The 66598-nt window shown below is 48.1% G+C and overlaps 4 protein-coding genes across 4 annotated transcripts; all 4 read left to right on the top strand.

The window, feature by feature from the left end:
• Nucleotides 1-337: 337 nt before the first annotated feature.
• On the top strand, nucleotides 338-1570 carry LOC120401433 (olfactory receptor 52R1-like). Its single transcript, XM_039531463.1, has 3 exons — nucleotides 338-1006; nucleotides 1079-1267; nucleotides 1541-1570. Exons 1-3 carry the CDS (start codon nucleotides 338-340, stop codon nucleotides 1568-1570), a joined length of 888 nt encoding a protein of 295 aa, XP_039387397.1.
• A 10800-nt stretch (nucleotides 1571-12370) lies between these two features.
• Nucleotides 12371-13318, top strand: LOC120397848 (olfactory receptor 52B2-like). The gene has a single exon (XM_039524413.1). The coding sequence runs from the start codon at nucleotides 12371-12373 to the stop codon at nucleotides 13316-13318; it is 948 nt and encodes a 315-aa protein (XP_039380347.1).
• Nucleotides 13319-25217: 11899 nt separating this feature from the next.
• Nucleotides 25218-26165, top strand: LOC120404302 (olfactory receptor 52R1-like). Its single transcript, XM_039536571.1, has one exon. The coding sequence runs from the start codon at nucleotides 25218-25220 to the stop codon at nucleotides 26163-26165; it is 948 nt and encodes a 315-aa protein (XP_039392505.1).
• An 18023-nt stretch (nucleotides 26166-44188) lies between these two features.
• On the top strand, nucleotides 44189-45136 carry LOC120395260 (olfactory receptor 52R1-like). Its single transcript, XM_039519470.1, has one exon. It carries the CDS (start codon nucleotides 44189-44191, stop codon nucleotides 45134-45136), a length of 948 nt encoding a protein of 315 aa, XP_039375404.1.
• Nucleotides 45137-66598: the final 21462 nt, after the last annotated feature.

The following is a 66598-nucleotide window of genomic DNA, read 5'->3' as shown; positions in this document are numbered from 1 at the left end:
CCTAAGGTTTCCTGCACCACGATATGTAGGAGTTATTGACAAAGAGAGCACCATAAAATATGGAATTGGCATTGGAGGGTCAGTTGTTCATAATTCATTTATCTGAATAATAAAAATGTCATTTTTCAGTGTGTGAAGAGTGACCAATCTGCTTCATCCATGAGAACAGCCACCAGTAGTGCATGTAGTGTCTCATATTAACATTTTCCCTCCATCCAGTTATTTGTCCTGCGACCGTCACCCTAGATCCTGGGCACATACAGGAAGTCAGGGGAACGTACAGTTCATGCAGAAAACATCGTTCTGCCTCAGCGTTGGAAACATTCTCTCCTACACCATGTCAGATTCCAACTCAACCGACTTCACCAACCCCACCACCTTCATCCTGCTGGGCATTCCTAGCCTGGAGACAGCCCATGTCTGGATGTCCATCCCCTTCTGTACAATGTACACCATAGCCATCTTTGGGAACTTCACCATCCTGTTCATTATAAAGACGGAGCCGAGCCTCCATGGCCCCATGTATTATTTCCTCTGCATGCTGGCCATCACCGACCTGGTCCTGTCTACATCCATCGTGCCCAAAATGCTGAGCATCTTCTGGTTCTATTCCAGGGAGATCAATTTCAGTGCCTGCCTCACCCAGATGTACTTCATTCTCAGCTTCTTTTTTACACAGTCTGGGATCCTCGTGGCCATGGCTTTTGATCGCTATGTGGCCATCTGCGATCCCCTGAGACATTCCACCACCCTGACAAACCCCATGGTGGCCAAAATTGGCCTGGCCGTGGTGCTGCGCGGCATCATGCTCATACTGCCCCATCTCTTCCTGGCGAGGAGGTGGCCATATTGCAGAACCAACATCATTCCAAACACATACTGTGAGCACATAGCTGTGGTGAAGCTGGCCTGCGCCGACATCAGCCTCAGTAGTTACTACAGCCTCTCTGTGGCATTCCTCGTGATCGGTCAGGATGTGTTTTTTATCGCCTTGTCCTATACCCAGATCCTCAGGGCCGTCTTTAGACTCCCAACAAAGGACGCCCGGCTCAAGGCTTTTGGGACCTGCAGCTCCCACCTCTGTGTCATCTTAGCCTTTTACATCCCACATCTCTTTGCCGCCCTCACACAACGATTTGGGCACAATGTGCCCCTGCATTTGCGCGTTCTCATGGCAAACATGTACCTCCTGGTGCCCCCCATGCTAAACCCCATCATCTATGGGGTGAGGATCCAACAGATCCGGGATAGGCTGCTCCAGCTCTTTGCTCATAAAGGGACCTAAAGTTTTCTCCTGGTTCTCCAGCTCTCAGATTGAGCTCTATGGAGAGCTGGCTGGTGACATGGTGCTGGGTCGTCTTCCCTGAATCACTGACTGGCTGATAAAAGAGCCATTAAATCCTTTCCTGACCTTAGTGTGATGTGTCAGTGGGACAAACTGGGGAATCTGCCTATGTACGACTCATAGGGTTGCCACCTTTCTAATTGCTGATAACTGGGATCCTCAGGCCCCACCCCAGTGCTCTGCCTCTTCCCCCAGGTTCTGCCCCTGCTCTGCCTTTTCCCCTAAAGGCTCCGCCCCTCACTCGCTCCTCTCCTTCCCACCCCCTGTCACTCTCTGGATCATCCCTGACACTCTGCACTCCAAAGCACCTCCTATTTACCATGGTGATGCAATTATGGTATGTTTTGTACAAAGTATGCCCTGTGAGGTATCATTCTAAAAGTCTTGATCTGTTAAACATTGATATCCCCTTGGGTTGTATGCGCTCTCATTGTATGTGAAGCTATGAAATCTTGCTATGTGTGAGTTACTAAAGTGTGATGTGAGGCTGGAAACACCCAAAACCAGCCTTTCAGGTATGACAAAGGAGTAGCCAGACAGTGTTAATTGCTGTTGTCAACACTCATCCAGGGAAGAATCCACTAGCACAGGAAGTCGGTATAAGAAAGCCTTCTCAGAGGGAGTACGGAGACAATGGAGAATGTTTGGCCAATGAGGACACACACACCCACGTCACATACACAGACTTTCCAGCAATCTGGAAGAAACTATAAAAGATGGGTAGTGACATCATCATTTGCCTTCACTCCCCCACAACTCAGCACCTGCAAGAAGCTCAGGAAGACCAAGGACTTTGAATGGGGGAGAGGAACCCAAGCTGCAAAGGTGATGCAGCCTGCGCCTCAAGAATCTGTAAGCCTTGTATCATCAGTCAGGGTGAGCTATTGCTGATTCAAATCCTATCTAGTGTGTACAACTCATAGACTGCAAATTTGTTTGATTTCCTTGGTAACCTGCTTTGATCAGTTTGTTATCTCTTATAATCACTTAACATCTGTCCATCTGTAGTTAATAAACCTGTTTTATGTTTTATCTTAACCAGCGCATTTTTGAGTCAATTGTTTGGGAATCTTAGCTCTGTTAACAAAGGCTGGTGAATATCTTCCCTCCATCGAGTGGGGAGCAAACTATTTAAAGCGTTTACGCTGTACAGATCACTGTGCAGTACAAAATGGTCTAATTCTGGATTTTTGATCCAGCAGGGCTGCAAAGCTGGGGAGCTGGGAAATTGGCTGATGCATCCATTGTTGGTTCATGAGTGGTTTAGGTAAAGCACTCAGGTAACTTAGTTGGGTGTGTGGTGCCACGTGCTGTCGTGTTGGGTGATAACAGGGCCCAGAGGGGCTGGCTGTGTGTCACCAGCAGAGCAGGGGGAGAGGCCAACCCAGCTGAATGGTTTGGGGGCACAGTGGTTCCATCAGCTTCCAGGCTTCACCCTGGGAGTACATCCCATCACAGTCTCCACCTCTCTCCCAGCCGCTCGTGCTGGGCTCCCTCTGCTCCGGGGCTGGGACAGGAGCTGCTGCAGTCTGACAAGCAGCCTGCCTGTGGGTAAGAGGTGGCATCGGTTAATGATCCAATGCTTCCCTCCACCCTGAAGTAACCAGACATCACTATACATAGAGATATGAAGAGAATGTTTAAGTCAGTTTCATGGTAGAGATGGTGAGCTTTAAAGTTGCAAAGAGTTCTTTCAGAATTAATCCTTCGGTTGCAGGCCAGTGTCCAATATCAGGGTGATCCAGAATGGAACTGGAGACCTCAGTCTTGTGAATTGAGCTTCCCCTGATGAAGCTTAAGCACATTTGAGATGACAGGATCAGGACCCAAGAATTCTTTTATAGACCACTGGCAGGCTATTATAATGATGAATAGTTGCTTTGAAGTAGAATTACCTATTTCCTACATATACACAGGTAACTCTTCCATTCATCAGCATCAGGTAATTATCACTTAAGCGATTCATAGGTAGTTTACTACAAATTTCAAAGAGAAGTAGAGATAATGACGTTTTTACATCCAAGTTTAATTTAAATGTTAATATTTTCTTTTGATCTTTGAATCAACAGATATACCAACAGACAGGAACCATCTGTTTACATGGTTAACATCTAACCCAATATAAGTAAACACATACAATTGGCATTACCTCTAATTCTCTAACAATACAGGTTTGTATTTCAAAGCTCTAGTCCATTTACCATGGCTAGGTTGCTATGTATAGGGAATGGCCCTAATTACCATTGATATACTTCCCTAATATGTCTTCAAAGGTTCGTTTTGGGTGAATTAGCCTGCTAGTTGCATAACCCTTTCTGAGCCTGTGTCACAGCTATTAACTCACGTTTGATTGTATGAACCATCTGTATCCTTATGTCTTTGGGTGCTACTGTACTCTTCGCTCCAGCTTCTTGTGCTCAGAGGCAGGAGGATAGGGCAGAGGCATGTATGTATAAATAGCCCTTACAAGATCTAACCCATATAAAAGAAAGGAGTAACTGCATTGTAGCTAAAACCAGTGTTCTCCAGCTTCTCTGCTGAGGGGTAGGCTTGGAAGGAATGGAAGCTACCCAGAAGAGGGAACTGAGGGAGGAGTGGTTGATCCAGCAATGTATGTGAAGCTGAGGTCTGACAAACATAAAGTGCAGGTGACACTTGCTGAACAATGAAAGTGAGAGGGACATTTTCAGGGTGTCACATATTGCGTGTGTGTTGAGCAGTGGCGAAAACACTATTTTATTTTCCTTTGCTCTGTACCTCGGCTTGGTTTTATCCTGTGGTACAGACCAGAATGTAGTCTTTTTCAGGACATGGATGAATGTCTTACATGAAAACACAAAATTAGATCTTAGAGAGCTGTAGTTGATAGATATATTGCTGTGACATGCTGTACCCCAAAGCAACACTCTTGCACCCCCATATTCACCACTGTTATATAGTTGCCACAAATCTTGTAGAAACTGTCATGTGAGGTGTCACTGAAAAGCTATGGTTTGCTGAACTTGATTATCCTACTTGTATGCATGTCTCATTTTTGTATCTGACGTTATGAATATTGACTATGGACGTGTATTTCAATTGTGTTTGCTCCTGTGGTAACTCCCAGAAGGTAATTTACATCCAGTCTAGCCAGCACTTTGTGAATGGAGTATTCATGTTGATGGCCCATCAATGAGCACAGTGGGCCATGGAAGAAACTTATCCCCACCTCATGGACTTTCCTGAAGATGTTCTAGCCAGGATATGGGTAACGGCCCCTGCTGTGACTCACTGAAGCATGCAAAGTCTTTTGACCAGCTCATGTGACACTGGGCTTCATCTTGTGCCTGTGGTTTTCCACTAATTGTGCTGGGGGCTTTGCTTGGGACAATGAAGTTCCCTCCACATGGCAGAAGCTATAAAAGGGGGAAGTGACATCATCACTTGGCCTCACTTCCCCTACAACTCAAAACCTCAAATCACGGATAGAGGGAAAAGATTTTGACTGGGGAGCTGGTCCCAGGCTGGAAAGGAGAAATCATGGGTAATCTACTTTGATCTGTACATTTATTAGTTATAATCACTTAAAATCTATCTTTCTGTAGTTAATAAATCTGATTTATGTTTTTCACCTAATACAGTGAGTTGTTTGAAATGCAAAAGGGAAATCTGCTCAGGAACAGGGGCTGGTGCATTGTCCTCTCCACATCGAGGGAGGGGCAGACTGGGTCATAAACTTACTCTGGTCAGGATTCTGACCAGGGCAGGACGGTACAGCTCTGGGGTCCTAGGTTGGGGAGGGAACTGGCTGGAGCCTCTCTATTGTTGGTTCATGAGTGGCTGGTGAAAGCATTCATGTAACTCAGCCGGGTGTGTCCCTGCCTGTGATTGTTTGTGTGAGTGCAGGACCTGGAGGGGTCTTCAGCTTGTCACAGCCTCACAGTGTGAGAGGGAGCCAAGGTTGGTTTGCCAGAGGGCTCAGTAGTACCTCCGTTCCAGGTAGCATCCTAAGCAAGTCTGTCACATCCGCCTAACGAACAAGCCCTGCTACACCATGAATCCATTTCCTTCTTGTCATGCCCTCAGTTATGAAAGGAGAGACTGTGGTTACAGCAGGGAAATCAGGACTCCTGGGTTCTGTCTGTCATTCTCTGTGTGACCTTCACCAAGTCATATCTTCTTTCGCCTCATTTTACCTATCAGTATAATGGGTATATGTTCATAGTCACTTTTGTTTGCTAGATGTTTTGAAAATCCTTCAATGAAAGTTGCTACACAGCATGATGATAGTTACTGATGAGAATTACTAATCTCCCCGTGGGCCTGCAGAAAGTGTTCGTGTCTCCCCTCAATCACCTTTCTCCAGATATCTCTGTCTACTATCTACCCATTAATACTGCGCATTTACAGGGTATCAGACCCTATGGAGAGCTGGGAATTATCCCTAATTTTCTTACTAAGCAACTACTTTTAAAAAATACACAAATACACAGAGCAGCCAATTCCTCTCTGACTCAGTGGAGAGCCCAAGGGTTCTCATCTCCCTTTGGGAAGGATCCTTAATTACTGTTTATTCCTAAAGCTGTATAAAAAGCAGAGAAGCGCAAACATTGAACGAGAGATATTGGCTAGAGTGTCTCTGGTCTCCAGCCTGTTTCCATTCAGTTGCAGGATCTCCCCTAGAGGCAGAGCAAACCCCCCTGGGATTGCTCACAGCTGTATTATAAACTGTGCATCCCTCTGTGTCAGCTCTTGACGTGGGCAGCTGCTGCAGATGCCGGAGGGAGAGAGGGGTGAGAAACGGCTGCCTGTGGGGGACTTCCAGGTAAGACACGTCTGTCTCAGAATTCACAGGTACCCAGCTCTTGCTGAGGAGCTCACCTGCTCGACAAACCCAGTGCAACATGGGCATGATGGGATGGAGAATAGGTCTGTGGTCCTTTCTGCTCTGCAGAGCCATTAAACGTGCCAGGGCCCTTGCCACAGGGGATGTGTTTGCTCCAATATCACTGGCCAAAATGTCCCTCTTTGCTCCCCTTGGAGGAAGAACTGAGTAAGCTGTGTGTGAGTTAATGCACAGGGACTCTCACCTCCTTCTATTTCATTTCAGGACACTGGCTGTTAATGGGGTGGGGGGGCTCTCACCTGACTTTCTGATAGAAAGCATGGAGGTGCTAGGGTTCCTCACTGGAATAATTATATGAATTTTTCAACATGGGCAAGACGTCTTTTCTCCTGGCTTTCTCCAAGAAATTGCGTGAACTAGGGGCAAGTGATAGCTCGGTGGTTTGAGCATTGGCCTGCTAAGCCTAGAGTTGGGAGTTCAATCTTTGATGGGGCCACTTAGAGATCTCAGGCAAAAATCAATATTTGGTCCTGCTAATGAAGGCAAGGGGGCTGGACTCAATGACCTTTCAGGGTCCCTTCCAGTTTAAGGAGATAGGTATATCTCCAATTATTATTTATTTGTTATGCCTGAAACTTTCAAAAAAACAATTCAGCCAGAAGCAGACACCCAGTGTGGGAAATTTCAGTCCAAACAGTTAAAATTTGGCAAACTTATAAGCAACTGAAAATTAGGTCTTCTAAGTGAAGGTGTCAGACAACCTTAACTAGCCACCAGCACCATCTACAATGGCCAATCCATTTGTGAATCCCATTCAGCTATGATCTTTGCCCCAATAAAGTCTGTGGCAAGGAGTTCCACAGGCCAAATATGGATAATGTAAAAATTTTCTTTTCTCAGTGTTATATGTTCAGACTTTCAATGTAATTGAATGTTCCCTTGTTCGTGTGTTATGAGACAGAGTAAATATAAATGCCTGACCTACTTTCTTTATCAATAGATTCATAGGGTTTAAGATCAGAAGGGATAATTAGATCATCCTGTCTGACCTCCTGTATAACACAAGCCATTAAATTTAACCCAGTTACCCCTGTATTGAGCTCCACAACTTGTGTTTGAATAAGACCTGGTCTACACTAGGATTTTACATTGTAGAATCATAGAGCCACAGGGTGAGAAGGGACCTGCAAGGGTCAGCTAGTCTAACCCCTGCCAAGATGCAGGGTTTGTTGTGTCTAAACCATCCAGGACAGATGGCTCCAGCCACCTTTAGAAAACCTCTGGTGAAGGAGCTTCCACAACCTGCCTAGGCAACTGTTCCATTGTCCTCCTCTTCTTACAGTTAGAGAGTTTTTCCTGAGATTTAATCTAAATCTGCTCTGCCGTAGTGTGACTTTTTGAGTATAATATAATACCTCATTGAAAGGTGACACAGGGCCAGAAAAAGTTAATTGACTCGCAGATTGACCAGACCCATGGTCAAACTTTAAAGACTTGTTAGGAAGTAATGTAAATGAATAGAGTTTTGAAATGCAAGTCTGCATTGTTAGAGATAGAAGGGTAGATGTTTGCTCAGGTGTTGTGATGTAAGAAAATAAGTCTTGTCTATTACTATGGCTTTGATTCACAGATAAAAAAGGAGTATTAATATTTAGGGAGATGCTTGAGTGAAATAGTCTTATTGTCTATATGTCTCTTTGAAGGTTGTGGTAACCTGCATCTGAACTATTTAATGGATAAATGACCTTGTGCTAATTGCCAGGATGTTTGGGAGAAGGAAAGTCAAGCCTATTGTTTTCTCTGGCCAAAAGGCTTCTGGAAATGTGTAAAAACCCTGGGACAAGATCCTTCTTCATCTCAGATCTGCTTACGGTTTCAAGAAGGGGAAATCCTCAGCCATAAGAACTGAGATCCCCAATCACTGACTGAAGTCACCCTGAATATGAACACTGGACTATAACCTGTGGACTATGTCTAAAAGGACTTTTGGAAATTACAAGCTCATCGCTGCTATGTATCTGAACCTCCAGAATTGAATTCAAGTCTGTCTGTATATTGATCTTTTAACTAACATTCTACCTCTTTTCTTTTTTAATACATTTTTAGTTTAGTTAAGAAGAATTGACTATAAGCGTGTATTTTGGGTAAGATCTAAGTTATAACTGGACCTGAGTGAGTGGCTGATCCTTTGGGATTGGAAGAACCTTTTGTTTTATATGATGAAATCAGATTTTCAGAATTTATCATCATATGTTTGACGTGTGTGTCTGGATGGAGGCCTGAGGCTGGGCACTTTTAAGGGAACTTCATTGTTTGGACTTCTGAGTAACCAGTGAGGTTGTTTTGGGCTGCCTTGGTAAATCTCAATATTGGAATATCCACCAGCATTTGGGGTTTGGCTGCCCTGTTTTGTTTGCAGTTCACCCAAATTGAGTGATCTCAACTGGCTTCCATGGGCAGCATTGGTACAGGTAGTTTGAACCCATTGCCTTTTGTCCTGCCCTCTGTCTCAAGAGAGACCAAATTTTCTCCATCTTTTTTATGGCAGCCTTTCAAATACTTGAAGTCCTCTATCATGTCCCTCCTTAATCGCCTCTTTTCCAACCTAAACATACCCAGTTCCTTCAGCCTTTGCTCATGTGGTTTGCATTCCATCCCTTGGATCATCTTGTTTGCTCACCTCTGGATCCTTTCCAGTTTCTCTACATCCTTTCCAGACAGCGGTGACCAATACTGCACACAGCACTCCAACTGAGACCTAACCAGTGCTGAGTAGAGCCGTACTATCACCTACCATGACTTGTGCACTATGCCTCTGTTAATGCAACCCAAACCTGCATTTCCTTTTTTTTGCAACAGCAAAATAATCCACACCCCTGAGAGTTGTCGCTATATCTACCTAACCCCGGTGTAAACTGCATGAGGTCGATGGAACAATTCTTCCATCAACCTCACTATCACCTCTCAGGGAGGTGAATTACCTACTCTGAGAGGAGAACCTCAACTGTCGCTGTAAGTACTGTCTCACTCCAGCCATATGAGAGCTGCACTGTCAGTGGAGAAGCGCATGGCAATCACACTGTGGAAGCTGGTGACTCCAGGCTGCTACTGGTCGGTTGCAAATCAGTTTGAAGCTGGGAAGTCGACTGTTGGGGCTGCATTAACCCAAGTATGCAGGGCCATTAATCACATCCTTCTGTGCAAGACCATAACTTTTGGCAACGTGCATGACATTGTGGATGGCTTTGCAGAAATGGATTTCCCCAACTGTGGAGGGGGGATAGATAGCACGCATATTCCAATTTTGTCATCGGATGCCTTTTGATGGAATATATCTATCGGAAGGGGTACTTCTCCACACTGCTGCGGGCACTCGAGGATCACTATGGGCGTTTCATTGACATCAGTGCAGGGTGGCCCAGAAAAGTGCATGACGCATGAATCTTTAGTAACACCAGCCTTTACATAAAGCTGAAAGTGGGGACTTTCTTTCCAGACCAGAAGATCCCCACAGGGGATCTTGAAATGCCGATAGTGATCCTGGAAGACCTGGCATACCCCTCAATGCCAGGGCTCATGAAGCTGTAGAAGTGCAACCTGGATAGCGGTAAGGAGCATTTCAACAATAGGCTGAGTAGGAGCAGGAGGACCATGGAATGTGCATTTGGCAGATTAAAAGCGCGTTGGCGATGCCTTTTTGATCGGTTAGATCTCAATGAAGAAAATATTCCCATGGTTGTAGCCATGTGTTGCACCTTGTATAATATTTGTGAAGGTGTCAGGGTTCCTTCCCCACTCTGAACTCTGGGGTACAGATGTGGGCACCCACATGAAAGGCCCCCTAAGTTTATTTTTACCAGCTTAGGTTAAAACTTTCCCAAGGCACAAATTCTACCTTGCACAATATGCTGCCACCAACAAGTGATTTAAACAAACATTCAGGGAGGGCCACTTGGAGCCCTACCTTCCCCAAATATCCCCTCAAGCCCCTACACCCCCTTTCCTGGGGAGGCTTGAGAATAATATCCTCACCAATCACTACAGGTGAACACAGACCCAAACCTTTTGATCTTAAGAACAATGAAAAATCAATTAGGTTCTTAAAAGAAGAATTTTAATTAAAGAAAAGGTAAAAGAATCACCTCTGTAAAATCAGGATGGTAAGTACTTTACAGAATAACAAGAGACTCAAGAACACAGAGGATTTCCCCTCTAGGCAAAACCTTAAAGTTACAAAACAGGGATACCTCCCTCTTAGCACAGGGGAAAATTCACAAGCTAAACCATAAGGTAATCTAACACATTTCTTTTCTGCTATTACTTACTATTTCTGCAAGACTAGATGCTTTTTTCCCCCTGCCCTGTTTCCTGGCTGGCTCCGACAGCCGCAGACCAAAAACCTTCCCCCACAGATTTGAAAGTATCTTGTCCCCTTATTTGGTCCTTTTGGTCAAGTGCCCCTAGGTTATCAAAGCTTCTTAACCCTTTACAGGTAAAAGAGGAATTAACCCTTTACAGAGTAAAGAGGGATTTTAGGTTACCCTTAGCTGTATGTTTATGACAGAAGCTATGGCGAAAAGTTTGCTCAGGGGTGCCCTGCTCAGAGACAACATGTGGCTGCTGATTTTGAGCACCCAGATACCAAGGCTATTAGAGGGCACAATGGGGGGCAATTCAAATCAGGGAGGCTTTGTGGCAACACTGAAAATGAGAACGAGTAATGTTTATTGCTATGCATGGGATTATAATGCATAATGAAGTCCAGTTTTGGCACGGTAGGAAGCAGTTGTGATTGTTCAGGCAGAGGGTTCAATGTAAGGAAATGATGAAATGGCTTGCTGTTTGCTGATGCCACCTGCTATCATAACTTCAACAGAAACAAATAACGAGTGCTTATTATTCAAATAAATTTCCTTTTATTTCCCAAAACCCCAAAACACCATGCACACACACACAGCTGAGCATAAGTCCAGCTTTCATTTGAAAAGGTGTCTGTGGAGGTGGAGTGAACAGTAAAGTGAGAAGTCCCAGAAATCGGAAAGGAATGTGCGGGTGGAGTTTGGAGAGGACATGGGAAAGTGTTCTGAATGTGCTGAAGGGGAGGGCGGGCACCCATCTGCTCAGTCTGGAGCATCAGGAGGGACTGCAGTATGTTGTTCTGCTACTGCAAAACTTTTATCAGCATCTCCATTGCATCTCTACTGTATGCCTCATTTTCTTTTCTTTCCTGCTTGTCACTTTCCCTCCACTGCCTTCATTCTGCCTTGTCTGCATCAGAGTATTGCAGCACCTCCCAGAACATATCTTCCTGGCTCCGTTTTGAGCGCTTTCATAATCGGCGGACACACTCGGCTGGAGCGGAGGGGGTGCCTCCTTTCAAGGAAATATCTGGTGAAGCACAAGTAATAATAAACAGAAGCATTATTGTTAAGTACATGGACAGCATTGAAACACTACATTAAAATACACTGCTGGTATAACACACCAGTCACTTTCCTGCTGACCCTTGACAAGCACACATACCAGTGAACACTACAAGCATGGTGAGTGTTCCCGGGGGTGTGGGATGTTGTACGTGGGAGAAAAGCAATCGGCCAATTACAGTGATAAAATCAAGTATGGTGTCTACACTGGCACTTTGGTGACAAAATTTTTGCCTAAAAACCTTCCAACACTCATCAAGGTAGCTTTATTACGTCACTGAAACTGAGCAGTTATGTATTCAAAAGTGGTTTGTATTCTTTACACCTCCACTATTTCTTCACCAAATGCTGCCTTTTGGTGAAAAAACTTGGCAGTGTAGACAAGGCCCAGAAAACAATAAGGGATGACCAGTATACACTCGTGTTTCCTGCTGGTGCCTCCTAAGGTTTCCTGCACCACGATATGTAGGAGTTATTGACAAAGAGAGCACCATAAAATATGGAATTGGCATTGGAGGTTCAGTTGTTCATAATTTATTTATCTGAATAATAAAAATGTCATTTTTCAGTGTGTGAAGAGTGACCAATCTGCTTCATCCATGAGAACAGCCTCCAGTAGTGCATGTAGTGTCTCATATTAACATTTTCCCTCCATCCAGGTATTTGTCCTGCGACCGTCACCCTAGATCCTGGGCACATACAGGAAGTCAGGGGAACGTACAGTTCATGCAGGAAACATCGTTCTGCCTCAGCGTTGGAAACATTCTCTCCTACACCATGTCAGATTCCAACTCAACCGACTTCACCAACCCCACCACCTTCATCCTGCTGGGCATTCCTGGCCTGGAGACAGCCCATGTCTGGATGTCCATCCCCTTCTGTACAATGTACACCGTAGCCATCTTTGGGAACTTCACCATCCTGTTCATTATAAAGACAGAGCCGAGCCTCCATGGCCCCATGTATTATTTCCTCTGCATGCTGGCCATCACCGACCTGGTCCTGTCTACATCCATGGTGCCCAAAATGCTGAGCATCTTCTGGTTCTATTCCAGGGAGATCAATTTCAGTGCCTGCCTCACCCAGATGTACTTCATTCTCAGCTTCTTTTTGATACAGTCTGGGATCCTCGTGGCCATGGCTTTTGATCGCTATGTGGCCATCTGCGATCCCCTGAGACATTCCACCACCCTGACAAACACTGTGGTTGCCAAAATTTCCCTGGCCGTGGTGCTACGTGGCATCATGCTCATACTGCCCCATCCTTTCCTGGCAAGGAGGTGGCCATATTGCAGAACCAACATCATTCCAAACACGTACTGCGAGCACATAGCTGTGGTGAAGCTGGCCTGCGCCGACATCAGCCTCAGTAGTTACTACAGCTTCTCTGTGGCATTCTTCGTTATCAGTATGGATGTGCTTTTTATCGCCTTGTCCTATACCCAGATCCTCAGGGCCATCTTCAGACTCCCAACAAAGGATGCCCGGCTCAAGACTTTTGGGACCTGCGGCTCCCACCTCTGTGTCATCTTAGCCTTTTACATCCCACATGTCTTTGCCGCCCTCACACAACGATTTGGGCACAATGTGCCCCTGCATTTGCGCGTTCTAATGGCAAACATGTACCTCCTGGTGCCCCCCATGCTAAACCCCATCATCTATGGGGTGAGGATCCAACAGATCCGGGATAGGCTGCTCCAGCTCTTTGCTCATAAAGGGACCTAAAGTTTTCTCCTGGTTGTCCGGCTCTCAGATTGAGCTCTATGCAGAGCTGGCTGGTGACATGGTGCTGGGTCGTCTTCCCTGAATCACTGACTGGCTGATAAAAGAGCCATTAAATCCTTGCCTGAACTTAGTGTGATGTGTCAGTGGGACAAACTGGGGAATCTGCCTATGTACGACTCATAGGGTTGCCACCTTTCTAATTGCTGATAACTGGGATCCTCAGGCCCCACCCCAGTGCTCTGCCTCTTCCCCCAGGTTCTGCCCCTGCTCTGCCTTTTCCCCTAAAGGCTCCGCCCCTCACTCACTCCTCTCCTTCCCACCCCCTGTCACTCTCTGGATCATCCCTGACACTCTGCACTCCAAAGCACCTCCTATTTACCGTGGTGATGTAATTATGGTATGTTTTGTACAAAGTATGCCCTGTGAGGTATCATTCTAAAAGTCTTGATCTGTTAAACATTGATATCCCCTTGGGTTGTATGCGCTCTCATTGTATGTCAAGCTATGAAATCTTGCTATGTGTGAGTTACTAAAGTGTGATGTGAGACTGGAAACACCCAAAACCAGCCTTTCAGGTATGACAAAGGAGTAGCCAGACAGTGTTAATTGCTGTTGTCAACACTCATCCAGGGAAGAATCCACTAGCACAGGAAATCTGTATAAGAAAGCCTATTCAGAGGGAGTATGGAGACAATGGAGAATGTTTGGCCAATGAGGGCACACACACCCACGTCACATACACAGACTTTCCAGCAATCTGGAGGAAACTATAAAAGATGGGTGGTGACATCATCATTTGCCTTCACTCCCCCACAACTCAGCACCTGCAAGAAGCTCAGGAAGACCAAAGACTTTGAATGGGGGAGAGGAACCCAGGCTGCAAAGGTGATGCAGCCTGTGCCTCAAGAATCTGTAAGACTCCTTGTATCATCAGTCAGGGTGAGCTATTGCTGATTCAAATCCTATCTAGTGTGTACAACTCATAGATTGCAAATTTGTTTGATTTCCTAGGTAACCTGCTTTGATCAGTTTGTTATCTCTTATAATCACTTAACATCTGTCCATCTGTTGTTAATAAACCTGTTTTATGTTTTATCTGGATTTTTGATCCAGTAGGGGTGCAAAGCTGGGGAGCTGGAAAATTGGCTGATGCCTCCATTGTGGGTTCATGAGTGGTTTAGGTAAAGCACTCAGGTAACTTAGTTGGGTGTGTGGTGCCACGTGCTGTCGTGTTGGGTGATCCAACGCCTCCCTCCACCCTGAAGTAACCAGACATCACTATACATAGAGATATGAAGAGAATGTTTAAGTCAGTTTCATGGTAGAGATGGTGAGCTTTAAAGTTGCAAAGAGTTCTTTCAGAATTAATCCTTCGGTTGCAGGCCAGTGTCCAATATCAGGGTGATCCAGAATGAAACTGGAGACCTCAGTCTTGTGACTTGAGCTTCCCCTGATGAAGCTTAAGCACATTTGAGATGACAGGATCAGGACCCAAGAATTCTTTTATAGACCACTGGCAGGCTATTATAATGATGAATAGTTGCTTTGAAGTAGAATTACCTATTTCCTATGTATACACAGGTAACTCTTCCATTCATCAGCATCAGGTAATTATCACTTAAGCGATTCATAGGTAATTTACTACAAATTTCAAAGAGAAGTAGAGACAATGACGTTTTTACATCCAAGTTTAATTTAAATGTTAATATTTTCTTTTGATCTTTGAATCAACAGATATACCAACAGGCAGCAGTCATCTGTTTACATGGTTAACATCTAACCCAATGTAAGTAAACACATACAATTGGCATTACCTCTAATTCTCTAACAATACAAGTTTGCATTTCAAAGCTCTAGTCCATTTACCAGGGCTAGGTTGCTATGTATAGGGAATGGCCCTAATTACCCTTGATATACTTCTCTAATATGTCTTCAAAGGTTCGTTTTGGGTGAATTAGCCTGCTAGTTGCATAACCCTTTCTGAGCCTGTGTCACAGCTATTAACTCACGTTTGATTGTATGCACCATCTGTATCCTTATGTCTTTGGGTGCTACTGTATTCTTCGCTCAGGCTTCTTGTGCTCAGAGGCAGGAGGATAGGGCAGAGGCATGTATGTATAAATAGCCCTTACAAGAGCTAACCCATATAAAAGAAAGGAGTAACTGCATTGTAGCTAAAACCAGTGTTCTCCAGCTTCCCTGCTGAGGGGTAGGCTTGGAAGGAATGGAAGCTACCCAGAAGAGGGAACTGAGGGAGGAGTGGTTGATCCAGCAATGTATGTGAGGCTGAGGTCTGACAAACATAAAGTGCAGGTGACACTTGCTGAACAATGAAAGTGAGAGGGACATTTTCAGGGTGTCACATATTGCGCGTGTGTTGAGTAGCGGCGAAAACACTATTTCATTTTCCTTTGCTCTGTACCTCGGCTTGGTTTTCTCCTGTGGTACAGACCAGAATGTAGTCTTTTTCAGGACATGGATGAATGTCTTACATGAAAACACAAAATTAGATCTTAGAGAGCTGTAGTTGATAGATATATTGCTGTGACATGCTGTACCCCAAAGCAACACTCTTGCACCCCCATATTCACCACTGTTATATAGTTGCCACAAATCTTGTAGAAACTGTCATGTGAGGTGTCACTGAAAAGCTATGGTTTGCTGAACTTGATTATCCTATTTGTATGCATGTCTCATTTTTGTATCTGACGTTATGAATATTGACTATGGACGTGTATTTCAATTGTGTTTGCTCCTGTGGTAACTCCCAGAAGGTAATTTACATCCAGTCTAGCCAGCACTTTGTGAATGGAGTATTCATGTTGATGGCCCATCAATGAGCACAGTGGGCCATGGAAGAAACTTATTCCCACCTCATGGACTTTCCTGAAGACGTTCTAGCCAGGATATGGGTAACGGCCCCTGCTGTGACTCACTGAAGCATGCAAAGTCTTTTGACCAGCTCATGTGACACTGGGCTTCATCTTGTGCCTGTGGTTTTCCACTAATTGTGCTGGGGGCTTTGCTTGGGACAGTGAAGTTCCCTCCACATGGCAGAAGCTATAAAAGGGGGAAGTGACATCATCACTTGGCCTCACTTCCCCTACAACTCAAAACCTCAAATCACGGATAGAGGGAAAAGATTTTGACTGGGGAGCTGGCCCCAGGCTGGAAAGGAGAAATCGTAGGTAATCTACTTTGATCTGTACATTTATTAGTTATAATCACTTAAAATCTATCTTTCTGTAGTTAATGAATCTGATTTATGTTTTTCACCTAATACAGTGAGTTGTTTGAAATGCAAAAGGGAAATCTGCTCAGGAACAGGGGCTGGTGCATTGTCCTCGCCACATCGAGGGAGGGGCAGACTGGGTCATAAACTTACTCTGGTCAGGATTCTGACCAGGGCAGGACGGTACAGCTCTGGGGTCCTAGGCTGGGGAGGGAACTGGCTGGAGCCTCTCTATTGTTGGTTCATGAGTGGCTGGCGAAAGCATTCATGTAACTCAGCCAGGTGTGTCCCTGCCTGTGATTGTTTGTGTGAGTGCAGGACCTGGAGGGGTCTTCAGCTTGTCACAGCCTCACAGTGTGAGAGGGAGCCAAGGTTGGTTTGCCAGAGGGCTCAGTAGTACCTCCGTTCCAGGTTGCATCCTAAGCAAGTCTGTCACATCCGCCTAACGAACAAGCCCTGCTACACCATGAATCCATTTCCTTCTTGTCATGCCCTCAGTTATGAAAGGAGAGACCGTGGTTACAGCAGGGAAATCAGGACTCCTGGGTTCTGTCTGTCATTCTCTGTGTGACCTTCACCAAGTCATATCTTCCTACGCCTCATTTTACCTATCAGTATAATGGGTATATGTTCATAGTCACTTTCCTTTGCTAGATGTTTTGAAAATCCTGCAATGAAAGTTGCTACACAGCATGATGATAGTTACTGATGAGAATTACTAATCTCCCCGTGGGCCTGCAGAAAGTGTTCGTTTCTCCCCTCAATCACCTTTCTCCAGATATCTCTGTCTACTATCTGCTCATTACTATCTGCTAATTTTCTTACTAAGCAACTACTTTTAAAAAATACACAAATACACAGAGCAGCCAATTCCTCTCTGACTCAGCGGAGAGCCCAAGGGTTCTCATCTCCCTTTGGGAAGGATCTTTAATTACCGTTTATTCCTAAAGCTGTATAAAAAGCAGAGAAGCGCAAACATTGAACGAGAGATATTGGCTAGAGGGTCTCTGGTCTCCAGCCTGTTTCCATTCAGTTGCAGGATCTCCCCTAGAGGCAGAGCAAACCCCCCTGGCATTGCTCACAGCTGTATTATAAACTGTGCATCCCTCTGTGTCAGCTCTCGACGTGGGATGCTGCTGCAGATGCCGGAGCGAGAGAGGGGTGAGAAACGGCTGCCTGTGGGGGACTTCCAGGTAAGACACGTCTGTCTCAGAATTCACAGGTACCCAGCTCTTGCTGAGGAGCTCACCTGCTCGACAAACCCAGTGCAACATGGGCATGATGGGATGGAGAATAGGTCTGTGGTCCTTTCTGCTCTGCAGAGCCATTAAACGTGCCAGGGCCATTGCCACAGGGGATGTGTTTGCTCCAATATCACTGGCCAAAATGTCCCTCTTTGCTCCCCTTGGAGGAAGAACTGAGTAAGCTGTGTGTGAGTTAATGCACAGGGACTCTCACCTCCTTCTATTTCATTTCAGGACTCTGGCTGTTAATGGGGTGTGGGAGGGCTCTCACCTGACTTTCTGATAGAAAGCATGGAGGTACTAGGGTTCCTCACTGGAATAATTATATGAATTTTTCAACATGGGCAAGATGTCTTTTCTCCTGGCTTCATCCAAGAAGTTGCCTGAACTAGGGGCAAGTGATAGCTTGGTGGTTTGAGCATTGGCCTGCTAAGCCTAGAGTTGTGAGTTCAATCCTTGATGGGGCCACTTAGAGATTTCAGGCAGAAATCAATATTTGGTCCTGCTAATGAAGGCAAGGGGGCTGGACTCAATGACCTTTCAGGGTCCCTTCCAGTTTAAGGAGATAGGTATATCTCCAATTATTATTTATTTGTTATGCCTGAAACTTTCAAAAAAACAATTCAGCCAGAAGCAGACACCCAGTGTGGGAAATTTCAGTCCAAACAGTTAAAATTTGGCAAACTTATAAGCAACTGAAAATTAGGTCTTCTAAGTGAAGGTGTCAGACACCCTTAACTAGCCACCAGCACCATCTACAATGGCCAATCCATTTGTGAATCCCATTCAGCTATGCTCTTTGCTCCAATAAAGTCTGTGGCAAGGAGTTCCACAGGCCAAATATGGATAATGTAAACAATTTTCTTTTCTCAGTGTTATATGTTCAGACTTTCAATGTAATTGAATGTTCCCTTGTTCGTGTGTAATGAGACAGAGTACATATAGATGCCTGACCTACTTTCTTTATCAATAGATTCATAGGGTTTAAGATCAGAAGGGATAATTAGATCATCCTGTCTGACCTCCTGTATAACACAAGCCATTAAATTTAACCCAGTTACCCCTGTATTGAGCTCCAAAACTTGTGTTTGAATAAGACCTGGTCTACACTAGGATTTTACATTGTAGAATCATAGAGCCACAGGGTGAGAAGGGACCTGCAAGGGTCAGCTAGTCTAACCCTCTGCCAAGATGCAGGGTTTGTTGTGTCTAAACCATCCAGGACAGATGGCTCCAGCCACCTTTAGAAAACCTCCGGTGAAGGAGCTTCCACACCCTGCCTAGGCAACTGTTCCATTGTCCTCCTCTTCTTACAGTTAGAGAGTTTTTCCTGAGATTTAATCTAAATCTGCTCTGCCATAGTGTGACGTTTTGAGTATAATATAATACCTCATTGAAAGGTGACACAGGGCCAGAAAAAGTTAATTGACTCGCAGATTGACCAGACCCATAGTCAAACTTTAAAGACTTGTTAGGAAGTAATGTAAATGAATAGAGTTTTGAAATTCAAGTCTGCATTGTTAGAGACAGAAGGGTAGATGTTTGCTCAGGTGTTGTGATGTAAGAAAACTAGTCTTGTCTATTACTATGGCTTTGATTCAAAGATAAAAAAGGAGTATTAATATTTAGGGAGATGCTTGAGTGAAATAGTCTTATTGTCTATATGTCTCTTTGAAGGTTGTGGTAACCTGCATCTGAACTATTTAATGGATAAATGACCCTGTGCTAATTGCCAGGATGTTTGGGAGAAGGAAAGTCAAGCCTATTGTTTTCTCTGCCCATAAGGCTTCTGGAAATGTGTAAAAACCCTGGGACAAGATCCTTCTTCATCTCAGATCTGCTTACAGTTTCAAGAATGGGAAACCCTCAGCCATAAGAATTGAGATCCCCAATCACTGACTGAAGTCACCCTGAATATGAACACTGGACTATAACCTGTGGACTATGTCTAAAAGGACTTTTGGAAATTACAAGCTCATCGCTGCTATGTATCTGAACCTCCAGAATTGAATTCAAGTCTGTCTGTATATTGATCTTTTAACTAACATTCTACCTCTTTTCTTTTTTAATACATTTTTAGTTTAGTTAAGAAGAATTGACTATAAGCGTGTATTTTGGGTAAGATCTAAGGTATAACTGGACCTGAGTGAGTGGCTGATCCTTTGGGATTGGAAGAACCTTTTGTTTTATATGACAAATTAAGATTTTCAGAATTTATCATCATATGTTTGACGTGTGTGTCTGGATGGAGGCCTGAGGCTGGGCACTTTTAAGGGAACTTCATTGTTTGGACTTCTGAGTAACCAGTGAGGTTGTTTTGGGCTGCCTTGGTAAATCTCAATATTGGAATATCCACCAGCATTTGGGGTTTGGCTGCCCTGTTTTGTTTGCAGTTCACCCAAATTGAGTGATCTCAACTGGCTCCCATGGGCAGCATTGGTACAGGTAGTTTGAACCCATTGCCTTTTGTCCTGCCCTCTGTCTCAAGAGAGAGCAAATTTTCTCCATCTTTTTTATGGCAGACTTTCAAATACTTGAAGTCCTCTATCATGTCCCTCCTTAATCGCCTCTTTTCCAACCTAAACATACCCAGTTCCTTCAGCCTTTGCTCCTATGGTTTGCATTCCATCCCTTGGATCATCTTTTTCACTCACCTCTGGATCCTTTCCAGTTTCTCTACATCCTTTCCAGACAGCGGTGACCAATATTGCACACAGCACTCCAACTGAGACCTAACCAGTGCTGAGTAGAGCCGTACTATCACCTACCATGACTTGCGCGCTATGCCTCTGTTAATGCAACCCAAACCTGCATTTCCTTTTTTTTTCAACAGCAAAAGAATCCACACCCCTGACAGCTGTTGCTATATCACCCTAACCCCGATGTAAACAGCATGAGGTTGATGGAACAATTCTTCTATTGACCTCGCTACCACCTCTCGGGAAGGTGAATTACCTACAGTGATGAGACAACCTCTGCCATCGCTGTAAGTAGTGTCTACACTTAAGTGCTTTGCAGCGCTGCTGTAGTGTTTTAAGTATAGACAAGCCCTCAACTGATCTTCCACAAAAGCATCCAGTCTGGATCTGCAGACATGGGGAGTTGGGGAATCCATCACTTCCCTTTGCAGTTTGTCCCAATGCTTAATCACCCTGAGTGCTAATCATTTGGCCTTTATTTCTGATCAGAATTTTCTGGCTTCAGCTTCCAGCCATTGGGTCTTTCTCTGCCTTTCTCTGCTAGATTACAGAGCCCATTAGTTCCCACGGTTTTCTCCCCATGGAAGTCTCTGCTTGATTGTGTTTTTGATGAGAATAATAGATGAAGCTCTTTAAATCTCCCTGTCAGGCATCTTCTCTAGTCTCCAGTCATTTTTGTGTTTTTTTTCCTGCACCCTCTCCATTTAATCAACATCCTTTTTGAAATGTGAACACAGAATTGACGCAGTCGGTTTCATCAGTTCCACATGCAGAGGTAAAATCCTTCCCCTGCTCCAACTCACCACTCCCCTGATTATGCATCCAAGGAGCATTAGCCATTTTGGCCGCAGCATCACACTGGGAGCTTATGATGAGTTCATTGTCCACAATGACCCCTAAATCATTTTCAGGGTCCTTGCATTCCATAGTACAGTGCCCTAGCCTGGGGGTCAGGCCTGCATTCCCTGTTCCGACAGGACCACTTTGCATTGACTGTATTAAAACATTTTGTTAGGATGGGTCCAGCTCAACAAATGCTCCAGATCAATCGCTATGCCTGCCCTGGCCACCTCATTGTAACCACTCTGCCAATCTTGGGGTCATCCGCAAATTTTACTTGCAACAATTTTCTATTTGCTTCCAGATCATTGAACTGATCTCTGTAGAACCCGACTAGAAACACCCCCATTTACTGCCAATGACCCATTGACAACTGCTTTCTGAGATCTGTCAGATAGCCAGGTTTTAGTCCATTTAACATTTAACAAAAGCTACTGATATTATATAATGCTCATTTTTTTAATTGAATGTTTTTCCCTACTAAATCAAATGTCTCACAGAAATGGAAGTCTATTGCATCTGTTTGGTTCCCTTGGTCAACCAAATGTGTACTCTCATGAAAGGACAAAATCATCTTTATTTGACAAGACCTATTTTCCATAAACCATGTTTTTGACTGGCATTAATTATACTCCTCGACTTTTTTTTTTCACATATCCCCTATCAGCTTTTCCATTGTTTCCTGACTACCTACTTCTGGTTGCAAATGAGATGTGTGGTTGTTGGTCAGTTCATAACTCTGGTGTTTGTAATTCTAAGGTTCTACTCTAGATTCTGGTTAACATGCTCCTTGACTGCTAATGGACTGGAAAGGGTTTCATCACTGCATGTGATATGAGTACATCCTACTGCTTCTTTCCAAATGCAGAACAAAAATAGTTCTTGAACACATCTACCTTTTCTGCAACATTAACAAGTTTCCTTTCTCCCTCTAGGAATTGGCCTTTACCTTTTCTAGGACTTCTTTTGTTCTTAATATACTTCATAACCTCCTTTTTGTTCTCCTTAGCCCTGCAAAGCATGGATTTCCTCCGATGTCTGTAACGTTCTGTATCAATTTTCATAACTTCCAATCTGTATTGCTTGCCAATTATTTTCCCTTTTTCTCATTTGTTATATGTTGCTTTTCCTCCCTTAATTCCTGCCTTCACTTTGCTACTGAACTGGGTTTTTAACCAAAGTTGTCCACTTCCTTGATTGTGGAATTGTGGCTTTTTAGCTCTTTAATAAACTCTTCTTAAAGAACTCCCATTTTTCATTCAAATTTTTCTACAAAGGCAACAGGGGTCACAGTTGCCTGACATGATGTCTGACATGGATAACAGCAGCATTAGGTTGCTTTTGGGATTCACAGAACAGCTGAGCATGGTGGAACATCGCTTTTGGGCTCGAGAAACTAGCACTGAGTGGTGGAATTACATCATTATGCAGGTCTGAGATGATGAGCAGTGGCTGCAGAGCTTTTGGAATCGGAAAGCCACCTTCCTGGAATTGTGCACTGAGCTCACCTCAGCCCTACAGCGCAAGGACACCCAAATGAGAGCTGCACTGTCAGTGGAGAAGCGCATGGTGATCACATTGTGGAAGCTGGCGACTCCAGGCTGCTACTGGTCAGTTGCAAATCAGTTTGGAGCTGGGAGGTTGACCATTGGGGCTGTGTTAACGCAAGCGTGCAGGGCCATTAATCACATCCTTTTGTGCAAGACCGTAACTCTTGGCAACATGCGTGATATTGTGGATGGCTTTTCAGAAATGGGTTTCCCCAACTGTGGAGGGATGATAGCACGCATATTCCAATTTTGGCACTGGATGCCGTTTGATGAAATATATCAATCGGAAGGGGTACTTCTCCATGCTGCTGTGGGCACTCGAGGATCACTGTGGGCATTTCATTGACATCATAGACATCAGGGTGATCCAGAAAAGTGCATGACGCATGAATCTTTAGGAACACCGGCCTTTACAGAAAGCTGAAAATGGGGACTTTCTTTCCAGACCAGAAGATCCCCACAGGGGATCTCGAAATGCCCATAGTGATCCTGAGAGACCTGGCAAACCCCTCAATGCCCGGGTTCATGAAGCCGTACATGGGAAACCTGGATAGCAGTAAGGAACATTTCAACAATAGGCTGAGTCGGAGCAGGATGACCATGGAATGTGCATTTGGCAGATTAAAAGTGGGCTGGCGATGCCTTTTTGACAGGTTAGATCTCAATGAAGAAAATATTCCCATGGTTGTAGCCATGTGTTGCACATTGTATAATATTTGTGAAGGTAAGGGCAAAAAGTTTGCTCAGGGGTGCACTGCTCAGACAGAACACGTGGCTGCTGATTTTGTGCAGCCAGATACCAAGTCTATAAGAGGGCACAATGGGGGGCAATACGAAACAAGAAGCCTTTGCAGCAACACTGTGAAAATGAGAAGGAGTAATGTTTGTTGCTATGCATGGGATTGTAATGCATAATGAAGTCCAGTTTTGGTAGGGTAGGAAGCTCTTGTGATTGTTCAGGCCCAGGGTTCAATGTAAGGAAATGATAATACTGCCTGCTGCTTTGCTTTCTGCTATCATAACTTCAACGGAAAGATATAAAGACTGATTAATAGTCAAATAACTTTGCTTTTATTGCCAAAAAACCCCACCACACCATGCACACACACACAGCTGAGCATATGTCCAGCTTTCATTTGAAAAGCTGTCTGTGGAGGTGGAGTGAACGGTAAAGTGAGAAGTCCCAGAAATCGGAAAGGAATGTGTGGGTGGAGTTTGGGAAGGAAATGAGAAAGAGTTGTGTTTGTGCTGAAGGGGTGGAAGCAAGGACCTATCTGCTCGGTCTGGAGCATCAAGAGGGACTGCAGCATGGTGGCTTGGCACTCCAATACTTTTATCAGCCTCTTCATTGCATCCCTAGTGTATGCTCATTATCTTTTCTTTCCTGTTTGTCGCTTTCCCTCCACTGCCTCCATTCCATCTTGTCTGCATAAGAGTATTGCAGCACCTCCCAGAACATATCTTCCTTGCTCCATCTTGGGCATTTTCTAATCTGGCAGAAACACTCGGCTGGAGTGGAGGGGCTGCCTCCTTTCAAGGACATATCTAGTGAAGCACAAGTAACAATAAACAGAAGCCTTATTGGTAAGTACACGTACAGCATTGAAACACTACATTAAAATACACTGCTGCTAACACACCAGTCACTTTTCCACTGATACTTGACAAGCACACATGCCGATGAACACTGGAAGCATGGTGTTTCCATGGGCAGGGGACCTTAGGCATGGGAGAAAAGCAATGGGCCAATTACGGTGATAAAATCTACACTGGCACTTCGGTGATGAAAATTTTGCGTAAAAAGCCTTACAACTCTCATCAAGGAGCCATTATTACGTCAGTGAAACTGAGGAGTTCCATCATCGAAAGTGGCTTTATAGTCTTTACACCTCCACTATTTCATCATCAAATCTTGCTTTTTGGTGAAAAAACTTGGTAGTGTAGACAAGGACTAGAGAACAATAAAAGATACCCATATACACTCGTGTTTCCTGTCTCCTAAGATTTCCCACACCACAATGTGTAGGAATTATTGATGCAGGGAGCACTGTAAAATATGGAATTGTCATTAGGAAGGTTAGTTGTTCATAATTCATTTATCTGAATAATGAAAATGTCGTTTTTCAGTGTGTGAAAAGCGACCAATATGCTTCATCCATAAGAACAGCCTTAAGTAGTGCATGAAGTATCTCATATTAACATTTTCTCTCCATCCAGCTATTTCTCCTGCAACATCACCCTAGACCCTGGGCACATACAGGAAGTCAGGGGAACGTATGGTACATGCAGGAAACAGCATTCTGCTTCAGCAGTGGACACCTTCTCTTCTACTCCATGTCAGATTCCAACTCAACCGACTTCACAAACCCCACCACCTTCATCCTGCTGGGCATTCCTGGCCTGGAGGCAGCCCATGTCTGGATGTCCATCCCCTTCTGCACCATGTACGCCATAGCCATCTTGGGGAACTTCACCATCCTGTTCATCGTAAAGACGGAGCCGAGCCTCCATGTGCCCATGTACTATTTCCTCTGCATGCTGGCCATCACCGACCTGGTCCTGTCTACATCCATTGTGCCCAAAATGCTGAGCATCTTCTGGTTCAATTCCAGGGAGATCAATTTCAGTGCATGCCTCACCCAGATGTACTTCATTCTCAGCTTCTATGTGATACAGTCTGGGATCCTCGTGGCCATGGCTTTTGATCGCTATGTGGCCATCTGCGATCCCTTGAGACATTCCACCATCCTGACAAACTCTGTGGTTGCCAAAATTGGCCTGGCTCTGGTGCTGCGCGGTGCCATACTCATACTGCCCTATCCCTTCCTGGCGAGGAGGTGGCCATATTGCAGAACCAACATCATTCCAAACACGTACTGTGAGCACATAGCTGTGGTGAAGCTGGCCTGCGCCGACATCAGCCTCAGTAGTTACTACAGCCTCTCTGCAGCATTCTTGTTTATCGGTATGGATATGTTTTTTATCACTGTGTCCTATACCCAGATCCTCAGGGCCATCTTTAGACTCCCAAAAAAGGACGCCCGGCTCAAGACTTTTGGGACCTGCGGCTCCCACCTCTGTGTCATCTTAGCCTCTTACATCCCACATTTCTTCGCCACCCTCACACAACGGTTTGGGCACAATGTGGTCCTGTATTTGCGCGTTCTCATGGCACACATGTACCTCCTGGTGCCCCCCATGCTAAACCCCATCATCTATGGGGTGAAGACCCAACAGATCCGGGATAGGCTGCTCCAGCTCTTTGCTCATAAAGGTACCTAAAGTTTTCTCCTCGTTCTCTGGATCTCAGACCGAGCTCCATGCTGAGCTGGCTGGTGACATGGTGCTGGGCCCTCTTCCCTGAATCACTGACTAGCCAGTCAAAGAGACATTAAATACTTGCCTGACCTTACTGTGCTGTGTCAGCATGACAAACTGGCGAAACTGTCTACGTACAACTGATAGGGTTTCCACCTTTCTAATTGCGGATAACTGGAAGCTTGAGGCCCCGCCCATGTGCTCTGCCTCTTCCCTCAGATTCCGCCCCTGTCACTCTCTGGATCATCCCTGTCACACTCTGCACTCCAAAGCACCTCCTATTTGCCATGGTGACGTAATTATGGTATGTTTTATACAGAGTATGCCCCGTGAGGATTCATTCTAAAAGTTTTAATCTGCTAAACATTGATATCTATGTGAAGCTATGAAATCTTGCTCTGTGTGCGTTACAAAGTGTGATGTGAGGCTGGAAACACCCAAAACCAGCCTTTCAGGTATGTCAGAGGAGTAGCCAAAAAGTGTTAATTGCTGTTGTCAACACTCATCCAGGGAAGAATCCACTAGTACAGGAACTGTGTATAAGAAAGCCTACTCGGAGGGAGTATGGAGACAATGGAGAATGTTTGTCCAATGGAGGCGGACCACTCACATCACATACATAGACTTTCCAGCAAGCTGGAAGAAACTACAAAAGATGGGGAGTGACATCACCTCTTGTCTTTATTCCAGCACAACTCAACATGTGCATAAGGATACAGATGGTTCAAACCATCTGTTTACATGGTTAACATCTAACAAGATATAAGTAAACACATACAGTCCATTTACAGGGGTTATGTTGCTATTTATAGAGTATGGCCCTAATTGACATTTATATAGTTCTCTAATATGTCTTTAAATGTTGAATTTGAGTCAATTAGCCTGCTAGTTGCACAACCCTTTCTGATCCTGTGTCACACCTATTAACTCAGTTTTGATTGTATGAACCATCTGTATCCTTATGTCTTGGGCTTTTACTCTTTGCTCATGATCATTGATCTCGAGGCAGGAGGCTAGGGTGGACAGAAGAAAGGAGTAACTGCATTCTAGATAAAGCCAGTTTTCTCCAGCTTCTCTGCTGAGGGCTGGGCATGGAAGGAATGGAGCCTCCCGAGAAGAGGGAACAGAGAGAGGAGTGGTTGGTCCAGCCCTTTAAAAACCCAGAGCCTGGATGAGTCAGAAGAAGCTGGGGCAGGAGAATGGCACAAGAACGGCAGAGGGATCTCTTTGGTTGCAGAGCTATGGCTGCAGCTGAGAGACACACTCCAGATGGAGGAGAAGCCAGGAGTTGCAGGAGATGGTTCCTGGGCACCTTAGAGAGATCTGACCAAATCCCAAAAAACGCTCCCAGGGCAGTGAGTACACTGAAGCAGGGAAAGGTGGCCAGGTGCTGTGTTGTGTTTAACCAGATCTGGGTATCTCTTGTGCTCTCTAAAGCAGAGGGATTGTTTTACAACCCCTTTTGGACGGCCGGGGGCTGTTCGCTTTAATGATCCTGTACCCCAAAAGAGAGAAACTGGGAACAGAGCACTCCCAAGGAGGAGCTCTCGTAGGGTGTGTTGAAGCAATTGGAGAGTCTAGGGGAGCCCAGCCAAAACTAGTCTCAGGGCCCTGGCGCTTGGCCTGCAGGTCTCTGCTCCCAGAGGGAGGTGCTAGAATGGAAGCTGCACCCCGAGAGTGGGCCTAGAAAACCAGCCCTGGACTAGGGCCTGAACCCTGCTCCAACTCAAAACCAAATGGGTCCAGTGTGTGGGACCGAAACACGGCTGCCCGGCAGGGTGCGGGAGCTTGAGTGGGGCTGTGACAGCAAACCTGGAGCTGGTGCATGGATGCTAGGGGACTGGGAGTGGACCGGGAGTGGAGCTGGACGATCCCAAACCTGCAGGGAGGTGTCCACAAGATCATCTCTTTACCCTAATGTGGCCCACTCTCCTCTGCCCTCAGTGTGTCCCCGAGTGCTCCAGTTCCCAGACTGATCCAGCCAGAATCCCTGAAGGAAACATTTCCTGAACCAGGCAGTGCCAGTTTAGAGTCAGAGAGAGGATTTCTCTCCTTTGGAATGTGGTCCCCAGAATGGAAGAGGCAGGGAGTCCCTGTTCTACTGGATTTCGTCCCATCTCTCCCCCACCCCCCATGCATTTTGGTTCCTTTTCTCTCCCTTTCCTTTCTAACTCCACACACACACACACACACACACACACACACACACACACACACACACACACACACCTACCTCTCCCTGCCACTTCTAATGTAGCACTGTGAACCGCTGCAGCTGAGCATTGATCTGGCTGAGCAAGAAGCCGAGTGCATTAGTCTGGTTATTAACCAGGTAAAACTAAGTCCCCGGCCATTACCATCAAGCAGCCTGCAACTGCAAATTGCAACCAGCTCAGTATTAACCTGTCTAGAGGGATTGCTGGGCAGATGGCAGCTTCATAGACAGGGCTGGAGGCTGCTTGAAAGTTGTGGGTGCTCCATTTATACAGCGCAGCCCTTGGGGGGATGTCATGGCCGCAGGCAGCTACAAAGCTGCAGATCTACAGAACAATGGGTCCCTCAGCTCCAGTGGATGGAAGCAAAATGTGGGGAATTGAGGAAGACAGTGTGAGAGGGGACTCAGATTAGTGTGCCAGAGGGCTCAGTGGTACCCCAGTTCCAGGCTGCACTCCAGGGAAGTCAGTCACGACAAGCAGGGTGAAATGCACGACCTGTTGTTCTGAGTGAGAGTTGCACTTCATACACTGGTGTAGAAATTTTAAGAGACACTTTAAGTGTGGTGGGTGGAGACCAGTCAAAGAGGTTAACAGTTTGTTATTTTCTGTTTGCTTATTTTGGGAAAAGGAAGTACAGTCAGGAAAGCACCAAGATGAGTGCAAACAGCGAAAGGATTGTGAAATCGGAGCTATTGAGATTGCAGGCAGTAGAAAAAGAAAAAGAAAATCAGAGAATTTTGCCGCGAATGCAGGCAGAGGCTGCCAGAGAGGAGGCTGAACACAGAAGGGCTATGGGACTAAAACAACAAGAAACGGAGAAGAAAGAGAGAGAGCAGAATCACCGATTGGAATTGCTGTAAAAGCAGAACCAGAACCTTCCCACTCCACTGATTCCCACATCTCCAAAAATCCTCAAATGGGAACAGCCGTGTCCTGCATACAAGGCAGGGGATATTGGTGAATACTTGACTACCTTTGAGAGGCTGTGTGTGATTCATAAGATTCCTGAGGATCAGAAGATACCTACTTTAGTTGCTAATTTAACTGGTAAAGCACTGGATATATTCAATAAAATGCCAACTGATGATGCTTTAGATGATTGTAAATTCAAATAAATGGTTTTGAAACAATTTCAGATTACCCCTGAAACATTTAGAGTGAAATTTAGGAATCTTAAGAGAGGTGCTGGTGTCTAACGTGAAATATGTTAACAAAATGAAAGATTTAATGGGAAAGGTCAGCGATATTGCAAGCTTTGAAGGAACTTTTGACCTAGTTGGTCAGGAGCACTTCTTAAACATATTTAAAGATGATGTGAAACAGTGTCTATGGGACAAAAACGTGAAAACTGTGGATAGATGGTTTCTCTAGCTGATGATTTTGAGCAGAAACAAGTATCTATTGTGAATAAACTAGAGATGGAGGTGTTTACACTTGGTGGGAAGCATGGTCCCATTTTACTGAAGATTCAGCATTTGTGCTCCCAGGCACCCAATCTGTGGCTCAGGCTTCGAGAGGGAACTGTGTAACTGACCTGCCGGAGGGGAGCAGTCACACAACTGACCTCTCGGGGATAGAGAGGGGGTGATGAAGGGTACTCCAATCCAGCTCCCGATTTTTCAGGGCTTTGTTCCTTATGTACTTGTGAAAACTGTCACTTTAAGACAGGATGTAGGTCTGTAATCTATCGCGCCGGGGCTCGACCCTCCGGAGGGCAGGAGGGGAGCCACGCCGACTCACTCCCTGTCTTCTGTGGAACAGGCTGAACAACAGTAAACAGGGTTAGGAAGCTCAGGCCCTCTGAGGCAGGGCTGAGCGGCAATACAGTACACGGAGCTCAGGCCCTTTGGTGCAGGGCGGAGCAGCAAACAGTTTAAAGAGCTCAGGCCCTTTGTGGCAGGGGCTGAGCAGCAAACAAACAGTCAGGAAGCTCAGGTCCTTTGTGGCAGGGGCTGAGCAGCAAACAAACAGTCAGGAAGCTCAGGCCCTTTGTTGCAGGGGGCTGAGCAGCAGCGAACAAACAGTTTAAAGAGCTCAGGCCCTTTGTTGCAGGGGCTGAGCAGCGAACAAACAGTTTAAAGAGCTCAGGCCCTTTGGAGCAGGGGCTGAGCAGCAACCAGTACAATAAGCTCAGGCCCTTTGGTGCAGGGGCTGAGCGAGGGGGAAAACTGCCACCCGTGAGTGGGGTGGCAGGGGGGACACAGGCCCACCCACTCCACTGTGTCCCAGCCCGGGGCCCTAGCAGCGGCTATCACCGCTGCTGGTCAGTGGGGTCCTGACCGCAACACACTGACATCGGGACCTCTGCGTCTGCAGCCTGACAGGGGTCGGTTACCCCCGGGCTACTTCCATTTTCCCCCTCAGGGGTTACCTCGTCCAGGGCACCAGCTCCAGGCCAGTCAATTAGCATAGGCTCCTCAGGAGCAGGGCTTGGTGGCAGGTCTGGCAGCTCCTCGGGGAAGTCCGGCCAGGCGTGCTCGGGTGGCTCCTCCGGGTAACAGCAGGGACGGGGAAGCTTCAGCGGTTCCTCTTCATAGGGGATCCGGGGGAGTTCCAGCGGCTCCTCCCAGTACCGGTCACGGGGAAGCTCCGGAGGCTCCTCTTCGTAGCGGGCATGGGGAAGCTCCGGCCAATCAGGACAGCTGCCTTAGGTCCTGGAAGGTTCCCAGTCAGGAGCTCTCACCGGCACATCTGCTCCCGGCGGCGGCTGGGCTCTGACTGAGCTCTGGCTGCCGGCTTTTCTACTTCCTCTCCCGCCCCTTGACTTCCAGGGGGCGGGGACAGGTGGTGGTGGCTCCGCGCACTTGGGTGTCTGTGAGGGTGCTCCCTCTGCTGGGCAGGAGGGGAGCCACACCGACTCACTACAAGGTCCTACTGAATAAATGGTTGTCTGTGAAAATGCTAATGACCCAACTGACCGAGAGGAGGAGGACAGTCCCTGGGTTGGGAAGACACAGAAAGCAGCTATGAAAAGACACACCTGCTAGCCCAGACAGCACAGATCACAACCATCTAGGAAAGGGGGAGGGGAAGATCCCAGTGCTGGGAGTGGGTTCACAAGGAAAGTCCAAGAGGGTGTTGTATTATTTCTATGGGCATAACCCTGGGGTTGGGAAGCAGCTCCGCAGAGAGCTAGGCAACATGTAAAGCCCACTTACTTCCTTACATCATCAGACCTGGCATACCAAGACCCCCAGGATCGTCTTAGACTGAGATCCCTACTGAAGGGGTGTGACATTATTGACATGAACCATGACCATATAGATCATTGTTGCAACCAAAGTCCAATAGTGGCACCAAATCTTGTACAAGGAAGGCAAAGTCAGGTGTCTATGAAAAGTTTGTAATTTGCTGGTTATGATTTTGCTGTCTGTATGTGTGTATCATTTTTGTAGTTGAAGTTATGAATATTGGCTATGTACTTGTATTTCAATGTGTTTGATTCTACATAGCATCGGTGAAGCATTTCGTCAGCTCCTTGAGAAAGGACTATTCTGAGTAAGTGACCAATGAAGAAACACTTAACTGACAATGGACCTTGGGAGACTCCAATCCACATGTGAGAAGCCTTCCTAGGAACGTTCAAGATAGCATGTGAGCAATGGCTGCCGCCGGCAAACTGAGGTGTGCATGGATATGTGACTTACCCATGTGTCTGCAAACTCCATCTTGCTGCTGTGATTTTCCACAGTAAGAACAAAGGGGTGTCCTTCCACCTGGCAGAGGGTATAAAAGGCCCTGGAAGCCCCTCCATTCTGTCTTTAATCCTGCTTCTGACCTCTGGAGGAACTGTGCTTGAAACTGATGCTCTGAACAAAGGACTGGATGACCCATCCAGGCTGGGATGTTGGTACTCCAGAGACTTGATTGGTTTAAATCAGCAGTAATCCAATCAAGACTGAAACAAGCCTGAACTAAGAACTTTGCGATTGTTGGATATATTTGATTCCATGTAACCAATTATAACTCTCATCTATATTTCTTTTTTTTATAAATAAACCTGTAGATTTTAGATTCTAAAGGATTGAAAACTACATGATTTGTGGGTAAGATTTAACTTGTATATTGAGCTGGGTCTGGGTTTGGTCCTTTGGGATTGGGAGAACCTTTTTTCTTTTACTGGGATATTGGTTTTCATAACCATTCATCCCCATAAGGAGTGGCGCTGGTGGTGATCCAAGGGAACTGGAGTATCTGAGGGAATTGCTTATCTGACTTCTGGTTAGTCAGTGGGGTAAAACCAAAGTCCTCTCTGTTTGGCTGGTTTGGTGTGCCTTAGTAGTGAAGGACCCCCAGGTTTGGGCTGTGACTGTCCTGCTCTAAGCAATTTGTCCTCAATTGATACTCTCAGTAGTGTCCCACCAAAGGCCCCATCATTACAAGGGGATACTGAGAGGAAAGGAAAACCAGTAACTAAACACATGTTAAGGTTCAGGGAGGAGTTGAAAGACACAATGGGTATTGAATAAATCAAAGGGTCCAAGCAGAAGTTGTGGTATAATAAAAATACTCGAAAACACCTACCTGTGATAAAAGATTTGGGGTTATTGTTAAATCTCATGATGCAATGTCTCTTGCTAACGGGAAATCTTATAACAAAGAATTTGGTACTGATGGCAAATCCTATGAAAAGGTGTAACATGCATGATTTTGGGGAAAGCTTTTGGACATGCTACAAATAGTAAACAAGAAGCCTTATGGGGATACTGCTTCTCAACTAACACCTGTAAACAGGCTCAAAGCTCATCACACCAGGGAAACCATAATAAATCTGGTCTTCTGTGTGGAAGGGGAAACTGAGGCACACCACTGCATGGCATTGATAGAATCATAGAATCATAGAATCTCAGGGTTGGAAGGTCATCTAGTCCAACCCCCTGCTCAAAGCAGGATCAAACTCAACTAAATCATCCCAGCCAGGGCTTTGTCAAGCCTGACCTTAAAAACCTCTAAGGAAGGAGATTCCACCACCTCCCTAGGTAACCCATTCCAGTGCTTCACCACCCTACTAGTGAAAAAGTTTTTCCTAATGTCCAACCTAAACCTCCCCCTCTGCAACTTGAGACCATTACTCCTTGTTCTGTCATCTTCTACCACTGAAAACAGTCTAGATCCATCCTCTTTGGAACCCCTTTTCAGGTAGTTGAAAGCAGCTATCAAATCCCCCCTCATTCTTCTCTTCTGCAGACTAAACAATCTCAGTTCCCTCAGCCTCTCCTCATAAGTCATGTGCTCCAGCCCCCTAATCATTTTTGTTGCCCTCCGCTGGACTCTTTCCAATTTTTCCACATCCTTCTTGTAGTGTGGGGCCCAAAACTGGACACAGTACTCCAAATGAGGCCTCACCAGTGCTGAATAGAGGGGAATGATCACATCCCTCGATCTGCTGGAAATGACCCTACTTATACAACCCAAAATGCCATTAGCCTTCTTGGCAACAAGGGCACACTGTTGACTCATATTCAGCTTTTCGTCCACTGTAACCCCTAAGTCCCTTTCTGCAGAGCTTCTGCCTAGCCATTCGGTCCCTAGTCTATAGCAGTGCATGGGATTCTTCCGTCCTAAATGCAGGACTCTGCACTTGTCCTTGTTGAACCTCATCATATTTCTTTTGGCCCAATCCTCTAATCCTTGATGAATATCTGTATTGAGTTATCACCAGCTGGAAAAGAACAATGGTTGACAATGCTGCACAGCTACAAAGAGAGGTTTTCTAGTGACCCAGAGAAGGCACACAGAACTTTGCAAAAACATTTGTGAAGAACACTGCAATATTTGCAACACTTGGGCGCTGTATGTTCCAAACCTTAAGAAGGCTTTTTGCACACTCCCTCCAAACTAGTCAGTGACTAACACTCCTGCAGTAAACTAAGAGGGGAGGTGTGACATTCTGCGACCCAAAGCAACTCACTGGCACTCCCATATTGACCATGGTGAGCTGATTATGATTTATTTTATACAAATTATGTCATGTAAGGTATCAATGAATGCTTTGTTCTAGGTGGGCCTTGAGTGGGCTATAAAAAGGCAGTCAGCAGTGAACCAGCTGAGAAGACTAACAGAGAGAGTTTGCCTAGAGAGAGCCCACTGAGGCTTTGCTCAGGCGGGCTTCTGTGAGTTGCTGCAACAGCTGAGGAAGCTCATAGAAGGAAGAAATTATGGAAGGTGAGCGTTCAGCTGTTGTAACCTGCACAGGTTGTGCCATGTTTGTCTTTCTTCCACAGGACAGAAGCGACTTTGTCTGTACAAAATGCAAGCTGGTCTCCATATTGGAAGAGAAGGTTCGAGGTCTGGAGAAACAAGTATCGACCCTGCGTTGCATAAGAGAAAATGAAGATTTTCTGGACAGACGTCAGGATATGCTTCTACGGGCACAACGTTCTGAAGAATTGGAGCAGGCTGCGCAGAGGGGACAGAGGGATGGTGAAGAAATATGGCAGCATGTGACCTCCAGAAAAATAAATAGGAGTGTCCATGTACCAGCAATGGAGATACAGGTGAGCAACCGTTTTCATGTTCTCTCCACAGGTACTAATGCGGAGAGTGGACTAGATGATACTTCTGAGGGAAGGGAGCAGAAGGAGACTCCACCGATTGGAAGGCATGAGATCCTCTGTCCTAGGGATGGGGGTTCCACGACCATCGCTCTCAAGAGAAGGAGGGAAGGAGGGTGGTGGTTGGGGACTCCCTCCTCAGGGGGACTGAGTCATCTATCTGCTGCCCCTACTGAGAAAACCGAGAGGTCTGCTGCTTGCCAGGAGCTAGGATTCACGATGTGATGGAGAGACTGCCGAGTCTCATCAAGCCCTCAGATCCTACCCCTTCCTGCTTCTCCACGTGGGCACCAATGGTACTGACAAGAATGACCTTGAGCGGATCACTGCAGACTATGTGGCTCTAGGAAGAAGGATGAAGGAGTTTGAGGTGCATGTGGTGTTCTCGTCCATCCTCCCTGTGCAGGGAAAAGGCCTGGGTAGAGACCGTTGAATTGTGGAAGTCAGCGAATGGCTATGCAGATGGTGTTGAAGAGAAGGCTTTGGATTCTTCGACCATGGGATGGTGTTCCAAGAACGAGGAGTGCTAGGCAGAGACGGGCTCCACCTAACGAAGAGAGAGAAGAGCATCTTCACAAGCAGGCTGGCTAACCTAGTGAGGAGGGCTTTAAACTAGGTTCACTGGGGGAAGGAGACCAAAGCCCGGAGGTAAGTGGGGAAATGGAAAACCGGGAGGAAGCACGAGCAGGAGAGTGCAAGAGGGGAGGACTCCTGCCTCAGACTGAGAAAGCGGGACAATCAGCGAGTTATCTTAAGTGCCTGTACACAAATGCAAGAAGCCTGGGAAACAAGCAGGGAGAACTGGAAGCCCTGACATAGTCAAGGAATTATGATGTGATTGGAAAAACAGAGACTTGGTGGGATAACTCACATGACTGGAGTAGTGTCATGGATGGATATAAAGTGTTCAGGAAGGACAGGCCGGGCAGAAAAGGTGGGAGAGTTGCATTGTGTGTAAGAGAGGAGTATGACTCCTCAGAGCTCCGGTATGAAACTGCAGAAAAACCTGAGAATCTCTGGATTAAGTTTAGATGTGTGAGAAACAAGGGGAATGTCATGGTGGGAGTCTGCTATAGACCACCAGACCAGGGGGATGAGGTGGACGAGACTTTCTTCCGGCAACTAGCAGAAGTTAGTAGATTACAGGCCCTGGTTCTCATGGGAGACTTTAATCACCCTGATCTCTGCTGGGAGAGCAAAACAGCGGTGCACAGACAATCCAGGAAGTTTTTGGAAAGTGTAGGGGACAATTGCCTGGTGCAAGTGCTGGAGGAACCAACTAGGGGCAGAACTCTTCTAGACCTGCTGCTCACAAACTGGGAAGAATTAGTAAGGGAAGCAAAAGTGGATTGGAACCTGGGAGGGAGTGACCATGAGATGGTTGAGTTCAGGATCCTGACACAAGGAAGAAAGAAGAGCAGCAGAATACGGACCCTGGACTTCAGAAAAGCAGACTTTGACTCCTTCAGGGAACTGATGGGCAGGATCCCCTGGGAGAATAACATGAGAGGGAAAGGAGCCCAGGAGAACTGGCTGTATTTTAAAGAATCCTTATTGAGGTTGCAGGAAAAAAACATCCCGATGTGTAGAAAGAATAGTAAATATGACAGGCAACCAGCTTGGCTTAAGAGTGAAATCCTTGCTGATCTTAAACGCAAAAAAGAAGCTTACAAGAAGTGGAAGACTGGACAAATGACCAGGAAGGAGTATAAAAATCACACATGGAGTTGCAGCTAGCAAGAGATGTTAAGAGTAAAAAGAAGGGTTTCTTCAGGTATCTTAGCAACAGGAAGTAAGTCAAGGAAAGTGTGGGCCCCTTACTGAATGAGGGTGGCAACTTAGTGACAGAGGATGTGGAAAAAGCTAATGTACTCAATGCTTCTTTTGCCTCTGTCTTCACAAACAAGGTCAGTTCTCAGACTGCTGCACTGGGCAGCACAGTATGGGGAGGAGGTGACCAGCCCTATGTGGAGAAAGAAATGGTTCAGGACTATTTAGAAAAACCGGACGACCACAAGTCCATGGGGCTTGATAAGCTGCATCCGAGGGTGCTAAAGGAGTTGGCGGATGTGATTGCAGAGCAATCGGCCATTATCTTTGAAAACTCATGGCAATCGAGGGAGGTCCCAGATGACTGGAAAAAGGCTAATGTAGTGCCCATCTTTAAAAAAGGGAAGAAGGAGGATCTGGAGAAGTTCCCTCCACATGGAAGAAGACAAAAGTGGAAGTAACAAAATCACGTGGCCTCATTCCCCACAGTAACTTAACACCTGGAAAAACCTTAGGAACAAGGACCTAACTGAGCATTTGGTCCCAGGCTGAAGGGATTTCTAGCCTGTGTATGGAAGACACGTGGAATGTTTGTACCATCAGAGTGACACACTGTACGGTTCAAATCCTGTCTAGTTTTTAGAACTCAGATTCTCATTTTGCTTTATTTCTTAGGTAATCTACTTTGATCTATACACTTATTACTTATAACACTTGAAATCTATCCTTCTGTTGTTAATAAATCAGTTTTATATTTTTTTACCTAATACAGTGTGTTGTTTGAAATGCAAATGTGAAACCTGATCAGGAACAGGGGCTGGTGCATTGTCCTCTCCACATTGACAGTGGGGCAGACTGGGTAATAAAATTACACTCACCGGGCTTCTGACCAGGGTAAGACGGTGCAGTTCTGGGGTTCTAGGTTGGGGAGGGGTTGGTGGAATTGCCTGGAGTCTCTCTATCATTGGTTCATAAGTGCCTAGTGAAAGCATTCATGTAACTGTAGCTGGGTGCGTCCCTGGCTGTGTGTGGCTGTGAAAGTGTAAAACCTGGAGAGTTTTGCAGCTTGTCACAGCCTCACTGTGTGAGAGGAAGCCCAGATTGATATGCTAGAGGGCTCAGCAGTACCCCAGTTCCAGGTTGCATCCTGAGCAAGTCTGTCACATCCACCTAACGAACAAACCCTGCTACACCATGTTTCCATTCCCTTCTTGTCATGTCCTCAGTTACTAAAGGAGAGACCTTGGTTACAGCAGGGATGTCAGGGCTACTGGGTTCTGTCTGTTATTCTCTGTGTGACCTTCACTGAGTTATGTCTCCCTTTGCCTCAGTTTACCTATCAGTATAATGGGTATATGTTCATAGTGACTTTCCTTTGACAGGTGTTTTGAAGATCCTTCAATGAAACCTGCTACACAGTATGATGATAGTTACTGATGAGAATTACTGATCTCTGATCCCTTACCAATAGCTCCATTTGCCTGCAGAAAGTGTTCGTGTCTCCCCTCAGTCACCTTTCTCCAGCTCTCTCTGGCTACTATCTACCCATTAATACTGGGCCTTTACAGGGTATCAGACCCTATGGAGAGCTGGGCATTATCCCTAGTTTTCTTAGTAATCAACTACTTTTTAAAAATAAACAAATACACAGAGCATCCAATTCCTCTCTGACTCAGCAGAGAGCCCAAGGGTTCTCATCTCCCTTTGGGAAAGTCTCTTAATTACTGTTTATTCCTAAAGCTGGATAAATAGCACAGAAGTGTAGACATTGAAAGAGAGTCATTGGCTAGAGATTCTCCGGTCTCCAACCTGTTTCCATTCAGATGCTGCTTCTCCCCTAGAGGCTGAGTGAATTCCTCCCCCGCCCCGGGATTGCACACAGCTATATTATAAATGATGCACACCCCTGTGTCAGCTCTCGGCGTGGGATGCTGCTGCAGAAGCCGGAGTGAGAGAGGTGTGAGAAACGGCTGCCTGTGGGGGATTTCCAGGTAAGACACATCTGTCTCAGAATTCACAGGTACCCAGCTCTTGCTGAGGAGCTCACCTGCTCGAAAAACCCAGTGCAACATGGTCATGATGGGATAGAGAATAGGTCTGTGGTCCTTTCTGCTCTGCAGAGCCATTAAACATGCCAGGGCCCTTGCCACAGGAGATGTGTTTGCTCCAATATCACTGGCCAAAATGTCCCTCTTTGCTCCCCTTGGAGGAAGAACTGAGTAAGCTGTGTGTGAATTAATGCACAGGGACTCTCACCTCCTTCTCTTGCATTTCAGGGCTCTGGCTGTTAATGGGGGTGGGGGGGCTCTCACCTGCCTTTCTGATAGAAAGCATGGAGGTCCTAGGGCTCCTCACTGGAATAATTATATGAATTTTTAAACATGGGCATGACATCTTTTCTCCTGGCTTCATTCGAGAAGTTAGCTGAACTGTGATGCCTGAAACTTTCAAAAAACAATTCAGCCAGAAGCAGACACCCAGTGTGGGAAATTTCAGTCCAAACAGTTAAAATTTGGCAAACTTATAACCAACTGAAAATGAGGTCTCCTAATTGAAGGTGTCAGACACCCTGAACTAGCCACCAGCATCATCTACAATGGCCAATCCATTTGTGAATCCCATTCAGCTATGCTCTTTGCTCCAATAAAGTCTGTGGCAAGGAGTTCCACAGGCCAAATATCCATTATATAAACAAGTTTCTTTTCTCAGTGTTATATGTTCAGATGTGCAATGTAATTGAATGTTCCCTTGTTCGTGTGTTATGAGACAGAGTAAATATAAATGCCTGACCTACTTTCTTTATCAATAGATTCATATGGTTTAAGATCAGAAGGGACAATTAGATCATCCTGTCTGACCTTCTGTATAACACAAGCCATTAAATTTAACCCAGTTACCCCTGTATTGAGCTCCATAACTTGTGTTTGACTAAGACTGGTCTACACTAGGATTTTACATTGTAGAATCATTCAGTCACATGGTGAGAAGGGACCTGCAAGGGTCAGTTAGTCTAATCCCTGCCAAGATGCATTGTTTGTTGTGTCTAAACCATCCAGGACAGATGACTCCAGCCACCTTTGGAAAACCTCCAGGGAAGGAGATTCCACGACTTGCCTAGGCGACTGTTCCGTTGACCTCCTGTTCCTACAGTTAGGGAGTTTTTCCTGAGATTTTGTCTAAATCTGCTCTGCTTAGTTTGATCCCATTGCCTCTTGTCCTGACCGTGTGGCAAGCGAGAACAACTTTTCTCCATCTTTTTTATGGCAACCTTTCAAGTGTCTGAAGACCAATATCATGTCCCTCCTTAGTCTCCTCTTTTCCAAACTAAATATACTCAATTCCTTCAGCCTTTGCTTGTATGGTTTACATTCCATTGCTTGGATCATCTTTGTCGGTCACCTCTGGATCCTTTCCAGTTTCTCTACATCCTTTCTAGACAGCGGTGACCAAAATTGCACACAGCACTCCTCATACTGCTTCTTTCCAAATGCAGAACAAAAATAGTTCTTGAACACATCTACCTTTTCCGCAACATTAACAAGTTTCCTTTCTCCCTCTAGGAATTGGCCTTTACCTTTTCTAGGATTTTTCTTCTTCTTAATATACTTAATAACCTCCTTTTTGTTCTCCTTAGCCCTGCAAAGCATGGATTCCCCCCTGATGTCTTTAACGTCCCATATCAATTTTCATAACTTCCAATTTGTATTGCTTGCTACCTATTTTCCCTTTGTTCTATGTTGCTTTTCCCCCCTTAATTGCTGCCTTCACTTTCCTACTGAACTGGGTTTTTTACCAAAGTTCTCCACTTTCTTGATTGTGGAATCATTGCTTTTAGCTCCCTCATAAACTCTTAAAGAACTCCCAATCCTCATTCCCATTTTTCCATCTAAATTTTTCCTCCCAATCATAATTTGTCTCAGCTCTGGGGTGTAGCCTGATTTAGGGTGTATGACTAATATTATTTTGGATAATATGGAAATTTAATTTATTAATTTAATGTCATTTAATTTTAATTTTATTAATAATATTAATCATTAATCATTAATATTAATAGTATGGGTTTTAGACTTGCCAATCTGTTTGATCAGAAGATAAAAGTTCTTGTCCCGACTCAGGCTCCACAGAATTTACAAAGGACCCTCGGGGGTGTGACAGGAAGCTCACACTGAGACAGATAGAGCCTTAAAGACTTTTTATTAAAATCAATAATAGTAAGTAAATGGTAAAATAACCAGAGTTACAAAGTTACAATTGCATCACTGCTATTCAAAAGATACATATGATAATATAGTACTATATGCAACAAAGCTTTGGTTAATATACTCACACCCTTCCTTGATAACCTGGTAGTAAGAGACACAGGAACAGCCTTGCAGTTCAGGTTTCTCAATTCTTGAGTGAGGGATGTAGGGCTTAGAAGAAACTAATGCTATGAGCTATTAAAGTGAACTTAGGGTTTACTTGACTAACTTAAACTTAAAATCAAAACCTAATAAACAAAGAATATAACTCAGGGAAACCAAGCTTAGCCTAGTTCCTTTGAAACTTAAAGTTTAAGAAGAACAAGTATAGCCTACTAATAGTAGCAGTCATCGTAGATAGCCAGAATAGATAGAATAGAGAGAGTGGAGGAGAATAAGTAAGAAATAGAGTAAAGTAAGAAATGGAGTACTCTATCGAGGTGGATCACCTCTTTTATACGGCAAGTGCCAGAAATCCTTCTTCTTATACCCAAATTTCATTCCTCACCCACAGAAATGTTAGGGTACACTTACCCCATAGGCTAGTATGTATGTGCATATGGGTGACATGTATGTATGCACTTGTGGTGTACTTGTTACGTCTGTGGGTACAACACTGAAACCCCCCCCATGCCATTCTCCATTGTCTATTGGTCTAGATAAAAGGTCATAGACATAGGTGTGGGTACTTATCTATTCCACTCAGTGGTGGAATCGCATCGTTATGCAAGTCTGGGATGGTGAGCAGTGGCTGCAGAACTTCTGGATGTGGAAAGCCACCTTCCTGGAACTGTGTGCTGAGCTCACCCAGCTCTGCGGGGAAAGGCCACCCAAATGAGACCTGCGCTCTCGGTGGAGAAGCGTGTGGCAATCGTACTGTGGAAGCTGGCAACTCCAGGCTGCTACTGGTCAGTCACAAATCAGTTTGAAGTTGGGAATTCAATCATTGGGGGTTGCGTTAATGCAAGTGTGCAGGGCCATTAATCACATCCTGCTGCACAAGACCATGACTCTTGGCAACGTGCATTGTGGATGGCATTGCAGAAATGGGTTTCCCCAACTGCGGAGGGGTGACAGATGCCACACATATTCCAATTTTGGCACCAGACGCCTTGCAATGGCATATATCAGTTGGAAGAGGTACTTCTCCATGGTGTTGCAGGCTCTTATGTATCACCACGGGTGTTTCATTGACATCAGTGCAAGGTGGTGCAGAAAAGTGTCTGATGCATGAATCTTTAGGAACACCGGTATTTACAAAAAGCTGAAAGCAAGGACTTTTTTTCCAGACTAGAAGACCCCCGTAGGCGATGTCGGAATGCCCATAGTAATCCTGGGAGACCTGGAAAACCCCTCAGTGCCGGGGCTCATGAAGCTGTACATGGGAAACCTGGATAGCAGGAAGGAGCATTTGAACAATAGGCTGAGTAGGAGCAGGATGACCATGGAATGTGCATTTGGCAGATTAAAAGTGCGCTGGCGATGCCTTTATAACAGGTTAGATGTCAATGAGGAAAATATTCCCCTGGTTGCAGCCATGTGTAGCACTTTGTGTAATATTTGTGAAGGAAAGGGTGAAAAGTTTGCTCAGGGGTGCACTGCTGAGCAGAACACTTGGCTGCTGATTTTGAGCAGACAGATACCAAGGCTATTAGAGGGGCACAATGGGGAGCAATTCAAATCAGGGAGGCTTTGCAGCTGCACTTTGTAAATGAGAAGGAGTAAAGTTTGTTGCTATGCATGGGATTATAATGCATAATGAAGTCCAGTTTTGGTAGAGTAGGAAGCTCTTGTGATTGTTCAGGCCCAGGGTTCAATGTAAGGAAATGATAAAACTGCCTGCTGCTTTGCTGCTGCCATCTACTATCATAACTTCAACAGAAACAAATACAGACTGATTAATAGTCAAATAACTTTGCTTTTATTGCCAAAAAACAGACAACACCATGCACACATACACAGCTGAGCGTAAGTCCAGTTTTCATTTGAAAAGGTGTCTGTGGAAGTGGAGTGAACAGTAAAATGAGACTTCCCAGAAATCAGAAAGCAATGTGCGGGTGGAGTTTGGGAAGGAAATGGGAAAGAGTTGTGAATGTGCTGAAAGGGAGGGCAGGCACCCATCTGCTCAGATTGGAGCATCAGGAGGGAATGCAGCACTTGTATTTGGTGCTCCAAAACTTTTATCAGCCTCTCCATTGCATCCCTAGTCTATGCTTCATTTTCTTTTCTTTCCTTCTTGTTGCTTTCCCTCCACTGCCTGCATTCTGTCTTGTCTGCATCAGAGTACTGCAGCACCTCCCAGAATATATCTTCCTTACTCTATCTCGGGCGCTTTCTTATCCAGTGGACACACTTGGCTGGAGTGGAGGGGGTGCCTCCTTTCAAGCACATATCTGGGGAAGCACATGTAACAATAAACAGAAGGATTATTGTTAAGTACACGGGCAGCATTGAAACGCTACATTAAAATACACTGCTAGTAACACACCAGTCACTTTCCCGCTGACCCATGACAAGCACACATGCCGGCGAATACTACAAGCATGGTGAGTGTTGCCAGGGGCTTGGGAAGTTGAGTGTGGGAGAAAAGCAATGGGCCAATTACAGTGATAAAATCAAGCACGGTGTCTACACTGGCACTTCAGCGACAAAACTTTTGCGTAAAAAGCCTTACAAGTCTCATTAAGTTACCTTAATTACATCACTGAAACTGAGCAGTTACGTATTCGAAAGTGGCTTTGTAGTGTTTACACCTCCATTATTTCTTCACCAAATGCTGCCCTTTGGTGAAAAAATGTGGCAGTGTAGACAAGGCCTAGGGAACAATAAGGGATAACCAATATCCATTCGTCTTTCCTGCTGGTGCCTATTAAGGTTTCCCACCCCACAATGCATAGGAATTCTTGATCCAGGGAGTACCATCAAATATGGAATTGGCAGTTGTAGGGTCAGGTGTTCTTAATTCATTCATCTGAATAATGAAAATGTCATTTTTCAGTGTATGAAGAGTGACCAATCTGTTTCATCCAAGAGAACAGCCTCCAGTTGTGCATGTAGTGTATCATATTAACATTGTGTCTCCATACAGCTGTTTGTCCTGTGACCATCACCCTAGACCCTGGACACATACAGGAAGTCAGGGGAACATACGGTATATGCAGGAGACACCGTTGTCCCTCAGTGTTGGACACCTTCTCTCTTACTCCATGTCAGATTCCAACTCAACCGACTTCACCAACCCCCCCACCTTCATCCTGCTGGGCATTCCTGGCCTGGAGGCAGCCCATGTCTGGATCTCCATCCCCTTCTGCGTGATTTATGCCATAGCCACCTTGGGAAACTTCACCATCCTGTTCATCGTAAAGACAGAGCTGAGCCTCCATGGGCCCATGTACTACTTCCTCTGCATGCTGGCTGTCACCGACCTGGTCCTGTCTACGTCCATCCTACCCAAAATGCTGAGCATCTTCTGGTTCAATTCCAGGGAGATCAATTTCAGTGCCTGCCTCATTCAGATGTACTTCATTCTCAGCTTCACTGCAATACAGTCTGGGGTCCTCGTGGCCATGGCTTTAGATCGCTATGTGGCCATCTGCAATCCCCTGAGACATTCCACCATCCTGACAAACCCCATAGTGGCTAAAATTGGCCTGGCCATGGTGCTACGTGGTGCCATGCTCGTACTGCCCATTCCCTTGCTAGCGAGGAGGTGGCCATATTGCAGAACCAACATCATTTCCCACACGTACTGTGAGCACATGGCTGTGGTGAAGCTGGCCTGCGCTGACATCAGCCTCAGTAGTTACTACGGCCTCTCTGTGGCATTCTTCGTGATCGGTCAGGATGTGTTTTTTATCGCCATGACCTATACCCAAATCCTCAGGGCCATCTTCAGCCTCCCAACAAAGGATGCCCGGCTCAAGACTTTTGGGACCTGCGGCTCCCACCTCTGTGTCATCTTATCCTCTTACATCCCAGCTCTCTTCTCCTTCCTCACACACCGTTTTGGACACAATGTGCCCCTGCATTTCCACATTCTCATGGCCAACATGTACCTCCTGCTGCCCCCCATGCTAAACCCCATCATCTATGGGGCGAGGAACCAACAGATCCGGGATAGGCTACTCCAGCCCTTTACTCATAAAGGGACCTAAAGTTGTCTCCTGGTACTCTGGCTCTCAGACTGAGCTCCATGCAGAGCTGGCTGGTGACACGGCACTGGGCCCTCTTCCCTGAATCACTGACTGGCCAGTAAAAGAGTCTTTAAACCCTCTCCTGAAGTTACTGTGCTCTTTCAGCATCACAAATTGGGGAATCTGTCTATATACAACTCATAGGGTTGCCATATTTCTAATTGCTGGTAACTGGAAGCCTGAGTCCCTGTCTCTCTGCCCTGCCTCTTCCCCCAGGTTCTGCACCTGCTCTGCCTCTTCCCCTCAGAGCCCTGCCCCTCACTCGTTCCTCTCCTCCCCACTCTCTGGTTCATCCCTGTGACACTCTGCACCCCATATTTATCATGGTGATGTAATTATAGTATGTTTTGTACAAAGTATGCCTGTGAGGTGTCAACACTCATCCAGGGAAGAATCCACTAGCATGGGAACTCTGTATAAGAAAATCTCCTTGGAGGGAGTACGGAGAAAATGGAGAATGTTTGGCCAATAGTGGCACGCACACACACCCCCGTCACATACACAGACTTTCCAGCAAGCTGGAAGAAACTATAAAAGATGTGTAGTGACATCATCAGTTGTCTTCACGCCCCCACACTCAACACCTATAAGAAGCTCAGGAAGACAAAGGACTTTGAATGGGTGAGGGGAACCAAGGCTGAAAAGCAGATACAGCCTGCGCCTCAAGAATCTGTAAGCCTCCTTGTATCACCAATCAGGGTGAGATAGTGCTGATTCAAATCCTATTTAGTGTGTACAAGTCTTAGACTGGAAGATTGTTTGATTTCCTAGGTAACCTGCTTTGATCTGTTTGTTATCACTTATAATCACTGAACGTCTAACCTTCTGTAGTTAATAAACCTGATTCATGTTTTATCTTAACCAGTGTGTTTTTGAGTGAAATGTTTGGGATTCTTAGCTCCATTAGCAGAAGCTGGTGTAGATCTTCTCCCATCGAGGAGGGAACAAACTAATTAATGAGTTTACACTGTACAGATTGCTAATTATGCTCTAGCAGGGGTGCAAGGCTGGGGAGCTGGGAAATTGGCTGATACCTCCATTGTTGATCCATGAGTGGCTTAGGTAAAGCACTCAGGTAACCTAGTTGGGTGTGTGGCACCACCTGCTGTCGTGTTGGGTGATAACAGGACCCAGAAGGGATGTCAAGTAGCCTGGCTGTGGGTAGGAGGCAGCGCCAGTTAATGACCCAACGCCTCCCTCCACCCTGAAGTAAACCGACATCTTTATACGTACAGATATGTATAGAGTTCTTAAGTCAGTTTCATGGTACAGATGGTGAGCTTTAGAGTTACAAAGAGTTCTTTCAGAATTAATCCTTAGTTTGCAGTCCAATGTCCAATATCAGGGTGAAGCAGAATGGAACTGGAGACCTCAGTCTTGTGACTTGAGCTTCCCCTGATGAAGCTTAAGCAGAACTAAGATGACAGGATCAGGACCCAAGTGTTCTTTTATAGACCACTGGCAGGCTATGATAATGAAGAATAGTTGCTTTGAAGTACAATTACCTATTTCCTATGTATACACAGGTAACTCTTCCATTCATCAGCAAAGGTAATTATCCATTTAGTGGTTCATAGGTAGTTTACTACAAACGTCAAAGAGAAGTATACACAATGAAGTTATTACACCAAAGTTTAATTTAAATATTAATATTTTATTTTGATCTTTGAATCAACAGATATACCAACAGACAGGAACCATCTGTTTACATGGTTAACATCTAATCCAATATAAGTAAACACATACAATTAGTATTACCACTTATTCTCTAACAATACAGGTTTGCATTTCAAAGCTCTAGTCCATTTACCAAGGTTATGTTGCTATTTATAGGGTGTGGCCCTAATTATGATTTATATAGTTCTCTAATATGTCTTTAAAGGTTGAATTTGGGTCAATTAGCCTTCTAGTTGCACAACCCTTTCTGACCTTGTGTCACACCTATTAACTCACGTTTGATTGTATGAACCACCTGTGTCCTTATGTCTTTGGGCTTTTACTGTACTCTTTGTTCAGGCTCCTTGTGCTCAGAGGCAGGAGGCTAGGGTGGACAGAAAAAAGGAGTAACTGCATTCTAGAGAAAACCAGTTTTTTTCCAGCTTCTCTGCTGAGGGGTGGGCTTGGAAGGAATGGAACCTACCCTGAAGAGGGAACAGAGAGAGAAGTAGTTGGTCCAGCCCTTTAAAAATACAGAGACTGGATAAGTCAGAAGAAGCTGGGGCAGGAGAGGCACAAGGATGGCAGAGGGGTCTCTTCAGTTGCAGAGCTCTTGCTACAGCTGAGAGACAGACTCCAGATGGAGAGAAGCCAGGAGTTGCAGGAGGTGGCTCCTGGACACCTTAGAGAGATCTGATCAAATCCCAAAGAACGCTCCAGGGCAGCAAGGACACTGAAGCAGGGAATGGTGGGCTGTCTAAAGTAGAGGAATTGGTTTAGCAACCCCTTTTGCAAGGCCCTGGGCCGTTTGCTTAATGATCCTGTGCCCTAAAAGAGAGAAACTGGGAATAGAGTGCGCCCAAGGAGGAGCTCTCGTAGGGTGTGTAGAAGCAATTGGAGAGTCTAGGGGAGCCCAGCCAAAACTAGTCTCAGGGCCCTGGTGCTTGGCATGCAGGTCTCTGCTCCCAGAGGGAGGTGCTAGAATGGAAGCTCCACCCTGAGAATGGGCCTAGAAATCCTGGCGTAGAGTAGGGCCTGAACCCTGCTCCAACTCAAAAACACCTGGGTCCAATGTGTGGGACCCAAACACAGCTGCCTGGCAGGTGTCTGGGCACGGGAGCTTGAGTGGGGCTGTGTAGAGGGGCATTGCTGGCATATGATGGCGTATATTACATTGGTGGACGAGCAGGTGAATGAACCGGTGATGGTGTCGCTGATCTGCTTAGGTCCTGTGATGGTGTCACTGGTGTAGATATGTGGGCAGAGTTGGCATCGAGGTTTGTTGCATGGATTGGTTCCTGAGCTAGAGTTACTATGGTGTGGTGTGCAGTTACTGGTGAGAATATGCTTCAGGTTGGCAGGTTGTCTGTGGGCGAGGACTGGCCTGCCACCCAAGGTCTGTGAAAGTGTGGAAACATTGTCCAGGATGGGTTGTAGATCCCTGATGATGCGTTGGAGGGGTTTTAGCTGGGGACTGTATGTGATGGCCAGTGGAGACCTGTCAGTTTCTTTCTTGGGTTTGTCTTGCAGTAGGAGGCTTCTGGGTACACGTCTGGCTCTGTTGATCTGTTTCCTTATTTCCTCATGCCGGTATTGTAGTTTTGAGAATGCTTGCTGTATAGGAGGCTGATCAGGTGGTTCCTCAGTTTCTTTGATAGAGTATGGCACAATCTCTCACTGTGGTCTGTGTAGTATGTAGATAGCAGTGGATTTTTTACCTTTAGTCCATTTGGTATGATGTCCATCCGTTTGCATTTGGAAAGGAAGATGATATCTGTCTGTATCTGTGCAAGTTTCTTCATTTAGCCGTATGGATTTCCACTCCATACGGCTAAATGCAGCGCCTTGCATGGTGTCAAGTATCAGAGGGGTAGCTGTGTTAGTTTGGATCTGTTTCCTGCCCCTCTGCTATGTACATCGGCCAAACTGGACAGTCTCTACGGAAAAGGATAAATGGACACAAATCAGATATCAGGAATGGCAATATACAAAAACCTGTAGGAGAACACTTCAACCTCCCTGGCCACACAATAGCAGATCTTTATGTGGCCATCCCACAGCAAAAAAACTTCAGGACCAGACTTCAGAAAGAAACTGCTGAGCTTCAGTTCATCTGCAAATTTGACACCATCAGCTCAGGATTAAACAAAGACTGTGAATGGCTTGCCAACTACAAAACCAGTTTCTCCTCTCTTGGTTTTCACACCTCAGCTGCTAGAAGAGGGCCTCATCCTCCCTGATTGAACTAACCTGATTATCTCCAGCCTGCTTCTTGCTTGCTTATATATACCTGCCCCTGGAAATTTCCACTACTTGCATCCGATGAATTGGGTATCACCCACGAAAGCTCATGCTCCAAAACGTCTGTTAGTCTATAAGGTGCCACAAGACTCTTTGCTGTCTATGGGACAAATACATGAAAACTGTGGATAGATGGTTTCTCTAGCTGAGGATTTTGAGCAGACACAAGCCTCTATTGTGAATAAACTACAGATGGAGGAGTTTACACTTGGTGGGAAATATGGTCCCGTTTTACCCCATTCTTCAAACCCCCAAACCTAATCTGCTTGAAAACCAAAGACTCCAGGAGGTGCTATCATTATAATTCCACTGATCACCCGAGGGATAAATGCGCTGTGCTCAGAGGAAGCAGGCAGCAGGTATCTCATGTGAATGCTGCAATTCTGAGCACAGAAGCCCCTTAGGCACCCATCACTTATCATACTAGGTTTGTAAAATTAGCCTCTGCACAGCTAGGCATGAAGAACTTAAAGGCTGTCAGCATTAATTGCAGGAAACACCTTGTGTGGGAAGATACAGGGGCAGAAATTTCAGTGGTTAGGAGGAGTATAGTGCAACAAGGTGACATACTGACAGGACAGATGGCAGAGCTTTTATTATTTGGTGGTTGGGTTTGGAAGCTGTATGATAAGTGGGGGTAGTACACGATAATGCTATTGATATGCTAATTGGCAATGATTTCTTCCATAAATTGCTCAGGCTGTTAAAGTGTCCGTCTGCAGCAAGAAGGAGCGTTCTGCTGGGACCTAAGAAGGAAAGGGGAAAGTCCTAGGAACTGGTGAAGGAAAAAGAGAGTCTCCTTGATTCCCCTGCAGGAGAGGGAAGCTGCATGCTTCCAGGAGTGGGGGTGGTTGAGACCAGCTCCTGCTCTGCAGCTGAAGGCAGCATCGCCTCAGGGAAAAAAATGTCCATGTTGCTATTAAACAAGGGACAAACCCAGTGCTAGTGAGCAAAGGGAGATGTGTTTCGAAGGGGAGCCAGAGAAGGGTGATAGACTCATAGAAACCACTGAGGAGGTGGGTGTGGGTTCCTTTAACACTGCAGCAGGAGGCAACACCACCTCAGGAAGGGGTGTGGAGCCTGCCACTGAGACAACTGTCCAGGATAGTTCCCACTCCAGAGAGCATAGGGGTATGTGTCCTAGAGGGGGACCCAGATGAGGAAACTGGGGAGGAATAGTGGGGGTACAGGAATGTCTCCTCACTGATCACATGGGGGAGGATGCCCAGGACAGAATGGCTGATTCGGCATTTGTGCTCCCAGGTACCCAACCTCTGGCTCAGGCTTCGAGAGGGAACTGTGTAAGTGACCTGCCGGAGGGGAGCAGTCACACAACTCGCCTCTCGGGGATAGAGAGGGAATGACGGAGGATACCCCAATCCTGCTCCCGATTTCTCAGGAGTTTGTTCCTGATGTGCTTGTGAAAACTAACTCTGTCTCTTTCAGACAGGATGCAGGTCCAACCAAATAAATGGCTGTCTCTGACCCAACTGACAGAGAGGAGGAGAAAATTCCCTGGGTTGGGAAGACACAGAAAGCAGCTGTGAAAAGACACACCTGTTAGCCCTGACAGCACAGATCACAACCCTATAGGAAAGGGGGAGGGGAAGGTCCCAGTGCTGGGAATGGGGATCACAAGGGAAGTCCAAGAGGGGGGTGGATTATTTCCATGGGCATAACCCTGGGGTTGGGAAACAGCTCAGCAGAGGGCTAGCCAACATGTAAAGCCCACCCACTTCCTTACCTCACCCGACCCCAGCATACCAAGACCCCCAAGATCACCTTAGACTGAGATCCCTACTGAAGGGTTGTAACGTTATTGACATTAACTGTGACTGTATAGATCATTGTTGCAACCAAAGTCCTACAGTGGTCCCAAAACTTATACAAAGAAGGTCTAGTCAAGTGTTTCTGAAAAGGTTGTAATTTGCTGGTTATGATTATGCTGTCTGTATGTGTATCATTTTTGTAGTTGAATTTACGAATAGTGGCTATGCATCTGATGAAATGGGTATTCACCCACAAAAGCTTATGCTCCAATACATCTGTAAGGGCTGGTCTACACTAAGGGGAAAAATTGATATAAGATACGCAACTTCAGCTACGTGAATAACGTAGCTGAAGTCGAAGTATCTTATATCGATAACTTACCCGTCCTCACGGCGCGGGATCGATGTCCGGGGCTCTCCATGTCGACGCCGCCACCGCCGTTCGGGGCGGTGGAGTTCCGGAATCGATAGAAGCGCGTTCGGGGATCGATATATCGCGTCTAGATGAGACGCGATATATCGATCCCTGAAAAATCGATCGCTACCCGCCGATACGGCGGGTAGTGTAGACGTAGCCTTAGTCTATAAGGTGCCACAGGACTCTTTGTTGAATATTGGCTACGTACTTGTATCTCAATGTGTTTGATTCTACATAGCATCGGTGAAGCATTTCCTCAGCTCCTTGAGAAAGGACTATTCTGAGTAAGTGCCAAATCAAGAAACACTTAACTGACAGTGGACCTTGGGAGACTCCAATCCACATGTGAGAAGCCTTCCTGGGAACGTTCAAGATAGCAGGGGAGCAATGGCTGCCGCCTTAAAACTGAGTCATGCATGGACATGTGACTCACCCATGTGACTCCAAACTCCATCTTGCTGCTGTGATTTTTCACAGTAAGAACAAAGGGGTGTCCTTCCACCTGGCAGAGGATATAAAAGGCCCTGGAATCCCCTCCATTTTGTCTTCAATCCTGCTTCTGACCTCTGGAGGAACTGTGCTTGAAACTGAAGGTCTGAACAAAGGACTGAACGACCCATCCAGGCTGGGATGTTTTTTTACTCCAGAGACTTGATTGATTTAAATCCACAGTAATCCCATCAACCTGAAACAAGCCTGAACTAAGAACTTTGCAATTGTTGTATGTATTTGATTCCATGTAACCAATTATAACTCTCATCTATATTTCTTTCTTTTTATAAATAAACCTGTAGATATTAGATTCTAAAGGATTGACAACCGAGTGATTTCTGGGTAAGATCTAATCTGTAGATTGACCTGAGTCTGGGGCTTGGTCCTTTAGGATGACTAGAACCTTTTTTCTTTTACTGGGGTGTTGGTTTTCATAATCATTCATCCCCATAAGGAGCGGTGCTGGTGGTGATACAAGGGAACTGGAGTATCTGAGGGAATTGCTTGTGTGACTTCTGGTTAGCAAGTGGGGTAAAACCAAAGTCCTCTCTCTTTGGCTGGTTTGGCACCTTAAATGTAAAGAACCCCCAGCTTTGGGCTGTGACTTCCCTGTTCTAAGCAATTTGTCCTCAATTGATACTCTCAGTAGTGTCCCGCCAAAGGCCCCATCGTTACAAGGGGATACTGAGGAGAAAGGAAAGCCAGTAACTAAACACGTGTTAAGGTTCAGGGAGGAGTTGAAAGACACAATGGGTATTGAACAAATCAAAGTGTCCAAGCAGAAGATGTGGTATAATAAAAGTACTTGAAAACACCTACCTGTGATAAAAGATTTGGGGTTATTGTTAAATCTCATGATGCAATGTCTGTTGCTAACGGGTAATCTTATAACAAAGTATTTGGTACTAATGGTAAATCCTATGAAAAGGTGTAACATGCATGATTTTGGGGAAAGCTTTCGGACATGCTACAAATAGTAAACAAGAAGCCCTGTGGGGATACTGCTTCTCAGCTAACACCTGTAAACAGGCTCAAAGCTCATCACACCAGGGAAACCATAATAAATCTGGTCTTCTGTGTGGAAGGGGAAACTGAGGCACACGACTGCATGGCATTGATTAATATCTGTATTGAGTTATCACCAGCTGGAAAAGAACAATGGTTGACAATGCTAAGGGCTAAGGAACAGTGATAGATGGACCGATGGGAATGAAGATATGGGGGTAGACATTACGGTATCTGAGGTAGAAGCCAAACTTGAACAGCTTAACGGAAGTAAATCAGGGGACCCGGATAATCTTCATCCTAGAATATTAAGGGAATTGGCGAGGGATATTGCTAGCCCGTTAGCGATAGTCTTTAATAAATCCCTAAATTCGGGGATTGTACCGACTGACTGGAGATTAGCTAATGTAGTTCCTATATTCAAGAAGGGGAAAAAAACTGACCTGGGGAATTATAGGCCTGTTAGTCTAACATCTGTAGTATGCAAAGTCATGGAAAAAATCTTAAAAGAGAGAGTGGTTCCGGAGCATGAGGCCGATGGCAACTGGGATAGATTACAGCATGGATTTACGAAAGGTAGATCGTGCCAAACCAACTTGATCTCCTTCTTTGAGAAAGTAACAGATTTTTTAGACAAGGGAAATGTGGTGGATCTAATATATCTGGATTTCAGTAAGGCGTTTGATACGGTACCGCATGAAGAATTACTGGTTAAATTGGAAAAGATGGGGATCGAAATGAAAATCCAGAGGTGGATAAGGAGCTGGTTAAAGGGGAGACTGCAGAGGGTAGTATTGAAGGGGGAACTGTCCGGCTGGAGGGGGGTTACCAGTGGAGTTCCTCAAGGCTCGGTTTTGGGTCCGATTTTATTCAATCTATTTATTGCTGACCTGGGAACCAAGAGTAGGAGTGGGCTGATAAAGTTTGCGGATGACACCAAGTTGGGGGGTATTGCCAATTCGGAAGAGGATCGGGATATTCTCCAGGGAGATTTAGATGACCTTGTAAACTGGAGTATTAGTAACAGGATGAAATTCAATAGTGAGAAGTGTAAGGTTATGCATTTAGGGATGTCTAACAAGAACTTTAGTTATAAGCTGGGGACACACCAGTTGGAAGTAACGGAGGAGGAGAAGGACCTAGGAGTCCTGGTTGATCGCAGGATGACTATGAGTAGGCAATGTGATGTGGCCGTTAAAAAGCTAATGCGGTCTTGGGTTGCATTAGGCGAGGTATTTCTAGTAGGGATAAGGAGGTGCTAGTCCCGTTATATAAGGCGTTGGTGAGACCTCATTTGGAGTATTGTGTGCAGTTTTGGTCTCCCATGTTTAAGAAGGATGAATTCAAACTAGAACGGGTACAAAGAAGGGCCACTAGAATGATCCGAGGAATGGAAGGCCTTTCGTATCAAAGGAGACTTGAGGAGCTCGGTTTGTTTTCCTTAACCAAAAGAAGGATAAGAGGAGATATGATTACACTCTTTAAATATATCAGAGGGATAAATACCAGGGAAGGAGAAGAATTATTTCAGCTCAGTGCTAATGTGGACACGAGGACGAACGGATATAAACTGTCAGTCAGGAAATTCAGGCTTGAAATTAGACGAAGGTTTCTAACCATCAGGGGAGTGCAATACTGGAACAGCCTACCGAGGGAAACAGTGGGGGCGAAGGACCTCCATGACTTTAAGATTAAGCTAGTTAAGTTTATGGAGGGGATGGTATGATAGGATAATGGGCTTAGTCAATAGGTCAATTAAGTGCCACACTGGTAAATAGTACAATGGGTCAATGGTATGATATAATCTTTTCCAGAGGGTTTGGCTGGAGAGTCTTGCCCGCATGCTCAGGGTTCAGCTGACCGCCATATTTGGGGTCGGGAAGGAATTTTCCTCCAGGGAAGATTGGCAATGGCCCTGGAGGTTTTTCGCCTTCCTCCGAAGCATGGGGCAGGGGTCGCTTGCTAAGGAGTGGGTGGATCAGCTTATGTGGCCTGCATCTTGCAGGAGGTCAGACTAGATGATCATAATGGTCCCTTCTGATCTTGAATTCTATGATTCTATGATTCTATGAATGCTGCACAGATACAAAGAGAGGTTTTCTAGTGACCCAGAGAAGGCACTTAGAACTTTGCAAAAACACTTGTGAAGAACACTGCAATATTTGCAACACTTGGGCGCTGTATGTTCAAAACCTTAAGAAGGCTTTTTGCACACTCCCTCCAAACTAGTCAGTGACTAACACTCCTGCAGTAAACTAAGGGAGGAGGTGTGACATTCTGTGACCTAAAGCATCTCACTGACATGCCCATATTTACCATAGTGATATGATTGTGATTTATTTTATACAAATTATGTCAGGTAAGGTATCAATGAGTTCTTTGTTCCAGGTGGGCCTTGAGTGGGCTTGACTGTTATAAAAAGGCAGTCAGCAGCGAGCCAGCTGAGTGGCAAACAGTGGAGGCTAACAGAGGTAGTTTGCCTAGGAAGAGCCCACTGAGGCTTTGATCAGGTGGGCTTCTGTGAGTTGCTGCAACAGCTGAGGAAGCTCCTAGAAGGAAGAAATTATGGAAGGTGAGCGTTCAGCTGTTGTAACCTGCACAGGTTGTGCCATGTTTGTCTTTCTTCCACAGGACAGAAGCGACTTTGTCTGTACAAAGTGCAAGCTGGTCTCCATATTGGTAGAGAAGGTTCGAGGTCTGGAGAAACAAGTATCGGCCCTGCGTTGCATAAGAGAAAATGAAGATTTTCTGGACAGACGTCAGGATATGCTTCTACGGGCACAACGTTCTGAAGAATCGGAGCAGGCTGCGCAGAGGGGACAGAGGGATGGTGAAGAAATATGGCAGCATGTGACCTCCAGAAAAAGAAATAGGAGTGTCCATGTACCAGCAATGGAGACACAGGTGAGCAACCGTTTTCATGTTCTCTCCACAGGTACTAATGCGGAGAGTGGACTAGATGATACTTCTGAGGGAAGGGAGCAGAAGGAGACTCCACCGATTGGAAGGCATGAGATCCTCTGTCCTAGGGATGGGGGTTCCATGACCATCGCTCTCAAGAGAAGGAGGGGAGGAGGGTGGTGGTTGGGGACTCCCTCCTCAAGGGGACTGAGTCATCTATCTGCTGCCCCTACTGAGAAAACCGAGAGGTCTGCAGCTTGCCGGGAGCTAGGATTCACGATGTGATGGAGAGACTGCTGAGTCTCATCAAGCCCTCAGATCACTACCCCTTCCTGCTTCTCCACGTGGGCACCAATGATACTGACAAGAATGACCTTGAGCGGATCACTGCAGACTATGTGGCTCTAGGAAGAAGGATGAAGGAGTTTGAGGTGCATGTGGTATTCTCGTCCATCCTCCCTGTGCAGGGAAAAGGCCTGGGTAGAGACCATTGAATTGTGGAAGTCAGCGAATGGCTACGCAGATGGCGTTGGACAGAAGGCTTTGGATTCTTCGACCATGGGATGGTGTTCCAAGAACGAGGAGTGCTAGGCAGAGACAGGCTCCACCTAAAGAAAAGAAAGAAGAGCATCTTCACAAGCAGGCTGGCTAACCTAGTGAGGAGGGCTTTAAACTAGGTTCACCGGGGGAAGGAGACCATAGCCCTGAGGTAAATGGGGAAATGGAAAACCGGGAGGAAGCATGAGCAGGAGAGTGCAAGAGGGGAGGACTCCTGCCTCATACTGAGAAAGCGGGACAATCAGCAAGTTATCTTAAGTGCCTGTACACAAATGCAAGAAGCCTGGGAAACAAGCAGGGAGAACTGGAAGCCCTGACATAGTCAAGGAATTATGATGTGATTGGAAAAACAGAGACTTGGTGGGATAACTCACATGACTGGAGTAGTGTCATGGATGGATATAAAGTGTTCAGGAAGGACAGGCAGGGCAGAAAAGGTGGGGGAGTTGCATTGTATGTAAGAGAGCAGTATGACTGCTCAGAGCTCCGGTATGAAACTGCAGAAAAACCTGAGAGTCTCTGGATTAAGTTTAAAAGTGTGAACAACAAGGGGGATGTCATGGTGGGAGTCTGCTATAGACCACCAGACCAGGGGGATGAGGTGGACGAGGCTTTCTTCCGGCAACTAGCAGAAGTTACTAGATCACAGGCCCTGGTTCTCATGGGAGACTTTAATCACCCTGATCTCTGCTGGGAGAGCAATATAGCGGTGCACAGAAAATCCAGGAAGCTTTTGGAAAGTGTAGGGGACAATTTCCTGGTGCAAGTGCTGGAGGAACCAGCTAGGGGCAGAACTCTTCTAGACCTGCTGCTCACAAACCAGGAAGAATTAGTAAGGGAAGCAAAAGTGGATAGGAATCTGGGAGGGAGTGACCATGAGATGGTTGAGTTCAAGATCCTGACTCAAGAAAGAAGAGCAGCAGAATACGGACCCTGGACTTCAGAAAAGCAGACTTTGACTCCTTCAGGGAACTGATGGGCAGGATCCCCTGGGAGAATAACATGAGGGGAAAAGGAGTCCAGGAGAACTGGCTGTATTTTAAAGAATCCTTATTGAGGTTGCAGGAAAAAAACATCCCGATGTGTAGAAAGAATAGTAAATATGACAGTCAACCAGCTTGGCTTAACAGTGAAATCCTTGCTGATCTTAAACGCAAAAAAAGAAGCTTACAAGAAGTGGAAGACTGGACAAATGACCAGGAAGGAGTATAAAAATATTGCTCAGGCATGCAGGAGTGTAATCAGGAAGGCCAAATCACACTTGGAGTTGCAGCTAGCAAGAGATGTTAAGAGTAAAAAGAAGGGTTTCTTCAGGTATCTTAGCAACAGGAAGTAAGTCAAGGAAAGTGTGGGCCCCTTACTGAATGAGGGAGGCAACTTAGTGACAAAGGATGTGGAAAAAGCTAATGTACTCAATGCTTCTTTTGCCTCTGTCTTCACAAACAAGGTCAGTTCCCAGACTGCTGCACTGGGCAGCACAGTATGGGGAGGAGGTGACCAGCCCTCTGTGGAGAAAGAAGTGGTTCAGGACTATTTAGAAAAACCGGACGACCACAAGTCCATGGGGCTTGATAAGCTGCATCCGAGGGTGCTAAAGGAGTTGGCGGATGTGATTGCGAGCCATTGGCCATTATCTTTGAAAACTCATGGCAATCGGGGGAGGTCCCAGATGACTGGAAAAAGGCTAATGTAGTGCCCATCTTTAAAAAAGGGAAGAAGGAGGATCTGGAGAAGTTCCCTCCACATGGAAGAAGACAAAAGTGGAAGTAACAAAATCACGTGGCCTCATTCCCCGCAGTAACTTAACACCTGGAAAAACCTTAGGAACAAGGACCTAACTGAGCATTTGGTCCCAGGCTGAAGGGATTTCTAGCCTGTTTATGGAAGACAGGTGGAATGTTTGTACCATCAGGGTGAGACACTGTGCGATTCAAATCCTGTCTAGTTTTTAGAACTCAGATTCTCATTTTGCTTTATTTCTTAGGTAATCTACTTTGATCTATACACTTATTACTTATAACACTTAAAATCTATCCTTCTGTTGTTAATAAATCAGTTTTATATTTTTTTACCTAATACAGTGTGTTGTTTGAAATGCAAATGTGAAACCTGATCAGGAACAGGGGCTGGTGCATTGTCCTCTCCACATTGACAGTGGGGCAGACTGGGTGTAAACGGGCTACTCACCGCCGCGGCGTCTCCTGCTGGTTGTTTGGGGAATTCGCTCTCTTTCAGCGCGGAGTGCCCTCTGCAGGCCGGTGATCCCCCCTTTTCCCTATCGGCCCCGTGTCCCTCCCAGGACCCGGTGCTCCTTTCACTGTAATTGGGTCTCCCCCTCCCAGGGGAACCCCCACACTACTATCCCCACTTTGCCTCAGTAGTGGCCACTGACAGTCATGGTCTAGCCCCACACCCTGGGGCAGACTGCAGTATCAGCCCACTCATCACAGGCAAAAGGGGTTTGGACCTGCTGCTTTGTCCTACCCCTGGGCTGCCCTCTGCATCCCCCAGTACCTGTTAGCCCTTCGTTAGGCCGCAGCCTGGGTCTTTCCAGGCTGGAGCTTCCCTAGCTCCTCAGCCTGTTCCCAGCCCTGCTTCACTCAGGTATCTAGCCTCAAGCCCTAAGCAGCCAGGCCCATCTCTCTCTATAGCCAGAGAGAGACTGTCTGGGCTCCTGGCTCATAGCCCTTTTATAGGGGCCAGCTGTGGCCTGATTGGGGTGTGGCCCAGCTGCAGCTACTTCCCCAATCAGCCCAGCTTGAGAGCCACTGCTCTCAAGCCCTGTCAGGCCACTTTTTAAACCCCTTCCAGCAGGAGCAGGGTCCACCCTGCTACACCCCCCCCACCTCAAGAACCCCTCCACCGGGGGGCAGGTGGGGTGCTCTACCGGCCCAGCTTTCTCCTCAGCTGGGTCCGCAGAGAATCTCTTTCTGTTCGCAGGCTCTCCAGCACTTGGAGCAGCCTGCTTGCTTCCTCAATTGTTTGGGTCCCCACCGTAGACCTCTCTGGTCCTACATGGATTCCCACATCAATTTGGGTTCCCACCTCAGCCCTCTTGGCCCTTGTGCGGGTTCCCTGTTTAAGGTGGGGCCTCTCTGCCCCAGCCCCTTTGTCTTTAGGGGCCTCAGTCTGGACTACCCCTTCCTGGCGGTTAGTCCCAGACCGAGCCTTGGTTTCGGGCACTCCCCCTTTCTGCCTCAAGGGGCAATGCCTCTTTAGGTGGCCCTTGGTGTGGCAGTGGAAGCACCCTCGGCGCCTTCCCCCTGCCACGGCCCTAGTTCTGGTTGTTTGGGCCCTAGCCCTTTCTTCTGGGCTGGCCCGGGCCTTGGGAGCTCCATGAGGGCACACTCTCTTTAGGTGTCCCCGCTCCCCACAAGCCCAACAAGTTTGGAGCCCCCCTGTTAATTTCACAGGGGGCACTCGAGTACAGCAGGGGCACTCCCTTCTGAAGTGTCCCCGTCGCCCACAGGCGAAACAGTCTTTAGGCCCTGGCACTGGCCTCCAGCCCAAGGTGCCTGGCCCCCGCTGAGGTCCATGTGCCCGTCCCCGCAGCAGCTGAAGCAGCCGCGCTTGCTGCTCGGCGAGCCGGGCCACACAGGCTCTCCAGTAATAGTCTCTGTTCTTCTCCACCATCATGAACTCAGCTCTTCTTCTGGGCAACTGTCCCACAGTCCTTGCCCTGGCCCCTTGTATCAGGGGCGGACCGCTATGCCCGCATTCTCCACCACGTGTAAACGGGCTACTCACCGCCGCGGCGCCTCCTGCTGGTTGTTTGGGGAATTCGCTCTCTTTCAGCGCGGAGCGCCCTCTGCAGGCCGGTGATCCCCCCTTTTCCCTATCGGCCCCGTGTCCCTCCCAGGACCCGGTGCCCCTTTCACTGTAATTGGGTCTCCCCCTCCCAGGGGAACCCCCACCCTACTATCCCCACTTTGCCTCAGTAGTGGCCACTGACAGTCATGGTCTAGCCCCACATCCTGGGGCAGACTGCAGTATCAGCCCACTCATCACAGGCAAAAGGGGTTTTGGACTTGCTGCTTTGTCCTACCCCTGGGCTGCCCTCTGCAACTCCCAGTACCTTTGGCCCTTTGCTAGGCCGCAGCCTGGGTCTTTCCAGGCTGGAGCTTCCCTAGCTCCTCAGCCTGTTCCCAGCCCTGCTTCACTCAGGTATCTAGCCTTAAGCCCTAAGCAGCCAGGCCCATCTCTCTCTATAGCCAGAGAGAGACTGTCTGGGCTCCTGGCTCACAGCCCTTTTATAGGGGCCAGCTGTGGCCTGATTGGGGTGTGGCCCAGCTGCAGCTACTTCCCCAATCAGCCCAGCTTGAGAGCCACTGCTCTCAAGCCCTGTCAGGCCACGTTTTAAACCCCTTCCAGCAGGAGCAGGGTCCACCCTGCTCCAGGGAGCGCTCTGCCTGCTTGGGCTGCCCTGCTGGCTGGAGTGCCCCCCCTTCTCTGGCTGCCTTGCTGGCTGGAGCCCTTTCTCCCTTCCTGGGCTGCTGCTGCTGGCTGGAGTGCTTCTTCCCAGGACTGCTGCTCCTGCTACAACTGCTGCTGAGTGGGTGAGTGAGGGGGGCCTTGCTGGCCAGCCCCCACTCCCCCATCTCTGGAGGGAGAAGCCAGGACCCCACCACCACCACCACCACTACAGCTACCACCTGGGGGGGTCCTTCCTGCCTAGCCACCAGGGCTGCTGGAGGAGGAGAGGCTGCTGCTGCTGCTGGAGCTGTGTTTGTCCCGGGGAGCTGCTGGAGCCTGGAGGAGGACTGAGAAGACCACTGGCTGCTGGGAAGTGCACAGGAATCTGAAGACCACTGTGGAGGGGGCCTTAAAAACTGCGTAACTTTTTGACTGTGCTCTAGTGGTGGGGGTTTAGACTGTGTTTGTGGGGACACGGGGGTGTGGCGTGGAGCCTGCCCCCTGGTCCATCTGTGTCCCCCCCCAACCCCCACCACCACCGCTGCCCCCTCCACCATCCCTGCTGGCCCCTTACCATCTGCCTCAGTTCCTGCCTCTGGGACTCAGCTGCTCGCCTGGCCTGCCACGCCCTATTGCCACCGTTTGGGCCTCCAGCGGCAGCCAGCTAGCCATTGACTGTGCACAAGTGCTTGTGGGTGCACGCACCCCCTTCCCTGGACTGACCCCTTCCTCTGCAACAGGCCCCTAGCCTTGCCCCTTGTTGCCTGCCCTGTTCGCCCCTAGTAGCCTTCCCCACCCCCAGCCCAGCTTCAGTTTGTTTGCCTGCCCCGCCTGTCTCCCTTTGAAGCTTTGTTTGTCCCTGCCCTGAAGCCAGCCCCTTGGTCCCTCTGCCCCACTCCCAGCCTGGTTGCTCCCCTCCCTCCGCGGCCCCTCACCCTGATTAGCCCCTCCCCTCTTGCGCCCATAGTCCCATCAGTGCGCTTGTGCCTCTCCCCTGTTTAAGTTGCCCCTCCTGCACTGCACCCCCCATTGCTCTTGTTTCCCCCACCCCCTCCCTTAGTGCAGCTAGAGGAGCCGGATTTTGCTCCTGTGTCGGTACCTGACACCTCCCCCCCCCCGAAGTCCTCGATAGTCCCCGTATCTGCCCCCCCCTCTATTGTTGGCACCCTCCTCCCTGCCCACAGCCTAGCAGGGCGGAGTGGGTGACCTGTTTTCCCCCCCGCCCCCGTTCTCCGGGGTTTTTCCCACCCGCCCCAGTCAACATGGCGGGAGGCGCGGCGGGTGGGATTCCCGGGACGACGTCTGTCCCCCCTCCCTCGCCTGCTCCCCCCAAACGCCTCCCGGTCTCGACCTCACCCGCCGCTGCCGGGCCACCTGCCACCGCTACCGCTGAGGCGCCGGCAGCGGCGACCGACGGGGTGCCTTCTGCTGCTGCCATGTCCCTCGCCCCTTCCGCCTCTGGGGGAGCCCCCCCGGCCGGCAGAAAGGGTCGGGGCAAAAAGAAGGGAAAGGGCCCCGCTAGGAAGACTAAGCCCTCCATGGCGGAGCCTGCCACCGCTGCCGCGGCCCCGCCACCGGCCGCGGCGTCCCTCCCCGCTGTTCCCTCCACCAGCTCTGCGGGTGTCCCTCCCTCGGCCCCCAGAGCGTACGCCCAGGTGGCGGCGGCCCCCCTGCCCGCCGCTACGTCATCTCCCCCAACCGCCGCCTCCGCTACCATCTACAGCGGCCGGGGCCCCTTCCCCACCTTGACCCGGAAGCACGGCGTCCGTTGCCTCCTGGTGCCCGCCTCGCCCCACGTGGAGACCTACGTGCGGGCGTTGGCGAGGGTGGTGGGGCCCACGGCCATCGTGGCGGCCTCCAAAATGTACGGCAAGGCGGTCTTCTTCCTTGCCTCGGAGGCCGCCGCCCAGGAGGCGGTGGAGAAGGGCCTGGCGGTGGGGGGCGTGTTCGTCCCCCTGGAACCGCTGGAGGACCTGGGTGTCCGAGTGGTCCTGACCTCCGTCCCTCCCTTCCTGCCCAATGTCGCCCTGTTACCCGCCCTCTCTACCTTGGGGAAGCCCATCTCCGTGGTGAGCCCTCTCCCCTTGGGCTGCAAAGACCCCGCCCTCCGTCACGTCCTCTCGTTCCGCCGGCAGGTGCAGCTTCAACTGTCGCCGGCGGCGCGTGGCGGAGAGGCGCTCGAGGGGTCTTTCCTGGTCCCCTATCAGGGGGCCCAGTACCGGGTGCATTACTCCACGGGGGAGGCCCGGTGTTACCTCTGCCAGGCGACGGGGCACGTCCGGAGGGACTGCCCCTTGGCCCGGCACGGGGGAGCGCCCGGGACCCCCGAGCCCCGGCAGGGTGCCGGCCCCGTCATCGCCAGCGCCCCTGGCCACCCGGTGCCCAGAGTCGCCCCTCCTCCTCCTCAGCCCATCACCGCTCCCGCTCGGGCCTCAGGGGTACGTCCTCCAGGGCGCCCAGCCGAGCGGGAGAGCCCTGCCTCTGCTGCCTGCACTCTGGCGGGGCCTGTGGAGGAGGGTGCGGCAGGGGTACTGCCGGGCGTGGGAGAGGGCTCTCCCCAGGGGGACTCTTCCCTCTCTCCTGCTGTCCCCCCAGTGCCTCTCCGAGCCCCTGAACTGGCATCCTTGCCCCCCGACCCAACCCCTGTTGACCGGCCCAACGATGATGCCATGGAGGGCTGGACCCGGGTAGAGGGTAAGCGGGGCAAGCGGAAGGCTCGAGCTCCGCCCGTGCCACCTGAGGCGGAAGCCCCCCGTAAGACCAGAAAGGGGGCCGCCGACACCGAGCCTTCCGCCGTGCCCCAGGGGTTGACCCATCTGCCGATGACGGCTAGGGCAGACGTGGCAGCACCGGAAGGTACCACCATCCCTCCTCCGCAGTCCCTTCTTGCGGAGGCCTCCGATGAAGCCCCTCCTGTTCCCTTGCCCCCCGCAATACCCGAGGTGAGCGTCGCCTCGGGTGCGAGTGGGGAGGACCCCGGGGTGGTGGGAGGTGAGCTCCCCTCCATCTTCGCGGAGATCGAGGCCCTGGGTCTGACCCCGGTCACCCCGGGGGAGGACGACCCTCTGCCCACGGGCCTCGACTTAGCCGACCTCACCCCAGCTTCCCCTTCCCCGTGCTCCACCGACCCTCCCGCTGCGTCCGCTCCCGCCTCTGCGGGTCCCCTGGACTCCTCAGCCTGCCCGGCTGCAGACGGCACCCTGCTGCTGGCTGCTGAGCCTGCTGTAGCAACGGCCGGTGCCTCGTGGCAGGGAGATGGGCTACCGGGGGTGTCCCTCGGTGGTGCGGAGCAATCGAGTCCCTTCCCGGGTGGGGGCCCCTCTGAGGGTTCTGCATCTCTCTGCGCCGAGGCTGCTCTACCTGCCGTTGAGCCTGAGCCCGGTGTCACTGGGGACCCCCTCCCTACCCCTCCAACTCCCGTACCTGGCCGCGAGGAGCCACTTACTGATGGTTCAGCTCCTGCGGCCCAGGGTCCCGTCTCTCTCCCTCCCCCCACCCCTGCTCCTGACCCCAGCCCTGCCCCCTCCGCCTCCCATAATGTTATTGCCGCCCCTGGGGCTGTCTCCTTCCCTTTCCCAGGGGATGACTCCCAGGGAGCGGCCTTTGAATTTCACAGTCCCGACCCGCTTGGGGCTGTACTCTTCCCTCCGCCGCCCCCCACTGAGCCAGGGCCCGCCCCTTGCTTGCCCGTCCCGGTGGGCCACGGGGCTGCGCCAGAGGTGCCACCGGTGGACCCCCGGAGGCCAGCGACCCCGCCCCCCGATACGCTGCGAGAGGAGTTGCGGGAGTTCTTGGAGGACGTCCGGGGCTCCCGCAACAAGGTCGTGCTTGCTCTCCAGCGCTGGGGGGACTTCCACCGGATCCTCCTGGCCACGCGGGCCCTCATAGGGGAGGGCAAGGGGACCGGGAAGCAGAATGTCGCGGCTTACCACCGGGCGCGCGGCTTCCGTGACTCCTGCTCGCCGGGTGGGCCACAGTTTGCTGCGCGGCCCAACGGGGGCCGTGAGCGCCCCTGCTGACGTGGATCCCCCCCAGCCCTCCTCATGGCAGTCATCACCTTTGCCACACTAAACGCCCGGAGCTGTAGGGTGGGTTTCCGCAGGAGCCAGGTGCTCTCCTTCCTTCGGGAGGGGGGGTACTCCGTGGTTTTCCTGCAGGAGACCCACACGGATCCGGCCGCCGAAGCTAACTGGCGGCTGGAGTGGGGGGACGGGGTCTACTTCAGCCATCTCACCACCCATCAGGCTGGAGTGGCTACCCTGTTCTCCCCCGACCTACGGCCAGAGGTGCTGGGGGTCGCCGAGGCTGTGCCGGGCCGCCTGCTGCACCTCCGGGTCCGCATGGTGGGCTTGTGGTCAACCTCATCAACATCTATGCCCCAGCATTTGCCCCGGAGCGGCTGCAGTTCTATCGGCAGGCGTCCGCCTTCCTCGGCTCCCTGGATCCTCGCGAGTGCCTGGTCCTGGGCGGGGACTTTAACACCGTCCTCGAGGAGCGGGACCGCTCGGGGACCGAGCAGAGCCCGGCCGCCGCGGACGTCCTCAGGGAGATCGTCGCCCATCACTCCCTGGTGGACGTCTGGCGCGACCACCACCCGGACGACGCCTCCACGTACACCTATGTCCGGGTGGGAGCCCATCGGTCGTGCCACTCCCGGTTGGACCGCATCTATCTGTCCCGGTTCCATCTCTCACGGGCCCAGTCCTCCAGCGTCCGGCCGGCCCCTTTTTCGGACCACCACCTCGTCACCGTGACGGCCTCTCTATGCGCGGAGAGGCCGGGGCCGGCCTATTGGCACTTCAACAACAGCTTGCTGGAGGATGGGGGCTTCGTGGCGTCCTTCCGGGAGTTCTGGCTGGCCTGGCGAGGGCAGCGGCGCGCCTTTCCCTCGGCGCGGCGGTGGTGGGACGTGGGGAAGGTGCGCGCCCGGCTCTTCTGCCGTGACTACACCCGGGGCGCCAGCCGACGGAGGGATGCGGCGATAGGGCAGTTGGAGCGGGAGGTCTTAGAGCTGGAGAGGCGTCTGGCCGCCAGCCCCGAGGATCCATCCCTTTGCGGAGCGTGCCGGGAGAAGCGGGAGGAGCTCCGGGTCCTCGAAGACCATCGGGCCCGGGGCGCCTTTGTTCGATCCCGCATCCGCCTCCTTCGGGAGATGGATCGCGGCTCCCGCTTCTTCTACGCCCTGGAGAAACGGAGGGGGGCCAAGAAGCACGTCACCTGCCTCCTGGCGGAGGACGGCTCCCCCCTCACGGATCCGGCGGAGATGTGCGAGAGGGCCCGGACCTTCTACGCGCGCCTTTTCTCCCCGGATCCGACCGATCCTGCCGCTTGCAAAGTGCTCTGGGACGGACTCCCGACGGTCAGCGCGGGCGACCGGGACCGGCTAGAGCTGCCTCTCACTCTGGCCGAGTTCTCGGAAGCCCTCCGTCGCATGCCCACCAATAAATCCCCGGGCATGGACGGGCTGACCGTGGAGTTCTACCGCGTGTTCTGGGACGTCCTCGGCCCAGACCTAGTCACCGTCTGGGCCGAGTCCTTGCGGAGCGGGGTCCTCCCTCTCTCGTGCAGGCGAGCCGTGCTCGCCTTATTGCCGAAGAGGGGGGACCTCCGCGATTTACGGAATTGGCGTCCCATCTCGCTCCTCAGCACGGACTATAAAATTGTTGCGAAGGCCATTTCGATTCGGCTAGGGTCCGTGCTGGAGGACGTGATCCACCCAGACCAGACCTACACCGTCCCGGGCCGTACCATCTTCGATAACCTGTATCTGGTCCGGGATCTCTTGGAGCTTGGGTGCAGGGATGGTCTGTCGTTCGCCCTCCTGTCCCTGGATCAGGAGAAGGCGTTCGACAGGGTGGACCACGGGTATCTCCTGGGCACTCTGCAGGCGTTAGGCTTCGGACCCCAGTT

This window comes from Mauremys reevesii, linkage group 1 (genome assembly GCF_016161935.1).
Source record: "Mauremys reevesii isolate NIE-2019 linkage group 1, ASM1616193v1, whole genome shotgun sequence".
NCBI lineage: Eukaryota > Metazoa > Chordata > Testudines > Geoemydidae > Mauremys > Mauremys reevesii.
Note: the sequence above shows the minus strand (reverse complement) of the source record. Positions and strands in the feature narration are given on the sequence as shown.

Excerpts from the sequence above, each read along its gene's own strand:
- LOC120401433 (XM_039531463.1), top strand. The coding sequence starts at position 338 with ATGTCAGATTCCAACTCAACCGACTTCACCAACCCCACCACCTTCATC. Across the intron at positions 1,007-1,078 it reads TCGCCTTGTCCTATACCCAG|CTCTGTGTCATCTTAGCCTT; the intron begins ATCCTCAGGGCC and ends TGCAGCTCCCAC. Across the intron at positions 1,268-1,540 it reads ATAGGCTGCTCCAGCTCTTT|GTTCTGCCCCTGCTCTGCCT; the intron begins GCTCATAAAGGG and ends CTCTTCCCCCAG.
- LOC120397848 (XM_039524413.1), top strand. The coding sequence starts at position 12,371 with ATGTCAGATTCCAACTCAACCGACTTCACCAACCCCACCACCTTCATC.
- LOC120404302 (XM_039536571.1), top strand. The coding sequence starts at position 25,218 with ATGTCAGATTCCAACTCAACCGACTTCACAAACCCCACCACCTTCATC.
- LOC120395260 (XM_039519470.1), top strand. The coding sequence starts at position 44,189 with ATGTCAGATTCCAACTCAACCGACTTCACCAACCCCCCCACCTTCATC.